We start from the raw sequence: 70525 nt of genomic DNA on the forward strand, positions 1-70525 counted from the left end.
CTTTGTGACCCTGGTCTTGAAAAGTGCTCTATAAATATAAATGACTTACTTATAATAATTTGTAGATTTCATTCAAATCTATTATAGTCTTCAGTTAGGAGTGAGGGTGGGCATTTAATTTCCTCAGAGGCCACAATATGTTGATGGTTTTGAGGGGCCGCCGAAGCCAAGAGAGAGGAACGAAGAATGTCTTTTTTTTCTGTCAAAACATGGAATGACCTGATTTTCTGCACATAAATACAGTCAAGCGGTATTTGGGCCCCTGTATCGCCTGTTTTCCTGGTCTGGTTTACAAATAAAAATGTACTTGAAAATGAAAATCAGAAGATTTTCTTGCCAGTGTTGCAAATACAACATGTGATTTTCTTTGTGGCGTCACTAAAGTATAAAAGATTGAAATAACATAACAAAAAAATCAATAGAAAAGCAGAACCAAGCATCGGTGCATAAATGTTTTGTTATGGCTTTAAAAAACGGTAATAGATGTGAATATCTAACAGTAATTTTCCCCAGATCAGTTATAAACAATTAAAATAATAATATTAACAATAATTCTAAACCTTGAATCAATCAAATTGTCTTTTTTTTTTTTTTTTTTAATTTTCAGATCAGAACACAGGAAGCTGATGAATCCAAACTGACGGATAAAATCATCTAATGCGTGGTGATAGTGAGTAATATTTCTGATGAATGCATTCTTTAAATTGAGGCGTGTTTCTGCGCGTGTGGGTGTGAAGGAGGGTTGTCGTCAGCAGGGGGCGGAGCGGAGCTGGGAAACTCCCCCCCCCCCCCCCAAACACATGCAGGTGAAGCAGATCACTCCGAGCTTCAACTTCCACACTTGAAACCTTCTCCTGCAGTGTCTCCTGCAGTGTCTCCTGCCTGTGACCACCGGCTCCACACAGGCGTCAGGATCTCCCCCACATTTCCCCCCCGAGCTGGAATGACATCCCCCTGAGTTGCTGGAATGAGACGTAAGTTCTTCTCAACTCTTCAACTCTTGCTACTTTGGATTTTCAGTCGTTGAACCACTTTTTTTTTTCAGCCTCCATCCTGGCATCAGTGCTTCTCCTGCTGCTCTTGCAGACTGTACTTTGGGGTCATGGGGTCAGCTCGAACACAGGTGGGTCAAGACATTTATTTTGTTATTACACTGTCATTATGATCTGCAGGTCGAGCTGCATGAAACACGTGTTGCAGCTTCTCTCCTGCAGTTTTTGTTTATATTGTTCTTCTTCACACGGTGTCGCCAGACATTCCTGTAGCTCTGATAACAAAAGCAGGCCCGGACAGGACCGCCTTCAGTAACGCAAGCTTGACCTCAAGACCGAAGAACAGGGATCGTTTATCAAAGTGGATCTTTATGTAAACCGAGAGAGATATCGCCTTTACGATCAAAACTATTCAATGAGATCAGATTTAAACCAGCCTGTGTTTTTGAGATTATCTCAAGGGAAAAAATGTGTATTAAATCATTCAGTCGAGACATGTAGCCTGAAGGATCACATACCCAGAACTATAGACGACATCCTCTTTTAAAAAATATATCTCTTTATTTTTTATCAAACCAACACACAAGTTAAAAAATACCAAACACAAATAAATAATGTTAAAATAATAGTGTTTTTAAAACAAATAATAATAAAAAAAAACAAAAGCTGCAATTCTCTATATTGATACGATTGTTTAAATGATCTTCTAATATATGTTCAATTTACTGTTTATTCAAAAAGTTTTCTTGAAAGAAAAAATAAATATATATATATATATATATATATACTCTATGGATTTAAAAACACCCAGCCTAAATGTATTTACCTAACCTGTGATGATTGAAGTTGAAACTATTGAGCTCAAACTAAAGTGAATCAAATATAAATTATAAAAACTTCATAAAATACAGTCAGACTTCTTTTTTTTTCTAATCCCAATAATCAAAAAATAGAATAAAGAACATTTTAAGTGCTCAACTTCAACGTAACGATATGTAAACTGGCTATTATGTATAAAAAAATAAACTTCAAATAGTTCAAAGAAGAGCGGATTGAAGAAATGAGATATATAAAATAAAAAGGTCTTTATACCTCACAACTTGTAGTCAATACTGTAGAAGTATATCAAGATGAAATATAGAATAGATGAATTTACAGTTCAATTATTGAAACAATATTTTTTTTAACTTTGGTATTAAAGACCATTTATAAAGCCATTTATTCAATTTAATTGAAATGTTATTTAAAGTTTCATATCATGACAAGCTCAACACACTTTCCAGTTTGAGCAAGACTTTATGCTAGAAAAGAAAAACGGATCCTAGTAAATCAACGATGAGTGATTGAAGCCTCTGAGAAGTTCTTCCATGAAAGACAAATACACTGTTTGGCTTTGAACAAACATATGTTCAGTAATGTTTTGTCTTGAGGTCCAAAAGCCAACAGTTGTGGATTCAGTGGAATTTTTTTTTTTTACCAATAATTGAACCACTAGGTTCTAAGACCTTCTTCTAGAACCCCCCCTGAGAAAACCTTTGGACACGCCCGTCTGGATCATCTTGGCCTCAGGCGCTACCGTCTCGTCTGACTGACTTCCTCTTTATTCATTTACTGTGGCGGGAACTCAATCAGTAGTACTCGCGAATACTTTGAAGAAAAGGACAAAAAAAAAAACACCAAATCCACTTGAGTTTATGATGATGAATGGTTTTGACTGATTTGGGATTTGAACCAAAAAACCATCAATGTTGTTTTTTTTGGCCGATGATTGTCCACAGGTCTGAACAGGCGAGGGAAGTGAAGGCCTCGGGCGACACTCTTTGAAGATCCTCTTAATGTACACCCAGTTTGGTCATCATGTGTTGAAATACACAAATGTACTAATCACCAAAAAAGTATTTGGTGCTTTTCTGAAGATAAATATATTTTTAAAATGAATAATAAGGTTTGATCTCAAACCAAACACTTTTCCTTGATTCGATCCAGATTTTTTAATTAATTTAATTAAAAAATAATTTCATCTGCATGTCTGTACTTTTACTTCAAAACTTTCTCAAATCCTCTGAAGTAATGGCCGGAGACAAAAACTCTGTTTCTACACACTCTGGCATCAACATTTTTCCTAACTCCTTTCGTAATAGCTGTATTAGCGCAATATTTGTTTAAATACAATTATATATTCAGTACTACAATGTAGACAGTCGATCTAACGACAAGATCAATGCTAACAAAAGCTTTTAACGAATGCTACGAAGCTAGCTCAGGTGTGAGTACAACTAAACGTTTGGAAAGATGGAATGGATGAAGCGTTTAGAAAAACTGTTTAACAGAAAATGCTAGAAATAGACAAGCACTTACAAAAAAAAAATTAAGAATCTTTTTATGCATAGCTAGCTTGTTGGGTAGTTTAACAAGCTAAGATGCGATGTTAAATGCTAATCTGCTAAAAGTACTTTATAAGGGATGATCATTTGTAGATTTACTTTAAATGGATCTTGTATTCAAACCTCTACATGAGGAATTGTTCAGAAACAAATGAAACAAGTCTGTATTCTAAGCTTGTTTGTAGCAGAAGCTAAAATGCTAACTAGCTACATAGACAGGAAACACTGAGACACTCGTGGTAAATATCGTGAAAGATTCCAGTCTACGGTCTTCACTGGAAAAGATATACAATTCTGCCTAAAACTCTAAAAAGGAACAGATTACTCTGAAAATAATCCCAACTCTTTGTCGACATGAGGGTGAGTAGAGAATAAGCAGAGTTTTAATAAAGATTTTTAGAGTTTTCTTTTGAAGATACTACGATAACATAAAAAATACATTATTATAAAGAATTTTCATTTGTAGTTTGAATCCAGGACAATGAAAGAAAACTTACACCAGACAGAGCTCCTTTGAGCTGAAAGATGATCTCAAAAATGTGAGTCATTAGAAAGTGTCAGATAGCTGTAACTCTAGACCATGAAAAACTGAAAAATCTGATCTCAGTGTGAACCTGTGATGGATTTTTGTAGATTTTGAGCCAAAACAAACACTCTGATCTGCCAACAATGGGTGCAACCAAGAAGGTGAGCTTTTGCTGAACCTTGTCAGCGAGAGCTTTTCCTTTGCTTGTCGAGTCTTGTCGAACCCTTCACCTACGACTTACCTTGTCAAAGAACTTTTTGTATGTATTGCTCACCAAATCCATTGTCCTCGTGATCCTGACTGTTTGAAGTATTCATTCACCATTACTCAGGTCCAAGATCAGTCATTTTTGGATCCATTTTCAATTAAAAACACTTCTAATCCTCTTCTATAATCCTTCCACTTGCCTTCAGGTGAGTTTGAGATTAGAAAAATGTTGGCAATCATCGCTGAAAGACCGGTATTGTTTCATGACAGTTGACGTCTTCCTATTAATGCTCGATTGTTAGAGCTGCCCGGGGCCATGTCGACTCTCTGTGAGGAGTCGTTTCCAAAAAGGAATTTAATAAGTGGAAGTTTTTTGATATAATTGACAAACCTTCTCCAGAATCCAATATATTAGGAAATCAAAGGTATTTTTAAAGGGGATTCTTGTGTACAGAGAAAAAACCTGTGTTCATATTCATCTTGAACGACAAATACATTGTTTTTGGCCAAATTTGGTGAAAAAAACCTGACTAAATGAAAATACGACTGTTCATTGTTACTACTGTTCATTGTGTTATTTAAACTCGCGCTATATTATATATATATATGTTTATATCTATATCTATGTAAATATCTATATATAACTGTATATACAGTAGATATACTGTAGATATAGATGGATGGATGGATAGAAAGATGTATGGTAGATGGATAGATGGATAGATGGATAGATGGATAGATGGATAGATTGATAGATGGATAGATGGATAGATGGAGGATGGATGGATGGATGATTGATGGATGGATATGAAGATTTGAAGAATTGTTTCCTCAATTAAATACATTGTCTTGTCTTAGTCACCCTTTTTAGATGGAGGATGGATGGATAGATGGATGGATAGAAAGATAGATGGTAGATAGGTGGATGGATGGATGGATGGATGGAGGATGGATGGATGGATAGAAAGATAGATGGTAGATGGATAGATGGATGGATAGATGGATGGATGGATGGATGGATGGATGGATGGATGGATGGATGGATGGATTGATAGAAAGATAGATGGTAGATGGATGGATGGATGGATGGATGGATGGATGGATGGATGGATGGATGGATGGATGGATGATGGATGGATGGATAGAAAGATAGATGGTAGATGGATAGATGGATTGATAGAAAGATAGATGATGGATGGATGGATGGATGGATGGATGGATGGATGGATGGATGGATGGATGGATGGATAGAAAGATAGATGGTAGATGGATAGATGGATGGATAGGTGGATGGATGGATGGATGGATGGATGGATGGATGGATGGATGGATGGATGGATGGATGGATGGATGGATGGATGGATGGATGGATGGATGGATGGATGGATGGATGGATGGATGGATGGATGGATGGATGGATGGATGGATGGATGGATGGATGGATGGATGGATGGATGGATGGATGGATGGATGGATGGATGGATGGATGGATGGATAGATGGATGGATAGATGGATGGATAGAAAGATAGATGTAGATGGATGGATGGATGGATGGATGGATGGATGGATTGATAGAAAGATAGATGGATGGATGGATGGATGGATGGATGATGGATGGATGGATAGAAAGATAGATGGTAGATGGATAGATGGATGGATAGAAAGATAGATGGTAGATGGATGGATGGATGGATGGATGGATGGATGGATGGATGGATGGATGGATTGATAGAAAGATAGATGGTAGATGGATGGATGGATGGATGGATGGATGGATGGATGGATGGATGGATGGATGGATGGATGGATGGATGGATGGATGGATGGATGGATGGATGGATGGATCGAAATGAAGATTTTAAGAATTGTTTCCTCCATTAAATAAATTGTCTTGTCTTAATCACCCTTTTTTAACTTCACATTTCTGCATTTTCTATCAGGGTTAGCGTCAAAAAGTGAGCCTTGAACTGTTTGTTGGATTAGCTTTGACGTGATCAAAAGAAAGAAAGTGGGCGCAGTTTGAGTAAATAACAAATCTCATTGACAGACAGGATTTATTATATTTGCAGAGCCTGACTTCTTTAAATCAAGGATACAACGTGTATTTAAAACTTTGGCTATTGCAGCTTTTGCAGTGCATTCTGGGAATGCTGGTCCCTGCGCGAAGAGTTGTGCGACTAGTTTGTGTACTTGTCGTCTTTTGTGCTGTGTGTAACTTAAACCATAAATTAACAGGGTCATTAAAACATTCTTTACATCTTCAAGAAAAAATAAACATTTTATTGTCAAGTCAGAAAAATTCAATTGTAAAAGTGCAGCCCGGGGGCCAGTTGCGGGCCTCAGACTGTAATTTATGCGGCCCGTGTGATTATCAAAGCATGAACATGTAGAAATGTCTAACCAATGATTCTATTCTGTATTCATTTCTTTTATTCATGTGACAAAAATCATTACATGCAGCCTTTTGCCCCTTTTATGTAATTTGTTTCCTTTTTTGATTATTTATTTCCCCTCAAACAGATTTAGAAATAAATTCAAGAAATATTTCTCTAGTATCACATTTTTTTTTAATTTTCTTATGTCTTTGTTACTATGTCAAAGCATAATTACATATATTTTATAATAAAAAAACAGCGTTTTTTCACTTCTTTCTATTGGCTTGACGGCCCCTTTAATACAGTCACGGTATAGAATGTGGCCCCTGAGGAAATACAAGTATAACCCACTCGTGTGGAAACCGTTGCAGGCACAGATTTATATCCAATAAAGATTTTTATAAGAGTTATGATGTCTTTGTGTTTACAGTCAATCCCTGCTGTTATCTACCGTGTCAACACTGGGGTGTGTGTGTGCGATACGGCGAGGACAAGTACGAGTGCGACTGCACACACACCGGCTACTCTGGACAGAACTGCACCGTCCGTGAGTAGAGATTGTTTTTTTATTCAATGTTTTTTTCTTTTGAAGCCTCACAGGGTTCCAGGGAAAAGATTGAGGAAATAGTTGCAACAAAGCCCGGCTCAGATATTTGCCCCAAATATTTGAATCCTTTGAAGTGAATGGTGGAGAGATTGTGGAAGAGCTTCTGTTTCTGCTCATTATCACAGACGCTAATCAGAGGCGAAGGAATGACTGACAATCACCGGAGAAAGAATGTAGAATAATAAACTATATATTATGATAATGTAAACACTTGGTGAGATAATAAAACAGTTTTCCAGTTTTAATCAAATATATCTTGTCAATGTTACACACCTAAAATAAACAGTATTATTCAACTTAAATATTGAATTATATGTTATTTCTGTCACATTTTCCTCCTAATTGTCATTAAAATAAAACTCCTTTTAATCGTACAATGATGTAACAGTGAGTTATTTTAAATTTAAAGACATAAATATCATTGTAATCTTAAAGCAGGGATAAAATAATGAATATACATTATTAATGTGATCAAACACTGATCAAACTCTTTAACCCTTTGATAAATAAGACTTTGACTATTTGTTTCCCTTTCAAGCGGACAATGATCTCAGTTATAGTTTAGACATGGTATCGGCCGGGACCACAAACCACCCTTTTACTCGATTTATTTGGCCCTCATGAGGTCAAATCGTTTTATCTCAGGGTCAAGGTGACCCGAAGGCCTGAATAGAAATGTGTTTGTTGTATCCTTTGTGTTGTTTTACGGTCAAAGTGACCCGAAGGCCTGAAATCAAATGTGTCTGTTGTATCCCTTGTGTTATCTCAGGGTCAAGGTGACCCAAAGGCCTGAAAACAAATGAGTTTTTGGTATCCCTTGTGTTATCTCAGGGTCAAAGTGACCCAAAGGCCTAAGAAAAGTGGTATCCCTTGTGTTATCTCAGGGTCAAAAGTGACCGAAAGGCTTGAAAAAATGTGTTTATGGTATCCTTTGTGTTATCTCTGGGTCAAAGTGACCCAAAGTACTACTATAATATTTGTCCTTTTACTCCTCTCATTTGACTTAACAGCCCCTCACAACAGACACAGTATACAACCTGATGTTTTAGACTGTATTATTTAACCAGAAAATGTAAAGATAACAAAAACACAACATTTAAAAATATTCACTTTATGTTTTGAATAAGATAATTCATGTCACATTTTCTTTGATCAAATTGTTGTCACACATCTGAATTCAACCATTCTTGAGTTGAAAGGATGGAGTAAAAATGGAAGCATGGATGATTTTTAAACATCTGTCATGATATTGCTCTTCAAAAATCATGTAAAACCTAAGTTTAACTTTGATTTATTTATTCCATTTTCTTTCGCTTTAAAGAGAGTAAACTATGGCTAGATTTTCTATATTTCTGTTTTTTAAAAACCCTCATCCTTTATAAAGAAACTGTATATGAACCGTTTACTTCTTGAATAGATTTATTGAAAGATACACCCCCGGTTCATCTCCGGAGAGATTACAGCGTTGATTCACATCATCTGTAATTTTGAAAAAACATGTTTGCGCTCTGACTAGTACGGACGTCAGTACCGAGGAAATACGTGTTTATTTACTGTACAACGTAACCTAGGAGCAGTGCCCGGAACTTGTCCAAGTCAGTCCATGTTGGACTTGCTTAGACAAGCAGTACCATCATTTTTTAGAGCTGACTTCCTCAAATCAAGCTTCAAAAAAATGAAATGTAACTTCAGTAAAAATGGACCAAATATGTTGCCCTGAGGAATCTCACATTGTTGGATTATATTATGTATTTTAACCCTTGTGTTATAGCAGAGTCAAGGTGACCCGGATGTCTGAAAAAAAATGAATGACCCTTGCTGTGTCCTAAATCGCACACATCTCCAAGTGCACTCATTTACGGTACACTTAAAGACAGTGCACAAACTCTGCTGCTACACACTTACAGGAAATGACTCGACCGCTTCTTCTTCTAATACTTTTAACCCTAATTACAACCGGTCGTCTAAACACTATCACCGACACTGGACAACGATTTTCTCAAATCGATACAAGTTATTAAGTTGTGTTTCATTGTGTTATTACTGTTGTTGTGTTGTTTTGTGGTAAAAATGAGTGTTTTCTCGAGACATTTACGTCGGTATCTGCTCCGAAGACGAGTCGTCAGTGACGTAGCTTCAGTTTAGCTTCATCTACGTCACTAAGATGGCGGTCGTTGAGGGTGGAAAGTGTCCATCGATCCACACTCGATTTTCTGGCAAATTGAGTGCTCTTTCCGCACTACATTTTCGCACTTGTGTACTCAAAATATCAAGCGTAACAGCAGAAGGGACACACCCCTTGAGGCAACACAAGGGATAACAAATTCGTTTTTCAAGCCTTGGGGTCACCTTGACCCTGATATAACACAAGGGTTAAATGAATCAAATCTACATTTGAAAAATGTAAAAGCGTTTGAGTCTGCACTTCAGCTAACCATCATCAGGTACTGCTGGATGGGTTTGTACTCAGTAGAGTCAACAGGAAGAAAGTAGAATTCCCGACCCATCAAGGGAACAATTTCCCATAAACCATCCGTGTTGTCAATTTACCGTTTCCTGTCAGGGGCGTCTTGGTCTTGGATGTGGAAACACGGAGCCGTGTTACATCAAGAGGATCTGGAAGTTGCATTTGGTGGTGAAAACGACCACAGAGCCAGCGCCAGGTGAAGAAACCATTTAGAACATTTCCAGAACTCCTCGTCGATTGTGCCTAGACTTCCCAAAACAGTCAATTATTGCGGGGAAATAATCCGCAGCTGTGTTTTCTCCTGAGTAAAAAAAAAAAAATGAAGTCATTGTTCTGAAATGCGCAGATGCTTTTTATCTGATGACAAGTGACTTCCTCGAGGACCCGTGAGAGACTTAGTACAACACCTGTGCCACATCATTCTCTAACGTTAGAGAACTATGTATCCCAGGAAGTGGTACTTATGGAGAGTGAAAACAGAAAGAGAGGGTTGAGGACCACACACTAGGAGGGGTTTTTTTTCTCCCTGACTCCCATTTTCTGCTTCAATTTCACAGCTGGCTTCACATAATTGTTTCCCCCCCCGTTTTGTTCTCCGCCTGCAGCCGAGTTCTGGACCCGGGTGCGTCTATTCTTGAAGCCCAGCCCGGAAGCGACGCACTACATCCTGACCCACTTCCACTTGTTGTGGGACATCATCAACTACACCTTCTTACGCGATGTTCTGATGCGGCTGGTTCTGACGGGTCGGTTGTTGCACCTCAAAATGTTGATGTCGTGATGTTTACGTTTGTCGCTGTGTTCAGTCCGGGCCAGCCTGATACCCAGCCCGCCGACCTACAACTCCAAGTACAACTACCTCAGCTGGGAGTCCTACTACAATCTCAGTTACTACACTCGGCTGCTGCCCCCGGTGCCGCTGGACTGCCCAACGCCGCTAGGGGTCAAAGGTACGCTGGACTATTTTTTATGATGTTGAATTGTATATACAGCTTTTGTGTATTATGCTGTGTTTCAAATCGCACACTTCTCCACTGCGCAGTGCTCAAATTTCAACAGGGTATTACTGTCTCAAATCAAACTCTGCTGCTACACACTTACAGGAAATGACACGACAGATTCTTCTTCTACTACTATTTAATGCCGATTGCAACCGACCGTTTATACACTATCACTGACACTTGACAGCACTTTTCTCCAATTGAAACAACTTATTAAGTTTTGTAAATTTAGTGTTTTCTCAAGACCTTTGCGCCGATATCAGCTTCCGTTTAGCATTAGCGCTACATCACCAAAATGGTGGACTTTAAGGGTAAAAAGTGTCCATCGATCCACACTCAGTTTTCTGGCCATTTGAGTGCAGGATTTGAGTGCTCATTGCACACTACATTTTTGCACACTGCTCACCGGGATGCACTTGTGCACTCAGGTATAAGTGCAGAAGTGCACAATTAGGGACACAGCCATCAGAATATTGAATAGTTAAAATAAAAAAATTTAAATGTTGAATCTTTGAACTTTTTCATTCAAATGTGTTTTTTTTAAGCATTTAGTCATTTAAAAAAATAATTGAATTAATTCTATAGCCAAAATGTTTACTTTGTTTTTGTTTAACAATGTAATAACATAAATTGTATCGTAAAAAACGTTATTTGATTTGTTTTAAAATAATAAAAATATATATTTTCAGAATTAAACGTTTTTTTACTCATACAGTTTGAAAGTCTTATTCCAATAAACACAAATTTAATTTTCTAAATGCAATATTTTTCCATTCCTGTAAAAACCATACATTTTGACATTTTTATTATTCAATCATTCAATAAAAAATCATTCTATTATATAAAGAAAATAAACAATTAAAAGTATCAACATTGAAATGTTAAATTCAATAAGACAATCTACTTCCGTAATCGTGAATTATATTTTAAAAGCAGGAAGTGACCGTGAGATAAAGGAAGCAGAAAACCACCAATAATATTATGACCAGGGACACTCGCTGTGGTCAGTCCTGACAGGAAATGATAAACTAAAATAAAAAAATGTTTTCAAGACCAGAATATACAAATAGTTTAACTGGTGCCAAAAGATAAAACGAGCGAAGCTTCCTCGGAATAAAGTCGTGAAGCAAGCGAACCATCTGACATGTACTCAACAGAATGTGTCAACACACAGGTTTGCCTCATTTGTTTGGCTCACATTTGAGAAACACCTAAAAGTGAAGTCGAAAAAAACTGTAATTCATCTCAAGCATCAACTAGATTCTTTCATTTTTATTTGTCCTTTTCGTGTGTATTTCTCCTTCTTTATTTGTATCTCTTAATATTTTATTTTATATATTTGTTTAAATGCTTGTCTATTATAAAATGTTATCACAAATTGTAAAACTATTTTTTCTTATTTTTATTTGTCCTTTTTGTCAGTATGTGTTTTTCCTTATATCTCCTCATATTTGATTTTTTACTTATTTAGCTTTTTTTTTATATATAAAAATGAATTTGCACATTGAAATCTATTCTTGACTTTTTATCTAGTTTTTCTTTTTCCTAAAATGACCTAATATTTTATGTTATATCATTTAAAAAAATATTTATTCTTATTAAATTCCATCCTTTCTTTTGTATTTGTAATTGTTTCTAGTATATCTTTTACTTAAAAATTCCTCTTTTTTTTATTTATATTTTTTAACCGTGGCTAAATTAACTTTTCTTATCAAAGGTCACGGTTTAAGGAAATTAATTTTGCATTTTTAAAAAAAAAAAAAATCTTCTGAATTTCACTGTCGAGAATAACCCAAGAGTAAAACCTCAAGTCTCTTCTTTAATAATAAATATATATATATATATATAAAATAATAATATATATTTTTCACAATCTGCCAGATTAAACTAATTTCACTGCCAGCAATTACAGTATTTATTAGACTATAAGGTGCAGTTAAAGTATTTTGATTTTCTCAAAACTTGACAGAGCGCCTTGTATTAAATCTCATGCAAATAAATCGCACCGTACAATTTACACACTGACAAATTTGCACAAAATTTGCACTCTTACTTCCCGTACTGCACACGGGTTGATACTATTGTTTCCTACTGTTATAGTGTCTATACTGTCTTATTCAGCTGTAGATTTGAATATTTGTATTTGCATTTGTCGTAGACAACAGAGTGATGATTTGAATCCTTGAAAATAGAAGGTTAGCAGGAAGTGAACGAAGGCCAGAAAATTCTATTCATGAACTTTATATTTCTGGTAGGAATTAACTATTAATTGAACATAAGCTGAATATTGATATAGATTAATAGAGACAAATATTGAAATATTTATACCATATTGTTATCAAACGGGTCAATTTAACCCGCCTGAAATAATACCAAGAAGATTCACAGATTATTACTACAGAGCCTTGAAGAGTAATACTACAGAGCCTTCCCAATACTATGGAGCTTCAGGAAGTAATACTATGTCGTCTCTTGGAGTAATGCTATGGAGCCTCGTGGAGTAATACTACAGAGCCTTGAGGAGTAATATTGAGGAGCCTCACGGAGTAATACTACAGTTTACCACAGAGCTTTGCAGAGTATACTACAGACCCTTGAGGAATAATATAATATGTAGCCTTTTAGAATAATACTACAGAGTCATGCAGAGTAATACTACTGAGCCTTGAGGAATAATACTATGGACCCTTGTAGAATAAAACTACTCAAGGCTCTGTAGTATTACTCCTCAAGCTACTGACGACTGTGACTCTTTAGTATTAACCCACCTGAAATAATACCAAGGAGATTCACAGAGTAATACTACAGAGCCTTGAGTAGTAATATTAGGGGCCTCGCGGAGTAATACTACAGAGCCTTGAAGAATAATACTATGGAGTCTTGTAGAATAATACTACAGAGCCCTGCAGAGCAATCCTTCAGAGCCTTGAGGATTAATACTATGAAGCCTTGTAGAATAACACTACGGAGCCTTGAGAAGTACTACTACGGAGCCTAGTAGAGTAATACTACGGAACCTTTCAGAGTAATACTACGGAGCCTTGAGGAATAATACTACGGAGCCTTGCAGAGTAATACTAAGGAGCCTTGCAGAGAAATACCACGGAACCTTGTAGAGTAATACAACAGAGCCTTGAGGACTAATACTACGGAGCCTTGCAGAGCAATAATACTGAGCCTTGACGAATAATACTACAGAGCCTTGAGGAGTAATACTCGATAACCTTGCAGAGTAATATTTTGTAGTACTAGGAGCCTGTGTTAAGGCTTTATTGGTTCCCCAAGTCGTACTTAAACTTTTGACAGATGTTTGTGCACCATGTACCACTTAAAAACCGGGGTTGGTTCAAGGTCAGTAAATTCAACCAGAATTCATACTTGAGGCGTATTCTCAATTTGTTTGTAAATTCAAGAGATTTTTAATGTTACTATTATTTACAAACCCAGGCTTAGAGATACTTTTTCATGACTCGTGGCTCTGATCCACGTGTCGAGGGAAAGGTTTCAAACCTGCTGCTGAGCTCCTGACCTTGAGAACCTCTGAAGTGCCGCGTGAGTTCTGAAAGTATCAACAGGTCCAGTATTATGACTAGAGGCGTGGAGTACCACACGTGACGCCGGCGCTGCTTCTTCTTCCCCTCCAGGAACGGCCGGTCTTCCTGACCCTGAGCTGCTGGTGGAGAAGCTGCTGAAGAGAAGGACCTTCAGACCCGACCCTCAGGGCTCCAACCTCATGTTCGCCTTCTTCGCGCAGCACTTCACACATCAGTTCTTCAAGACCTACAACCGCATGGGCGTGGGCTTCACCAAGGCACTGGCACACGGGGTCAGTACTCTTTGATGATGACCCTCATCACCGAGGCCCCTTAATGTGGCCTTGATGAGGTCAAAGGTCGTGTAGAAACTATTATATTTTGTATTTCTTTATATTGTTCATCACTAGTCTCTTAAAATGGTCTTTTTTTAGCACTTATTTCCTACATTTTTTTTTGTGAGTATTTATTGACCCTAGGTAGGATTTAAGTTAATATAAAAAATATATTAAGGAAAAAGGGCCCTTTTTTTCTTATTTCTTACAATAAAATGTTGTTTTTTTTCATATTGAGCTCGATTTTATCACTTTATTTTATAGTTTTTGCTCCTTTGTTTTTTCTTGGTGGCCCCTCACAAGAGGCACTGTATTAAATGTGGCCCCCGGGGACCGAGGAGCCGAATCTGGCCCACAAAGTCATTTCATATGGTCAAAAATAAATTAAATATTAAATGAAAGTTCGATAAAAAAAGTAGTAGTTGTTAATTCAAATAAATCATATCAAAATTTAATTCGTTTTTTAATTCCAGGTCAAGTTATATAACAGTAAAATAATAAAAAATAGTTTAAATGAAGTGTGCAAGAAATTGTATATAAATTGAATTAAATAAAAGATAGTAATAATCTACGGTTTGTTCCCAAATACAATCCCACGAATTTACGACAATACAACTTATTCAAAGCAGTCTTTTGCATTTAATTTGGGATTTTCCAATAAAAAACAAGTTATAAACTCTCTATCTGACCTTCTTCCTCCTCAGGTTTGGTTTCAAGTTTCTCGTTGTTTACCTCAATGTCTGCTTCGAGACTCTGTCTGTTTGACAGCGAAGCACTTTGTTTCTTCTTGTGTTTAAAGCGCCGGAAACAAACATAAACCTTGATCGGTTCTTGGGGAACATCAGTCGATCTCTCTTCAGAGATGTTTGTTTAGAATGAAACTAAGAGTCTGTAATGGTTGTAAGGCTTCTTAAGATGTTCTTACGTTCAGCCAAAATATCTATTAAGACTTGTATTCAGTGCAGTTTTGTTTTAGAATCTCAACACAAAGTCATGAATGTCATTTCTCGACAAGAACCCTTAATAAAAACACAGATTCTACACTAAATCTAAGTATATCAGTGTCATCAGAATATTGGTTGTATACAGTATGCTTAATTTAAACGTTTCAATATATACAATTTAAATTAGAATTAAATTAAATGAATGTATATTTGTAATAATTAAATTAAAATATATCTGAATGATTGAATTTACTGAATTGTTTTCATTGAATAAAGTAATATCTATATTGTAATTTTGAAATTATTTTTTAATAATTTAATTAAAAAACGTTTTTTTTTGTTTTGTTTTTTCACTTACATATTTACTATTCTAATTCCAATATTTCAAAGATAATATTTCTAAATTATTATTTTCAATTAAATTCAAAATCTTTTAAATTCAATATAAAAGATGTTGGTACAATAATACTACCAGGCAATTTTTTTGATTTTTATAATTTTTGAGTTTAAGTATATTGAACTATATATGTAGAAAAATGCTTTTATTTTGAAAATCAATGCTTAAAAAAACATTTCAATTGAAAAAACCCCCCCAAAGATTCAACATTTGAAACGTGAAATTCAATCATTCAATTTTCTCATGTACTTTCACATCTAAATGTTTGCTATTATACAAAAATAAAAATAATTCTTAATGACTAAATAGTACTTTAGGTTCTAATTTATCGGTCCAATCCTTCAGGTGGATGCTGGACACGTTTATGGCGACAACCTGGATCGTCAGCTGAACCTGAGACTTTTAGAAGATGGAAAACTGAAGTACCAGGTACATTTAAAATACTCCCTCCACCTCAGTGTCGAGCGACCAGTGTGAACTCGTATCTCCTGAGCAGCTCATCGACGGACAGATGTACCCCCCCTCTGTGGCCGACGCCCCCGTCAGGATGAGCTACCCACCGAGCTTCCCCGTGGAGGAGCAGATGGCCATCGGGCAGGAAGTGTACGGTCTACTTCCTGGTCTGGGGATGTACGCCACGCTCTGGCTGAGGGAACATAACCGGGTGTGTGACGTCCTGAGAGGTGAACACCCGACCTGGGACGACGAGCAGCTCTTCCAGACGTCGCGTCTCATCATCATAGGTGAGAAACAAAAAAATATAACTTTAATCTCTCTGCTACAAATGGTGTCGCTAGTAGGGTGAGGATGACGATAATGTATTAACTTGTTTTTTTACTTCTTGTAATATTGTTGAGAAAAAAAAGATTTATTTCCATCTTTTATCTTTGAAAACACTTTTTTTTATGGAGATGAAATCTTGTTGACCATAACCACACCCACTCTGCTGTGATTAGTCAAGCATGGAGGTTTGTCACCGCGTGTCATCAATCCCGGGAGTCTCCACCTCCAAGGGACTTGTTGTATAAACAAAGCGGGGCGTGATTACAGGTGGCTGGAGGAGGAGTGAAGCCATTATTACGTCATACTGGACTCTCGTAACCTCTCGTTCGCCCAGATTTCAGAGCAACTTTATAAAGTAATACGTTGAAAACATGATGATGAGAGTATTACTGCAACAACTTACTGCAAGACTTCAACATTTACTACATCAAGAGAGTTGTTTTTTTTTATAAGTTGCATTTTTAAATTTAAATTTTAAACTATAATCAGAAAAATAATCCTGTGGATGCCTTTTAGATTAAAAAGGAGCAAAACTATTTTTTACTACTGAACATAATGTTTTCTCAATAATTGTAATTTGATAATTTGTGTGTCATGTGATCCTTAATGTGTGTCATGTGATCTTGTATGTGTTGTATGTGATCATTATGTGTGTCATGTGATCATTTATGTGTGCCATGTGATCTTGTATGTGTTGTATTTGATCATCTGTGTGTGTCATTTTATCATTTATGTGTGTCATTTTATCATTTATGTGTGTCATGTTAACATGTCTTTGGTCTTAAAGACCCTGTTTATCGTGTGAAAATATGCATGTTAAATTATTTCTGTTTGGCATGTGATCCTTTATGTGTGTCATGTGAACACTATGTGTGTCATGTGATCCTTTATGTGTGTCATGTGATCCTTTATGTGTGTCATGTGAACATTATGTGTGTCATGTGATCCTTTATGTGTGTCATGTGATCCTTTATGTGTGTCATGTGATCCTTTATGTGTGTCATGTGAACATTATGTGTGTCATGTTAGCATTTCTTTGGTTGTTGAGATCCTGTTTATCGTGTGAAAATATGCATGTTGTGTGATCATTTTTGTTTGTCACATGATCATTTATGTGTGTCATGTGATTATGTATATGTTGTATGTGATCATTATGTGTTTAATGTTAACATTTCTTTGGTCGTTGACAACCTGTCTATCCGGTGAAAATATGCATGTTGTGTTATTGTATTTTGTTTGTCTTGTGATCATCATGTTTGTCATGTGATCAGTTATGGAGAGGGGACAGTACTGGCCCCTCTCCTCTTCACCATCTACACTTCGGACTTCTGCTACAACTCAGAGCTGAGTCTCGTCCAGAAGTTGCTGACGACACTGCCATTGTTGGATGCATCAGGGACAACAGCGAAGACGAGTATAGGAGTCTGATACGTGACTTTGTGGACTGGAGTGAGAGGAACCACTTGCAGCTGAACACCTCAAAGACTAAGGAGCTGGTCTTGGACTTCGGGAGGTCCAGGACAAAGCCACGTCCAGTGTCCATCAGAGGCGACGAGGTGGAAATAGTTGACAACTATAAGTACCTCGGCGTGTGGATGGACAGTAAACTGGTCCTGCAACACAGACCATGTATATAAGAAGGTTCAGAGTAGACTGTACTTTCTGAGGAGGCTTCGATCATTTAACATCTGCAAGAAGCTCCTCTGCATGTTCTACCAGTCTGTGGTGGCCAGTGTCCTGTTCTATGCTGTGGTGTGTTGGGGTGGAAATGTGTCCAAGAGGAGTGTCAACAGGTGGGACAGGTTGATCAGGAGGGCTGGTTCTGTGGTTGGAATGAAGCTGGACTCACTGGTGACAGTTGCTGAGAGGAGATCATTGAACAAACTACTGTCCATCATGGATGATGACAGTCATCCTCTGAACACTGTCATCAGTGAGCAGAGAAGCAGAATGAGTGCACGAATGCTCCTACCCAGGTGCAAAACAAATAGACTCAGGGACTCATTCATGCCTCGGGCTATTAAATTGTACAATTCTGAGTTCGGGGGCAGGAGTGGAGTGAAAGTATCTGGATGTTCTGTTCTATGTTAGTCTTTGTATCCTTTTTCTTTGTTTTTCTTTGACCTATGTTCTTTGTCTTTATCTTTATACTTAGATTGTGTCATCTTGTTCTTCCTCTTTATGTTCTTCTTCTTATTTTATTTTTTATGTATTATTTTTTATTGTTTATGAAAAATTGCTGGCTATTGGTAAAAAACAATTTCAATCAATAAAGTTTTACCTTACCTTACCTTACCTTACCTTAAGTGATCATTATGTTTCATGTTAACATGTCTTTGGTCTTTAAGATCCTGTTTATCGTATGAAAATATGCATGTTGTGTGATCATTTATGTGTGTCATGTGATCATTTATGTGTGTCATGTGATCATTTATGTGTGTCATGTGCTCATTTATGTGTGTCATGTGATCATTGTTTGTGTCATGTGATCATTATGTGTGTCAAGTGATCATTACGTGTGTCATGTTAACATTTCTTTGGTCTTTGAGATCCTGTTTATTGTGTGAAAATATGCATGTTGTGTGATCATTCATGTGTGTCATGTGATCATTTACGTGTGTCATGTGATCATTATGTGTGTCATGTGATCATTTATGTGTGTCATGCGATCATTCATGTGTTGTATGTGATCATTATGTGTGTGATTTGATCCTTAATGGGGTTCATTTGAACATTTATGGGTGTCATGTGATTATTGTGTGTCATGTAAACATTTTGACAGTGTTTTTCTTTTTCAGTGTCTGAACATTCACTGGTTCATGTATTCTTGTGTGATCTTATGATAGTTTTAATGATGTTAACACCATCAACGTGGTGGAAATCAAAAGGTTAACGAGACATTGAGGTAACTTGTGATTTAAAAAAAAACATAACTTATAGTTTATTCTGCTGAACTCCTGTACAAGTCCAGGTGTATCCAGGTCCGACCATCAGTTTTCTATGTCAAACCAATGGTTTCTATCGCAGGCGAAACCATCCGCATCGTGATCGAGGAGTACGTGCAGCACCTGAGCGGGTACCTGCTGAAGCTGAAGTTCGACCCGGCGCTGCTCTTCAACACGCCCTTCCAGTACGGGAACCGCATCGCCCTGGAGTTCAGCCACCTCTACCACTGGCACCCGCTCATGCCCGACAGCTTCCTGATCCACGGCGACGAACTCTCGTACCCGCAGTTCCTCTTCAACACCTCCGTCGTCACGGGCTACGGCGTGGAGAAGCTGGTGGACGCCTTCTCGCGGCAGGTCGCCGGACAGGTGAGCCTCGGGTCGGATGTTCTCCTGGTGGAAGTGGATAGAAGGACCGTTGTTCTTCTTCAGTCTTCCAGAACGGCATGTTGAGTCTGATGTTCACGATAAGACTTGTTGCTCAACATGTCATTCCTCTGATCGAGATGAGAAACCTGGGTGTTGTATTTGCTAAAGACATGTCTCTTGTTCAACACTGAAGAAAACTGACCAGAAACTGTTTCCTTCAACTGAGAAAAATCTCTAAACTTAGGAAAATGTTGTCACAACATGATCTGGAGCTTGTAATCCATGCGTTTGTTTCTTCTCGTCTGGACTATTTTAACAGTTTATTTTCATGTCTCAACAAGAAGGATGCGTCTCGTCTGCAGTTCCTACAAAACTCTGCAGCGAGAATTCTGAGCCGCTCTAGTAGAAGAACTCACATTTCTCCGATCCTTAAAACTCTTCACTGGCTGCCAGTTTCTTTCAGGATCATTTTAAAATTCTGGTTCTTACTTTCAGATCTATTCATGGTCAGACCTTCCATCAGTGATCTGATCCAGACTTACACCCCAGCTCGGGCTCTGAGGTCTGTGGATCAGAATCTACTGATGGTTCCTGAACAAGCTTCAGGACCAGAGGAGAGAAATCTTTTCAGGCTGTTGCTCCTAAGCTTTGGAACGATCTTCCTCTCTCTTTGCGCTTGATGGAGTCTATTGACTCCTTCAAGAAACATCTTAAGACGTTTTTATTTGTTCAGGCTTTTCCTTGATTTTCTGGAACTCCTGTTGTGTTATCAGTTTTATCTTGACCTTTAAAATATATACTTTATTGAATATTGTTTTGATTGTTTAAGCGCTTTGTGACCTGGTGAAAACACTTTACAGCTAAATGTGGACAAAACTGAAACTCTGGTGATTGCTCCTGATGATAAGATTCCAGGGTTGAGTCAGTACTTGGGTGACTTGGGTCAGTCTGTCAAACTGAGCCTGAGAAACCTGGGTGTTGTATTTGATAAAGACATGTCTCTTGTTCGACACTGCAGAAAACTGACCAGAAACTGTTTCCTTCAACTGAGAAAAATCTGTAAACTTAGGAAAATGTTGTCGGAACATGATCTGAAGCTTGTAATCCATGCGTTTGTTTCTTCTCGTCTGGACTATTGTAACAGTTTGTTTTCATGTCTTAACAAGAAGGATCTGTCTCGTCTGCAGTTGATTCAGAACTCTGCAGCCAGAATTCTGACCTGCTCTAGTAGGAGAACTCACATTTCTCCGATCCTTAAAACTCTTCACTGGCTTCCAGTTTCTTTCAGGATCAACTTTAAAATTCTGGTTCTTACTTTCAGAGCTATTCATGGTCAGACCTTCCATCAGTGATCTCATCCAGCCTTACACCCCAGCTCGGGCTCTGAGGTCTGTGGATCAGAATCTACTTATGGTTCCACGCACACGGCTCAGGACCAGAGGAGAGAAATCTTTTCAGGCTGTTGCTCCTAAGCTTTGGAACGATCTTCTCTCTCTTTGCGCTTGATGGATCTACTGACTCCTTTAAGAAACATCTTAAGACGTTTCTATTTGTTCAGGCTTTTCCTTGAATTTCTCGAACTCCTGTTGTGTTATCAGTTTTATCTTGACCTTTAAAATATATACTTTATTGAATATTGTTTTGATTGTTTAAGCGCTTTGTGACCCTGGTCTGGAAAAGCGCTATATGAATAAAAATGACTTACTTACTTACTTACACACTTTTTGTCGTCACAGATCGGGGGGGGTCATAACATCAACCCGGCGGTCACCAGGGTCGCCGTGGGAGCCATCAAGGAGTCGCGTCAGCTCCGGGTTCAGCCCTTCAACGAGTACAGGAAACGCTTCAACCTGAAGGCGTACACGTCCTTCAGAGAGTTCACAGGTGAGACGTGATCGACGGCTTTTACGAGCAGCTGCGCACACACACACACACACACACACACACACACACACACACACACACACACACACACACACACACACACACACACACACACACACACACACACACACACACACACACACACATACATGCACACACATTCATACACACACATTCGTACATGCACACACACACATACATGCACACACATTCATACACACACATTCATACACACACACACATTCTTTCAGTCGTCGACACAGAGAGACTCAGTGTGTGGAGGTATTTCATCAGAATAGTCAACGTTTAAACTTTTGTTAAAACATACAAGATAGTTTTATTGCAGTGAAGCTTTTTTTAAGGCTTTAGCGAATTATTGTTTTTAAATAATTTAATTCAATCATTTCTATGTATAAAGGTTGAATTTAATAAATATATACATTTAAAACAACTTTTTTTTTACACATTTCATTGTCTTATATAAATGTGGAATAATATTGTCAACAGAAAATATCAAACTATTTTCATGTTGAATTTAAAAGCTACGAGTCAAATAATGTTGAATTTATAAAAAGAAAATTGGAAAAAAATGGAATTAAAATATCAAATTCTATACTTAAATTGTTTTAAATTTAATTAAAAACAATGGACAAATCAACAGACAAATTATTTAATTTAACCAATTACCAACCCTGACAATTAACAAATAAAAGGTTTAACAATCAATTTTAAATTCAACTTTTTTAGAAAAAGTTTATTTTTAAATTAATTGGAATTGGAATATTAAAGTTAAAATATATATTTGTATTCAATTTTTTTATTCAATTTTTTTTAAACTATTTTTAATCTTTCAATACAAAAGATATTCAATTAAAAATGCAATAAAAAATATATAATGCTTAGGTAAAACCAAAAAATTTAAATAAAAATAATGATAATAATTGAGCACTTGGGATTTTAAATAAAATATATTTTTTTGAGCTAGTATTTTGTAATTTTTGTAGTTAGATTATCAAACTCTAGGTGTTGAAAAAATGTAATCGTTTTTAAAATATTCACATTTTTTAATTCAATTATTAAACAAATAATAATAATGTTTTTTTCTATAAATATTTAATTAAATTGGTCAAAAAAATAATACAATTTTTCAAATAAAAAAACAGCATCATTTTTGTAGAATTAGTGAAATTAGTATAATAAATCATAGAAGTAGGAGTATAAGTAGTAGAAGAAGTAGAATTAGTAGAGGAAGTAGAAGTAGTAGTAGAAGTAGAAGAAATAGAATTAATAGAAGTAAAAGTAGTAGAAGTAGAATAAGTAGTAGAAGTAGAAGTGGAGGAAGTAGTAGTAGAAGTAGAAGAAGTAGAATTAGTAGTAGAAGTAGTATATATAATTCAACCTCTCTATGTAAAAACTACTAAATTCAAACATTTAATAAAATAATTGAAATCTTCAAAAATAAATAAATAAATAAAAATGTGAAATGTTAAATTCAAGCATTTTATTGAATTTATTTTTAAATTAAATATCTGAGAAATAAATAATTCAACCATTTAATATCAAAAATATTGAAATAAATGTCTCAAAAATAATAATAATAATAATAATAATGAAATGCTAAAAGTAAATAAATAAGTCAAAGTTTTAAAATGTTAAATTCAACCATATTCTAACAGATATACTTCATGTGTAGCAGTAACTGTACCTGAAACGGAGAGAATACCTTAAATAAATATGTTAAACGATGTTGTTTGTCTGCAGATAACGAGGAGATCGCTGCCACGCTGGAGGAAATGTACGGCGACATCGACGCTCTGGAATTCTACCCTGGACTGATGCTGGAGAAAACTCGCCCGGGGTCCATCTTCGGGGAGAGCATGGTGGAGATGGGGGCCCCGTTCTCCCTCAAGGGCCTCCTGGGGAACCCCATCTGCTCGCCCCAGTACTGGAAGCCCAGCACGTTCGGGGGCAAAGTGGGCTTTGACATTGTGAACTCGGCGACACTGAAGAAACTGGTGTGTCTGAACAGCAGGACGTGTCCCTACGTGGCCTTCAGGGTCCCGGGGGACGAGTCGGAGCCCCGGACTGACGAGCTGTGACCCCCGAGTGTTCGTGTGGGAGAAGATGAAACACATTTCAACAAGGAACTGTTTACTGAGTGGCTTGTTATTCATTAAATGTGGACACAAAAAAATTCTCTGCGTGACTCCGTGACATGTTTGTATCGACTTACACATGTTTTTCATTTCTTTGGTAAAAGATCAACTTTCCCGGAAACGACTTTTACATTTTTAAATCCTTTTCTTCAGGAGTCACATCAATATTCAAGGTCGTGATCCCGGAATAAGAAAACCTAAAATACCAATTAAATATTTATAAACATTTTGTTCAACAAAGAAACAATTAGATACGAATTTATAAATACATCTGGACATAGTAAAGTTCATTGAGTAATACATATGTCTGGTTTAGATGAGGAAGTAAACATGTGTGGGAACAGTTGAAATGAACTGAAAAAGTTTGAGAAGAATAATAACAGAAGTATAAGTAGGAGAAGTAGTAGTAGAAGTAGAAGTAGTAGTAGAAGTATTGGTAAAAGTAGTAGAAGTAGAAGTAGTAGTAAAAGTTGTAGAAGTAGAAGTAGTAGTTGTAGAAGTTGTAGAATTAATAGTAGAAGTAGTAGTAGAAGTAGAAGTAGTAGTAGAAGTATTGGTAAAAGTAGTAGAAGTAGAATTAGTAGTAAAAGTTGTAGAAGTAGAAGTAGTAGTTGTAGAAGTTGTAGAATTAATAGTAGAAGTAGAAGTAGAAGTAGTAGTAGAATGAGAATTAGAAGTAGTAGAATTAATAGTAGAAGTAGTAGTAGAATAAGTAGTAGAAGTAGAAGTAGTAGTAGAATGAGAATGTGAAGTAGAAGTAGAATTTGTAGAATTAATAGTAGAATAAGTAGTAGAAGTAGAATCAGTAGTAGAATGAGAATGTGAAGTAGAAGTAGAATTTGTAGAATTAATAGTAGAAGTAATAGTAGAAGTAGAAAATCAGGCTTTTCAGAATGAAGTAATTTACCAATATTAATGAAGTAAAAAGAGATAAAAATACAACATGCAACATTTTCTGATACAGAAAGAGTAAAACATATGGAAACATGTGTTTGCTTCAAAATAACACAAAACTGAAGGAAACAAATATGATCAAATAATACCGTAAAACATAAAATCGTAAAACATAAAAGTTGAAATAATAAGAAACACTGTAGAGTATGTCTCCCTCTGGTGGTCAGCATTAATAAAGCAGGCTGAAAGCGGAAATACGTCATCATAACGTGATGCGTTTCAGTTAATTTTTAAAACTATATTAAAGCTATCTTATAGTGACTGGCGGGTGACAACAAACCAAATATATTTTATATACTTTTGTATGTTTTATTTATGTCTGATGTATATTTTAATATGGATTCATAGTAATTGAAAAAATTAAAAAGGGTGTATACTTTTTTTTTAGGTAATTAATAAAGTCAAATAAGTCTTTAATGTAATTCATTCGAACTTCGTCGCGAAAATGATTCTACTTCCGATCGAGACACTTTATTTTCCGATGGCTTTGAACGCACCATCGCTCCGCCCTACGGAAGTTAGCAGCTTAGCTTGACTTCTCGACAATCTTACTTTCTGTACCTTAGACTCCAACCAGGTGAGAAGAACGTCTTTGTTGTCTTTATTGTGCGATAAAACGTTTTTATTTTATAACGATTATTAACGTCTCTGTCCAGGAGGTTTATCTGTGAAACACCGCGTGTGACTCGAGGAGCTAAAGATTAGCTCCAGTTAAATAGCTTTAGCATGATGATCCCGTATTTACACGAATACTGCGAGATTTCACTTTTACTGCGTTTTTAAACTCACTCGTAAGGAAAATATATAATTTATTTAAAATACTGAACTCGTGGTTGATGTCACGTCAGTACAGTTAGTTTAATAATCCACGTCATGTTGCTAAAGAATGAACGAAACCCTGTTTAAAGTCATAATAATTTAAAGTTTTATTTTAAATGTTCAGTTTGTTCGCCTGTTAAAAAAAACAAATGTCTAATCTTGACCTGTAAATATGGGTTAAAACGTTTTGTTTTTTTCTGGGTCACACACGAGCTGTTATTGTGTTAATCCACGATAACAGATTATAAATGTCAATGTCAGTCCGGATTATTCTGCTTCAGCGAGTATTGAGGTTATTGAACATGTAAACAATGTCTTTGTTGTACTCGAAACAAACACAGTTTTTGTATTTTTGAATAACTGAACGGTAAAAAGTGTCGTAAATATTTCTATTCTTTTAGGGTTTATATTGAATAACTACATTGAAATGAGTACTGTGGACACGGAGGTAAATATTCAAGTAAATAATAATAATATAATTGTATGTATGTACCTTTTTTTATCAGTGTAAGAATTACCTGCACATTGTCCTTTTAAAATTAACTGAACATACAGTAAATAATACAAATAAATAATAGATAAACCGTTGCAACAAAAATTATTAATCCAAGTGTAGTTTAAATGTAACATCTTATTTGTGGTGGATTAAAACATGAAAGTGATAATAAAAAAAGAGAAATTGTGACTGGAAAAAAGTGTTTAAATATTACAGCGTAATAGTATTATGTAATATACCCAAATACTAAATTTGACAGTATAATTATTTGACATTGAGTACTACTCTTAATCATATTACTACCGCTTTGTTACTTATTTTCTATGTTTAGTATTGGTTCTTACTCTGAACTTGCTGTTGTAACATCTAAAAATGTTTACAGTGGGAAAAATAAATATATATTTTATCTTATATTGGCCGATTTAATACAGTTTAAACTACATTTTCTGCTGGTCTGTAGAGTAGAAATACACAATATTCACAGAATAAGATACTTATGTCGCTCAAATATTGTATCATCAATAGATATATTGTCAAGAATCTGGCAATGAGTACGATGAGTATCATGAGACATGGTCAACGATATGATGTATAGTGATAACTGTAGTAACGAGTATATATTTGTAGTATTGTCCAGTACTTGACTCTGGTGTTGTAGTATTTACAGACCACATGACTCTTGACGAAGTCGTAACTGCTTTTATTTGTTTTGAAACCAAAATATGTCCAAACATCAGCTTTAAAATCTGCACGGCTCACTGTATCCTCTAGTCCTCAGTCATCGTCTGGATCTCGCCATAACAAACACCATGTATTTTTTTTAAGGGAAAGCTGCTGCCATGACGACCTTGGACGACAAGATCCTGGGAGAGAAACTGCAGTACTACTACAGCAGCAGCGAGGATGAAGGCAGCGAGAACGAGGACGACGAGAATCCTCGCAAGACCATCAGAGACGCCAACGCCGTGGAGCCGGAGGTGGACTACAGTCAGGACGGGAGCGCCGTCAACACAGGTGCTCAACACACTCAGAGAACTCAGCCGCACTCCAGGTGAGATGACGCCCGCTGTGTTTCAGGACCCAAGGGAGTGATCAACGACTGGAGGAAGTACAAGCAGCTGGAGGTGGAGCAGAAGCAGGAGCAGAAGCGAGAGATGGAGCGACTCATCAAGAAGCTCTCCATGACCTGTCGCTCTGACCTTGACCTGGAGAAGGACGAGCAGAAGCAGAAGGAGCTGCAGGAGAAGATCAAAGGCAAAGTGAGTAGATCCAAGGGAACGATTGTTTTAAATCAAAGCATGTTTTCTTGTGACATGTCCTCCACTGTCACCACTGTTTGTTTTAACCATTGTGTTCGCTCAGGGTCAAGGTGACCCGAAGACAAATGTGTTTGTGGTATCCCTTGTTTTCAACTTGTTGATTTGGGTTTCTTTTCCTTCTATTTGGCTCTTGTCGTTGTCTTTGTTGACCTGCAGCCTGTGGTTTTATTTATGGAAGTATATCAGTGGCATCAGAAACTCTTGAACTTAAGATTTAATCTTTTACTATTATTTTAAGATTAAAAAATGTGTCGGTACATCGAAAAAAAAACTTTAAAATGTTCTGTGATTATTTTTAAATTATTTTAAAAAATATATTCAATTAAATGTCCATTTATTTATTATTATTTTAAATATATATATATTTATTTAATTAAATATTTTCTAAATTAATGTTGTTTTTTCACATAGTTTGATATTCTTATTCAGTTGTTTTCATTCGTAGCTTTTTAAATTCAAAATATAAATGTTGATATAAAAGCGTCACATGATTGGCTGAATGTTTGATCAAGTAGTTCGGTGCTCGTTTGCTTTTGTCTGCTGACACTATTATAGCAATATTTTATATTGAATTAAAAAGTCTTGTAATTTACAAGGTGCATTTTTGAATTATTGGAATTATAACGTCAAACTCTTTTTGTAATTTCTTTTTAATATTTATTTAAAATAAATTCAACCCTCTTAATGTATACATATTTTAATTATTAAAAACAAAATAATATGAAAAATATTAAACCAAGGAAATGTATTTTTAAATCATTAATAAACTTTGAATATCAAACTATTTGTAAAAATATATATACATGTTTATTTGTGGATATATTCCATTTTTCCCATTCAATTTTATAGTTAAAAACCAATTTAACATTTTAAAATAAATAAAGAAATTATTGAATTTAATGGTTAAGGAAAAGATAAATGCTTAGAAAATGCTTAAAAAAAAGTTTCAACATTTGAAATGTTAAATTCATTCAATATTCTGACGACACTTCTATATTTATTAACTTTATTGTAAATACATATAGAATATTTGATTTATTTATTTATGTTGATCTGAAGCTAGAGTTCTTGCTCTCCTCAGATGACCATGCAGGAGTACAACATGCTGCAGGAGGAGCAGGACGACGAAGACTTCCTGCAGAGATACCGCATGCAGCGGATCGAAGAGATGCGACGCCAGCTGTGTCGCGGCAAACGCTTCGAGAGGGTCAGCGAGCTGCTGAGCGGCGAGGACTTCCTGGAGGCTCTGGACAAGGAGGACAAGAGCACGCTGGTGATGATCCACATCTACGAGGCGGACGTGCCCGGCTGCGAGGCCATGGGCGGCTGCCTGCAGTGCCTGGCCCAGGAGTATCCTCTGGTCAAGTTCTGCGCCGTCCGCAGCTCCGCCATCAGCACCAGCGCCCTGTTCCGGGACAGCGCTCTGCCGGCGCTGCTGGTCTACAAAGGGGGCGACCTGATCGGGAACTTTGTCCGCCTCACCGACCAGCTGGGAGAAGACTTCTTCGCCGTGGACGTGGAGGCTCTGCTGCAGGAGTACGGACTGCTGCCCGACAAGTCGCCCGTCCAACCCAAGACCATCAGGAACGGAGCCATCGTCCAGAGCAACCTGAGCGACGACGACTCCGACCTGGACATAGACTAGACCTTTTGACCTTCGCCACCTTTTTGAGCGGTCGTTCTTTTTTGGGAAGTGTGTCGTCGCCCCTGCATGGACCACGTTTGTATGACGGACTGAACACCGTGAGCACAATCTTGAGGTTTATCGAGTTTCAACTTTTCATTCCAACACTTTTGATGTTTGCTTTCTTTCAACTGTGACTATTTATTAGTAAAAAAATCGTGTGTTTTCCGTATGTTGTCACTCGTACTTTAGTTTCCTAACTTTTAACTTGCTGGTTCATTTCAAATAGTTTATTTATTAAAACAAGTGTCAACCTGAGTTTTGTCCTTTTGTTTTTATTATCCTTAAATATGTTTTAGTGCATCTATGTGACCCTAATGAGGTTAAAGGTCATGTGAAGACGAACCACTTTATTGTCTTTATTTCTAGAATTCATTACTAGTATCTAAATTTGACTGTAGGTCCTATAACCTATTTTTGTTATGTTAATATTATTTAAATGATAATTAAAGCATATTTAGCTTTTTTTCATTCGTTTTTTAATTCTGAGCCGCTCTAGTAGAAGAACTCGCATTTCTCCGATCCTTAAAACTCTTCACTGGCTGCTAGTTTCTTTCAGGATCAACTTTAAAATTCTTACTTTCAGATCTATTCATGGTCAGACCTTCCATCAGTGATCTGATCCAGACTTACACCCCAGCTCGGGCTCTGAGGTCTGTGGATCAGAATCTACTGATGGTTCTTGAACACGGTTCAGGACCAGAGGAGAGAAATCCTTCCAGACTGTTGCTCCTAAGCTTTGGAACCATCTCTGTGTTTGATGATCTACTGACTCCTTCAAGAAACATCTGTGTTTGATGATCTACTGACTCCTTCAAGAAACATCTGAAGATATTCTTATTTGAGCTTGTCCTTGATTTTCTGAGACTCCTGTGTTATCTTGACCTTTTAAGTATATATTTTAATTATAATATTTTATTATTATTATTATTGGGTATTGTTTTGATTGTTCAAGCGTTTTGTGACCCTGGTCTAGAAAGATCTTTACAAATAACATACTTACTTAGAAATGTAACAACTGTTTATGAAGAACTTTATTCATTAAGACATGGGTCTTGAGGTCTGTGGCCCACTTGGGTTGCTGACATGATATTCTGTGGCCCCATAATTTGTTTGTTGTCTTGAGTTTTTACGAGAGAAGGAAGAGTGAAGAACTCTATTTTAGTTCCATTTTAGATGGTTAATAAATAAATATAATCACTCGAAACGTCATTATACAGTAAAGATTTGATACATTTTTAATTAAAATAACACAATTAGACAAAAATAGCCCAAATACACTGTGAAACCACACAATACATCAGTCCCCACAAGCACTGACCTTTGTTGACCCCCGGCCAGTTGAGTTCATGACCCCAGATGTAGGACAATACATATAAATATATAATTTCTCATGTCATACTTATTGTGCACGTGTTCTTAAAAACATATTTTTACAGCTTTAAAGTTAGTAACATGAATATGCAGGTCACGGATTACTTCAATCGCGTGGATAAAAACGTGAATTTGGTTTTAAATTAAATGTTTGACTAGTATTCTGAACGACCTGTAAAAACAGGTTCTTTATTCTGAATGAAGGACTTGCTCAGTAGACGAAGTAAGAAGAGACTTGAGTCTGGAACCATCGATATACAGTAAGTGTATTAAAGAAAAATACAAAAAATATATAAATAAAAGAAAAATGATTTGGCCTTATAATCCGTCGTAGTTTTGTGGAAATAAATATTAAATTTAATTATTTTTAAAAGGATCGACGCTACACATGGACGTTGACGTCATCATCGCAGGTATCGTCAAATCGCGACCTACAGATCAACTCTCGCGAGACCGTGCTCCTCGTGATGACGAAGTGAGATTATATTATTTTTGTTATATTATAACATGAGCGACATTTGTGAGCAAACGATGGACATTAACTGTACAAACAGAAACTCGTCATCTGGGCGAAGAAGCAGAAGGTCATGATCAGCAGGTGGTCTGCCGCCCCCTGTAGGACACTCACGGAACCGTTCAGTTCAAGTCCACAGAAGGCGTGTTCGAGCAGCAGGTGAGTCTCTGCGCTCATACCTGTGGAGACGTTTGTACGTTTAATATTCACTCACCTTCACAGCATAACTCACTATTGTTTTTAGGTAGATTTGGTTATTTACTGTTCAATCAAATACAAGTTGCTTAAAAAAAACTTTTATCGCTTTAATAATAATAAAAAAATGGTTACATTTCAGTAACGACATTAAAATCCTTTCCACTCTAATGACAAACAAAAACTACATTAAAAAACGTTTTTCATTAAATTAGAAAAAAATATCTTTAATAAAAAACGAAATCAAACCTCTTTCCATTTTAACAAAAAAGCTACTTAAAATAGTTTTAAACCTTAATGCAAAATTGACTTTAAAAACTTTTTTCACTTCAATTAAAAAATAAAGACGTTAAAGTTTAAAAATCAATAAAAAACGACTTAAAATGCAACCACTTCAATTAAAAAAACCTTTTTAACATAAATGTCCAGGTATTAATTAAAAGAAAAAGTGTTTAAATGCATTTTTATCTCTCAACTATATTTGTTACTGTTCAATAAGATAAAAGTTGCTTAAAAAAAACTTTTATCGCTTTAATAATAATTTAAAAAAAGTTCAACTTAAATAAACGACGTCAAAATCCTTTCCACTTAAATGACAAAAAAAAACATTTAAATATGTTGTTCAGTAAATTAGAAAAAATGTCTTCAATGAAAAACAAAATCAAAACTTTTTCCACTTTAATAATAAAAAAGCTATTCAAAATAGTTTAACATTTGTATTATTTAGATTTAGTTTTTCCATAGTTGAAGCAACTTTTTCTCATTAAGAATAAACAGAATATTTTTAAACATAATCAAATCCACCTTCATCTGACCTCATACCCACCATGTTGCGACCATTCCTCCCACAGATGCTGAACCTGTGGGCTGTGATGCTCATGGTGGTCGTGATGTCCCGGGTCTACGTTGACAGAAGAGCGTTGACGTTTATAAACTGGACAGAACTTCCAAGTTCCTCTGCTCAACCATATAGTTACCGTTGTTGTGCTGCCACAGCAGGTGCTTGAGCTCCCGCAGAGCCTTGGTCAGGTTCTCCAGCTGGTCGTGGAGCCGGATGTTCTCCTCGATCAGAGCGTGGATGGTGTCCTGGATCTCGAAGCCGTCGCTCAGGAGAGCCAGGAGAGGAACGAGAAGCAGGAACGAGTCATGGATCCTCATGGCGATGCGGTCCGAGCTCTATCTACTCCCACATCTTCCAGAGACTAGGGCGGTGGCGTCAGGACCGAGTGGAAAATGTGTCAGTCGGCGATTTAAAAAAAATCCATGCAGTGATTCTGCATCAGTCCACACGATTGGTTTTAATAAAATATAAAATCGACGTTTGATTCAGATGAAGTTTTTCTGCGCGGACAGATGAAAGCGTCAGGTTTAGGATCAGCAGAGAAGCTCAACTAAGGGATTATAAAAGTAATCTGGGACAACATGGAGAACGATTGATTTGTGCCTAATTACGGCAGGTCAGCGCTGCCATGTGACCATTACGTCCAGCGCTGCAGGACCACTTGTCCCGCTCACTCGATGGCTGACATGAAACTACTTTGCTGGAAGTGAAAAGAGCCAAACATCGATTTCCACAAACAAAACTGTTTTTTTTATTTCATCACGTATGAGTTTAAGCGGTCTTGGCGGCTCTGGTGCGCTTCTTCTTCACCACCACGGGCTTCTGGCTCCTCAAGATGGCGCTGGCGCGACGCAGGGCGGCCTGGAAAAGGGAAGACGGCGTTAGAAACGGCCGGAGACGACTCGTAGAAAACGCTGCGACGTCGTACCATGCGCAGGTCCTTCCTGTACTTGTTCTTGCGGATGATGTGCCTGACGCTGTTCAGGGTCGCACGGGAGTTCTTGTTGATGGTGACCTTGACGTAGGAGGTGGCAGGTTTGTTCTGGGCTGCAGACGGAGATCGGAAAGTTTGTCATTTGAAAACCTCGACCCTTTATTTTGTTCTTCGGCGTCAATGGACGGTTTCAGGGCGAACAATTCTTCCATGCAGTTGTGTCATTTAAACACTAGAGGGCCAAGTCTCACTTAAAACCCATTACAGCAAAACCCTTCCAGTAGTTATTGGACAAATGTCCTTCATTATTGTAGCCCCCACTTCAAATAAGTACCTAATTATAGTAGAAAAAAAAAAAAAGGCACAACATAAAAATAACTAGTTGTTCAAAAGATACAACTATAAAAATGAGTTGATGCCTTTGAAAATTAGTTTTGTATCTGGATGCAACATTTTGGTATCGATACTTTTGACAACCTAACTATACGGTGTTACCTTCTTTGTCACTAGGCTTTCGTTCCAGACACTCGCCCACAATAAATGAATTAAGAGCAGCAGCGCTGTATTCATTTTGTTATTTCTAAGCCTGTGCAAATCAAATAAAACTAGTGACAATAAAGTTGTTGCAAACAAAATGACACCATAAAAAAATTCTTAACTTTTACACCACTGTCTCATTTATAAATTTGTAAGTAATTAAGTGGAGGATGAGGAAATAAAACATGCAAGTTTACACCTCGCATCCACAAACACAATAGCTTGGAAACTCACAACAAAAATAATTAAAATCAGCGACATTTGACAACGGAGTCCCACAAAGAAAATCACAAAAGCCCATTTAAAAAAAAAAAAAAAAAGTTTTTTAAATGATTCACTTACCGCTGCGCTTCTTCAGGACCACGACGATGCCTTTGCCATCAGCAGCCGGCTCCACACCGACCGTCTTCTTGTGCACCAGACCATTGAAGCGGAAAGAGTTCCTGGCCTTCAGGTTGTTGGCCTCCTGTCACAGCAGAGGAGAAAGCATTTGTTAAAGCTTTTTTTCCCCTTCAAATTAAAGTACAGTAGTGGTGTGAAAAAATATATATATACGCTTGAATATTGCTATAATTTGGTTTCAAAACAAATGAAAGCAGTTACGACTTTGTCAAGAGTCATGTGGTCTATAAATTCTGCAACACCAGAGTCAAGTACTCGACAATACTACACATATATACTTGTTACTACACCATCACAATACACTGTACAGCGCTACATACTGCATCCGCAGACATTTGCCTGACCTGTAGCATGTGAACAACTATAACTTCATTGGCACAAATTAACAGTTAAAAGCAACTAATTTTCACTCGTATAGTGACATTTTAAACCTAATATCCTACAGGTACCTCATTAAAACTACCAAAGATGCACCTCTACTCGCAAACATAGAAAATACAAACTGAGGCTCATGTTGTAGCCCTCCAAGATGAATACATTAAAAAAAAATCCTGAATCCGGATCGTAATTCTGATCAGTTTTTCGTCTCATCAACATTATCTCAAATTTGAATTCCATTAAACAGTTTTTAATAGTCATCTTGCCAACTGAATAACTCCTTGACAGAGGCAACATCCCAAAATCTCGGCGATGACTGAGGACGAGAGGATATTGTGGACTCTTGCAGCTATTTTTTAAGCTGATGTTTGGACATATTTTGGTTTTAAAACAAATGAAAGCAGTTACGAGTTTGTCAAGAGTCATGTGGTCTGTAAATACTACAACACCAGAGTCAAGTACTCGACAATACTACACATATATACTTGTTACTTTTGTATCACAATACATTGTACCACGATGCATACAGAAGGATCAATAAATAGTTAACAGTTCTTAAGTGCCTTTTGTTTAAATAAAACTGCTATAAATACAAACTTGTGAATAAGATAGTTTGGACATTTAGTTGTGAAAACATATGAAACAACATTTTGAGATCATTCATCCAAAGACATTTTTACTCTAGACCACAAAATATGCCTGAATTCTTGTGTTTACACTTTGTGTGATGGTTCATTTAGATCAGGCATGTCTTCTATTATTGTATTATTACAACTCTTATTGTGATCTTAGTGACATTTTTCCAGTTCGTTCTAACATCAAATGTGACCCGCTGGGAAAATAGTTTGAACATCCCTGATATAGATTTATTTAAATATAATATAAATATTGATCCAATTGATGTTTTTAATGAATTTGAATCAAGAGATCAGTGACAACCTGCGATTCTAACTTCAGATGCATCTATATTTGACACTCACGGTGCTGTATGTCTGTCCATTCCTCTTGATGAGGAAGCTGGAACAGTTTCTGATGACCATCCACTGCAGGTGGGACGACATGGTGAACCTGAAACAACAAATATAAGAATGTTTTTGAAACATATTTTAACAGTAAGAAAAGTCAATTCGTCAATTTAGCCGTGTGGTACTTTGGTACGGTTAACAGTGGCAGCAAACACTACTAGTTAACCCCTTTAACATTGTGGATTTAATCTAGAAAGTAAAGGAATATTTAATGTAAAATTAATATCGTGTAGTAACCATTAGCGCTAACGTTAGCATCGGTTAGCTCAAGCTAATACACACACCGCACAGCGAGGCCTACAAATACATGCCGGTGTAACCGTCAACTAAAGCCATATTCACGGTTTCTTTTACCATCAAACATTGTCAATCAGACATATAAACCTCATGGTGCGCTTTAATGCGTCTCAACAAACTCACAAAATAAGCAATTATCAGGTTTATTGAGCATGTGTTAGCAGCCGAGGCGACCACGTTACCTTAGAGCGAAGGAAGAGAACTAAAAAGAGGGCGGAAACCGCTTTACACCCTCTCTATGAGGTATCGTTCCGCACGTCCTTATACCATTCCTAGATGTAACAAACGTTCATCCATCAAATAGATACTTTAAATATTTATATACATCTTTTGTGTTGATGTGAACATATATCGAGTAGTTTTTATGTTTGTATATAGCTTATATGAATATTGCAAAATAGCACTACTTTCAGGATACTTGGCGGAGGGGCACTGTTGATTCTGCAGCACATCGTCCCGTAAACGTCATCGATGTACGATTTACAGTCGCACTTTTTATTAATAAGAAACATAGATGGAGAAAATTATTAAAAATAAATAAAATAGAAACAATATAACACGATATAAAACACGGAGAAGAGAAGGATACAAATAATAATAATAATAATTTAAGGAAGATAAAGATACATTTGAATATATAAATCTTAGGTGAACCAAATTAGTAAATATAATACAACATTTTATTGTACATACGTTTATTAATGTACCCATTTGTAGAAATAAAAGGAAATTTAGATTCAGAGTCACTCCATACCAGGGGGTGGCGCTAATGCACCTTTACGTTGCTTACCGAACACCATAAAAGTAGTAGAAGTAGAATAGTGTTTACATCCAGGCAACAAAATAACCAGACGTTCAATACTAAAAATATTACAATCAAAGTAGAAAATGTCGGAAAAATAACCCCCTCAGATCCGCCCACTGATGTGCTTTATTACAAGTACAGATCCTGCGACACTTGAGGTCAATTCGCGAGGGTTTGGGATGTGAACGACATGTAAGTAATATGGAGGAAGACGTGGAGACTCTGGGCGAGCATCTGTACAGTCGGATCTACCCTCAACACAAGGAGGATGCTGGGAAACTCACAGGTGAAACGCCTCTTTGAAAAAATGTGTTTTTTTGTTGATACAATTGTGTTGTTGTTGTTGTTGTTGTGTGTGTCAGGGATGTTGCTGGAGCTGCCTCGTCCAACTCTTCACCAGATGCTGCAGGACGAACACTTGCTGAGCTCAGCTGTGGAGAAGGCTCTGAGGGCCCTTCAAGAGCCCAGGTTCACTTTTAAATACCTCAGTAATACACGGAAAATACACAAGTATTTTACACTGTAGATGTTACTTGTAAGGGATCATTCACTTGTGTTGATGGATCTACTGACTCCTTAAAGAAACATCTTAAGACGTTTTTATTTGTTCAGGCTTTCCTTGATTTTCTGGAACTCATGTTGTGTTTTCAGTTTTATCTTGACCTTTAAAGTATATACTTTATTGAATATTGTTTTGATTGTTTAAGCACTTTGTGACCCTGGTCTGGAAATGCGCTATACAAATAAAAATGACTTACTTACTTACTTACTTACTTACAAGGTGAAATACTGTTTTTATCTTCTTGAAGCTTGAGGGTCAAGTGTGGGACACACGTCTTATCTCTCCGCAGTAAGTTGTGCTGCAAGGATGAAGATGATGCTTCAGCCTCGTCCGACTCTCTAGGGGAGCAGCTGTTTGAGCTGGTGAACGTTTATAACACCGGGCACTCTCAGAAGATCACAGGTAAGAAGCCACAGCATGAATGAAACTTTTAAAATAGATAGATAGATAGAACTTTATTGATCCCTCTGGAGGTCTCATTCGGGAAATTGTTTTCCAGCTCACAGCAACACAGACGATAGATTCATAAAAAACAAGAACAAGAACAAAGTGCAATAAAAAGAAAGTTCAAGTAAAGAACATAGATTAAATAAGAAAAAGGATACAAAGATTAACATAGAATATCATTTTTTCACTTCTGCCCCAAAACTTAGAATTAAACAATCTAATAGCACGAGGAATGAATGAGTCCTTGAGTCTATTTGTTTTGCACCTGGGTAGGAGCATTCTTGCACTCATTCTGCTTCTCTGCTCACTGATGACAGTGTTCAGAGGATAGCTCTCATCATCCATGATGGACAGTAGTTAGTCCAGTGATCTCCTCTCAGCAACTGTCACCAGTGAGTCCAGCTTCATGGAAACCATAAAATGTTGACGAACATATACTTTAGAAATATTAAAGTGTTATTGTTGTTCGCTTTTTTATTTCTTTATTCTATGGCTTTTTTTTCTTCTATTCCATTATTTGCACTAATTTATTTTGTAGTACATATTATATATTATGAAGTAAAGTCTGTCAATTATACAACTAGGTACATTTCAGTCACACATATATACTTTATTGAATATTGTTTTGATTGTTTAAGCACTTTGTGACCCTGGTCTGGAAAAGCGCTATATAAATACAAATTACTTACTTACTTTTCTTTGCGTCATTTTCTTTAGCCTATGTTCTGGAAATTTGTCATCCCTTGCACTTTGTTCTTTTTATCTTTGCATTTGGTTCTTGTTTTTGAGAAACTATCGTCTGCTGTGAACTGGAAACCTCATTTCCCGAAGGAGATCTCCAGAGGGATTATTCAAGTCTATCTAATTGAAATTACTCAAATCTGTTCTTGCACTATTTGTGTACATCATTCTATTTTTTATAATCTAGGTATGATTAAGGGAGAAGGGTTTTTTGTACAAGGTTCATTTATTTTGTAGCTTTTTTGCCGGATTTTGCCGTTACTAACTGTAAAAAAATAGGACTGCAAGTCACACATTTTCTCGTCAGACTTTTAACAGTTTTTTCAATAACATTTAAGACCTTTTTACTCGCATTAATACTTAATGTTGCGCTGCCTTTAAATATATGAATATTATATTAGCTTTGATGTGTTTCCCACCACAGGGATGCTGCTGGAGCAGAAGAAAGAAACAATCCTAAAACTTCTATCGGATCCTAAACTGCTGGAGGAGCAGGTGACCTTTGCCCTGCAGACTCTTAAAGAGTGCGTTGCTGAATAACAGTTTTCTACGAATAAATGCTACGATACAAAATAAATGTTTATATTTGAACGTCAGGCAGAGGGTGGAGGAGACGGACGTCAGCGACTCGTCGGACGTCGACGACAGAGAGACGCTCGGAGAGAAGATCTTCTCACTGGTGGAGAAGTTGGATCCTCTTCGCGCCAACGACATAACAGGTCGGATCGGTCCGTCCCGGGTCTTCAGGCCCAGAGAGCTGATGGTTGATGTTGTGTTGCAGGAATGCTGCTGGAGATGGACTCGACCGCTCTCCTTCAGCTGCTCGCCGATCGACCGACGCTGCAGGCGGCTGTTCAGAAAGCACAAACTGTCCTGGACACGCAGACTTTTTCGTTAGTCTGACATCGTTAAAAATGATGTGAACCATTAATTGTGAACTTGATACATTTGAACCAATTTAACAGATGTCGCTTTTAAAAAGAGGAAGTTGAATGAAGATTTTATGGAGTTTTTCCTTATAAATGGCCTCATTGAAGGCATCTATAAGTAAGTTATTGTCCTAAAATGTGTTAAAATGCTGAAAGAATGATAATTTCTTTTAGGTCTTTTTTAAATAAAATATAAATGAACCCTTCGTGCAAAAATACTTGTCGTTAAATTGTTGCCATGTGAGACAGAAGAAGTATAAGATTCTTATATGTATTTTGTATTTACGAACAAGAATTTACTTTTGATATACATTTTTAATGAAAATATATGAAGTTGCATTTTCCCCTTCACATCTTAGTTTAAAAATATAAACCCAAGTCTTCATGAGGCTTCAAGTACTTCCAAAAATATTGATTTTAAGAATAAATCTGGTTTAAATCCTTTCCTTCCACCCGACCACACAACAACCAAACCCTGCTCATGAAAGAATGACCACCAGTCGTGTATTTCAAAGTGCTACAGAGCGCCAAAAATAACTTTATTAACATTAGATTCTGCCTGTTGGATTTGACTTTACACGGTTTGATTTTAAAACACGAGCGAAACAGTTGCTTCGTAGACACAGCGGGGGATGCGTTCGGACGACAACGGATCATGTGATTTCAAATCGACACACAAATTAAAACCCGACGAGACTGATAAAAGTAAGAGTTTCCATCGACGTGTCCTCGATGAGAATCCATCATCGTCTGTGATCCATAAATGCATTTCAAAAAAGCTTAATCTGAGTAGTTGCTCTTCACACACACGCACACACACACACGCACGGACACACACATTTATGCAAGAAGCTCTTAAATACAATCAATCCCATATACAAATATTTGGAAGAATTTATTTTAAGCCATGTTTAAAAAGTGGGTGTTAAGCTAGTAGTTCTACGCTAAACCGCTCGTCATCTTCGGATGAAGAGCAGAGGGACGTTTTTTTAATTTATTTATAATAAATATCTGAAAATCATGCCGACACAATTCTGATGATCTTTCCCGTCTTCTACTCGTCCAAAAAAACCTGTTCCCGCCATCGTTCCGCTCAGACACTTAGACACAAAAGGCTCAAACTAAGAAGGGATGGTTAGCATTGGTTTCATCGACGGCGTGCGTTTATTGTCCGTTAGAGGAAGTTAAGTTAACTCCACCGACACCGTCTCCTGGTCGAAGGTCCGTAAGACAAAAAGAAAAAAATGTGCTTCAGTTACTTCCAGGTAGGATTTTCAGTCTGTTTACAATCTCCGCAGGGGACGAGGTTCACTTCATGGCTGGGTACTGGCGCTGACCCCCCAGGCGACCCGGGCGCACCCCTCCTGCAGAGGGAGCACTCGTCTGGGGAAAAGAAGAGTGAATTTCTCAAGAGTTGAAGCAGAGAAACTAAGAGGAAAAAAAGAGGCTTCGTACCTGTGTGAACTGTGCAGGGTTATAGAAGGGGACCCCCCCGGTGGGTGGAGCTACCTGGGCAGGATGACTCTGTAACAGGTGAGGTCAAGTCACTGGGGGTCATTTATAACGACATGTTTCTATTTAATGTTATTTTGACCACAGTGTTAATGGGTGAGTCTTGGTGATCCGCAGTGAGGGAAGAGCTTTTTAGTCTCGTGTTTGGATGAGCAACCATGCAACACGACGGGTTAATGAGTCAGTGGGATGGTGGGGGTCCCGCAGAAGTCTCCAGCACGCTTTCATCTCTGAGGTCAGAAACTACCCCCCACTTTATTTACATTTACGCCACATAAAGATCAGCTTAAAATGTATTATTTTTAACTTTTATTTTCACCAACCATTTATCAGAGTATTTTAAAATCAAGAACCTTCTACACAGAAAACACGGAAGTTCATGGTACAGCGGTCCCTCGTTTATTATGGGGGGGACGTTCTGAAAAAAAGGGTCAACGTGACCCAGAGACCCCGAAAACAAATGTGTTTGTGGTATCCTTTGTGTTGCCTTTGTTCCAAGGTCAACGACCCGTCCCTGGCTTCCATAAATACATATGCAGTGGTGGAGGTTTTAGGGATACCACAAACAAATTTGTTTTCGGGTCTCCGGGTCACCTTGACCCTGAGATAACAAAAGGGTTAAACGAAATCCATCACATTTTTTTTTAACTTTATAAACCGACAACATTAATTTTGAACTCATAAACCTAACATTAGATATGAGGTGCCATCTCTCTCAGTAACGGTGACTTGAACAGATCCCGTAATGCTTTGCCGCCCAGCCGACCAATCTAGGCTATTGACCAATTCTGGCAACATGGACGTAGAATTCTAATACAGTATTGTAGCGATCAATCAGGCGTCACTAAATAGAGCAGTGTGTAGAAATGCATGATGGGAGTTCACTGTCTTGTTGGCACCATAAGTAAGGTATTAAAATAGCAAAGATGTAAGAGAAACCATGATAAGCCGAGGGACCGCTGAACTTTTAAACGCCAATACTTGGTAGAAACTCCAGAGGTGACTCAGTGGTGCTGGAGACGACAGGCGGAGGAGCAGGCAGTGATCCTTCGGTGCAAACAGTGAAGCTCGTTGAGATGTGTCGAGTGAGTGGCAGGCGAGAGGTTAAGGAGGAAGAGGACGGACCTTGGCAGTCCCGTTAAAAAGTACCTTGTTTAAATGCTGACTCACTTCGCGTGATAAAGAACTCATTGAGCTAGATCGTGAGAGCTGAAGACGGCAGGCGGGGAATAAAGAATGGACAAAACCCTGCGTTAATAAACTCCCATGCATGATTTGGATCTGCTCTAGTGGACACTTGGAACATTGTTAAACACTTTTATCTCTTTGGAAACATGAGAATTATCAGCAGCATATGAACAGATTTTTTTGGGATGATTGTGAGCAAAACCAAAAATAATACCATGCACATAGTTGTGCTATTAGATAAAGTCACTTTATCAAAGAAGAGCTAGCAGTTAGCAGAGTTTAGCTTCAGCGGCAGCATTAACTTTCACCAGCAGCTGAAGAAGAAAAGTGTTCTCTCACCTCCCCGGACTGTGAGCCGTCAGTCAAGATCGACGGCTCTGGAGCCGGCGGTAACAGCGTTGGGTTGAACATCTGACAAGGAGGGAAAGTAGGTCAAGAGTTAAAATCTATTATTTCTAAAGTCAGTGATTAAATTGTAAAATAATAACCGTGTTTTAAAAATTCATGTGAAACCAGCTCCTTGGAGGAGGTATGCGCCTTCTTGAGCTTTTTTAGTAGTAGTTTTAATTGAAATGTTTGTTTCACACAACACATGCTGGCAACAGTCCTTGGACAGTTTTATTAAGAACTAAACAATATAATAAATGATGATCTTTATTCCTGCACCAGCTGAACACTGTGTGCTCAATTATTAGATACAAGTGATTATTTCGAACACATCATCATTTCTATGTTGCAACCCCGATCTGAACAAACCTGAATCCTTATGGTTTTTAGCAATGAGGTGATGTGTATTTTCTATCGAGGAAAGGTTGTGGACTAATGAGTCCGACGCTCTATATCAAGGTGTGCATAATTATTAACTACCGGTAGCTATTTCTAGATCGATTGATAGACTTTATTAATCCCTCTAGAGATCTCCTTCGGGTAATTGGGTTTCCATTTCGGTACAGCAAGTTTCATAAAAACAAGAACAAAGGACAAACAAAAGAACAAAGTGCAAGTATAAAGAACAAGGATCAAAGGAAAAAGGATTATTAACAAGATTAAAATAGAATTAAAAAAAAAAAAAACTTCCTACTTTCAATCCGCTCCTAAATTCAAAACTATACAAACTAATAGTACGAGGAATGAATGAGTCCCTGAGTCTATTAGTGCTGCATCTGGGGAGGAGCATTCTCCTCCGGCATTGGCAATGAACAAAATGAGCAAGGAGAATAACTGTGAAGGTACCAGGAACCCATTATCCTCCAGTGCTGTCCAGTTGAAACATCAAAACTAGGCTCATATCTGAAGATTGATTTTTTAAAACATTTTATGTATCGATGAGATGAAAGTGACTCGTGACTGGTTTTAAAGTTGAACTATTTTGACCATTATGGGTTGGAAATTAACTCCCAAACCTACTGTTTTTTTACAAGAGACTTTCTCCAGTTGTGCAGGAAAAAGTCTGCGTAATAATAGAGATAATAACCTCAACACCAGGATATTATCATAAGGAAGCCAAAAGCTCACTTTTAATTTCTTAAATCTCAATGTTTGAGATTTTAGTAACAGTTTGGATTCAGTGGATCCTTAGTTGTTCAAAGACAAAATGAATCCTCAGAAATATAACTTTCCTATCTATGAGTTGTGCATTCAGTGAACAAGTGCCCGCAAGTTTGAGAGGATTCTATCTTGCGTGAGTACAAAGATGCATGTGCGGACAACACGACACAAACCTGTGGTGCTGCAGAACTCTGTGGGGAATTCTGCTCCTGATTTCCTCCCTCGCCACCTTCCAAAGGTTGGTGATCAGCAGGAGCTGTCAGAACCACAGACGGGGACAGCAAGTTAACCATCACAGTCTTCTAATGTTTCACCACAGTAGCTCAACACTAACCTGAGCTAGGCACAAACAGGTTGGTGGGCATGGCCATCGGTGCCATGGGAGCAAAGATGTCCGCTGGAGCAGGAGCTAATCCACCGGGATTAGATGTGCGACCGGGGTTCAGGACGTCCACATATCTGCTTCTAGTGCCTGAAAAGGTTTGTATTGTTGATGATATCAACTTTGACAAGACAACATGACGAGTCATCTCACCTGCCCTCCTTGAGTACATGTTGACAGGCGGACCACCGGTGGGAAGAGGAGGTCCGTCTGACGCAGGCATCGGCATCATCCTGGGCATGCCAGGGGGAGGAGGCGGAGGAGGTTTGCTCTGTGGGACACATTCAAACCCAGGGGATTATTCCGTGATGATCATTTTCTTTGTAGCAAAAGAGTAATGACTCCTTCAAGAAACATCTTAAGACCATTTTAATGCTGCTTTTTCTTAAATCTTGGGGTTGCTGAGTTTGTCTCTGTTATCTTTAGTGGGTTTAAGAAAATATCAATATAACGATATATTTTTATTCCCGATACTGTATCGATATTCAATAGCACTGTATCGGTATTTAAAAAAAACAACTTTATTTCACTTCACGACTACAAGATTCAACAGCACCAACTTTATCAACCATCTAAAGACATTTCACGACAAATAATATGAGATAGTTAAGAAAAAAACAAAGACAAAACTAAACAAAGCCATTTTGTATACGAGAGAAACTTTCATTCAACTGCATGAAAGTCAACAATAAAAAACTTTCTGGTTAGTGCTAATGTTAAATTCATCACTGAATCTGCCTCAATACAATAGTTTGTGTTTAATGCTGGTTGAATAAAGGCTGACAGCACTGAGCTCCGTGTGTGTGTGACGTTAACAAGCGAACGCTTCATTAAGTTTAAATCTCACAAACTTCAGGACGATCAATGATGAAACAAAAATACATTTAAAATGTTTAAAAGTTTAGTCATAACACTGTTAAACACTTTACTTACTAACAACCTTTGAAATAACATTTTATTTTAATTCAAAGTTATTAAATCAAGTGATTGAAATTTAAAAAAAAAACAAGACAATTGTAATTTCCTCTGTGCCAAAGTAACAACAAAACCGGCGAAATGGCAGCAATGAGTGAAAAAGAAAGGATGAATCAGAGTCCAGCAGCTTTTAAAGCTGAAGTTTGGACTCAGTTTGTCTTTAAAACAAAGTTTAAAGTTAAACACTGACAGATGCTGCTCCAGGTTGTTTGAGTCTGTTAATGCACTTCATCGATAATATAAGTTTACATTTTTTGTTCATATTTTGAGAAGCACTTTCCTACAAGAACTTTCACATTTGATAAGAGAAAGTATTTGCTCACGCCTTTGTTGTAAAAGCCAGAAAAAGTTTACAGTATCGCAATATATTGTATCGTCACACATGTCGTGATATATATCATGTCAACAGATTCTTGCCAATACAAGAACCAGGGGAAATTTGAAATTTCAGCACAACTACTAGAGTAGATGAACAGAGGTATAAACAAATAAGGCCCTGCAAAGGAAAGCTCAAGTACAGACAGTCCAACTTTTAACTTTCAGTTTCCTTATATTTCAACCAGCTTTTCCTCAGGATCTCTAACCTTCTTTTACATCTTCTGTCATTTAAGTCTCACTCTACTGCGTTGCTAACAAGGAGACACTTTTCCTGTTTAAAATGAATAAATTAACACGGTTTTGTAAGCACTGCCAGGACAAACCTCCTCTTCTGGCTCGTTCAGGTCGATCCATCTCTTCTTCTGATCATCCCACACAATCTACAAAAACACACCATCAGCAACAACAAAACATTTTGCAATTTATGTTGTTTTGACGACTCAAAAAACATACAGATTTGTTTTTATCATCCGGCAAATGAGCTTCGCTCTTCCCCTTCCGAGTCAACCAGTTGAACCAGCCAGCGCCGCCACCACCTCCGCCGCCGCCCTAGATGAACAACACACTCAGTTGTCCATGTAATCATTACAGCAGGGTGATAATGCAGTGAGAAATATAAGGAACCTTTTTAGGAGAATCTCTTTTGGTCTTCTTGGGTTGCTCTTTGCTGGGTTGCTCAGGAATAGGAGGCGGAGACGGATGCATGGCGACTGAATTGCTTCGCTCTCGTCCCCCAGAGTGTGTGGATGATTCTGAGGTTGTGCGCGAGCGACGTGATGACGCCCTTGCAGTCTGAGGAAGAGAAGACAAGTCAGAGATATTAAAAACTTGAAATGTTTAATTCATACATATTTAATTTAAAACATCTCAAAATAAAAAATGATGTTTTCTCTTTTAATCTATATTAATATAGTGCTAGGGACAAGAAACATAAATAATGCATGCGCTTAAAAAAAAAAGTAAAAAATATATGCAATATAGTATAAACAGTATAAATAAATAACGTTTAAAATAATGCATAGAATTAATGTATATAAAAGTAGCAAAAGCTGTCTGATGGCCAGAGAAAAGAAGACGTTTCCAAATCTTTCTGTTCTGCAAAAGTGACAGGTAGGTGACAAAGGTCTGTTAAAATAGAAAATACTCTCTTCAGAATTTGTGTATCAATCTAGAAGATAAATGATGTCATCTTTAGTGCCTTTCAGTGAATAACACATGTTTTTTTTAACTTGATGGTCGGACTCAGTGGTTAAAAAAAAAATGAGCATACGATTGATGAAGAACATATGTGACATTTCTTGATCTAAATTCATTCCAGAATGTTTGGATCAAACTCACCGCATGAACCGAGGACTGTGATGTCGTTCTCGATCTTCTTCCAGGACCCTGTGTAGTTAATGTTGGTCAAATCACAGATCTTGGAAAAACTAAAGAGATTCACACTAAAAAAAAAAAAACTCACCATGTGTTCCATGTAGTCGTAGTAGTCCATCTGAGGCGGGAGACCACCCTGTGTCGGTTGGGAATTCTGCCTCTCTAGTGGGATGTGAGGAGGCTGCTCAATGAGGGGCATGTGACCAGGAGATGAAGGCATGTGTGCAGGAATGTCAGGCGGCGGGTGATTCAAATGAGCCGGTGAGAGCTGCATCTGAGGGACAAACTGTGGGGGCATCTGACTCATTTGAGGAGGCTGCGAGTGCGGATGCATCCCCGGGTACATGTCTTGCTGTTGAGGATGGAAAGGAGGAGGCATAGAAGCGGGAATCTGTGAGGGGGAGACTTGAAGCTGACTCTGTGGTTCACAGGTAGGCATGGGTGGGACTGGGTAAAATTGGGGTGGGTCATTAGGAAGCATATGCTGGGGTGGCGCCACAGTCTCTTGGAGGATAGACGTCGGAGCTGGAAAAAAAACACAAGGTTGAGTGATTCACAAAAAAAAGAAAATTAATAGCATATCCCAGAATACCTGGAGGCATCAGCTGCACTTCCTGTGGTGGCGGACCGGGAAGCAAGGAGCACATCAGAGGGTTGTCAGCGGCGGTACTATCAACCTCGTGAGGGATGTCGTAATTATCTGGTGGCTGGCATAAATCAGAACTGGGGCTGCTGCTTGACAACTGTGTGGGAGTTGCTCTGTCTGCATTGTAAGTCACTGCACCAGTCTGGAAAGAAATAGCCCAACAAATGTTGAGTAAATCAAGAGCTTCATACAGCAACAGAACATGTTTCTGTTTCTCACCCTGATCTGACCGTCCAGCTGTCGGATGTGGATGAGCCACTCCGGCTCATTGAACAACTCTTGCTCCGGCCGCTCCTTCATTTGAGGGTCGAAGACTCGCAGCCTTTCAGACATCTGCGGACGACCGGAGTAAATCTGGATTCTTCAAGCAATCGTCAAAATCCCAACACAAGAAACACACCTGGATAAGTTGATGCAGCAAAACTGGAGAATAGTAGGAAGGCTGCGTGAGGATGGTTCTGGAAATCACTTCGCAGTAGTGGAAGGCCTGAGCACTCAAACCCGCTTCAGCCAGGCGGCATGCATAGATAAACTTGAACACCTAGAAAACAGTCATATTGCATTAATTTCTATTAGTTCTCATTAAGCTTCATAAACATACCTGGAAATTGTGCAAAGAGCAGGGCTGGAAGCCAAGGCACTGAGCATACTCGTAGGCCTCAGTCCTCTGGATGGCTTCATTGGTTGCACATTGTAGAAATGGCAAACTAGTTTTGGGAACAAGAGATTTCGCATGAGACACTAGTTCAGGATTTACATTTGCTTCTTTGGCTGACCTGTGGTTTGCACCAATCAAAACCATCTTGGTGCTCTTCTTAGTGAAAACACCAGGTTCGACCTGAGCCATCATGTAACAGAAGTGAGCTGCTTCCACCAGACCCTTTGAAGCTGCCGAAAAGAAAAGGAGAATCCAAAATGAATGTCAGAGTTTACTTTATGTGTCGTTTCTTTTAGACTTACAGAGCGTGTCCCCCATTGTGGTGATAGTTCGAGTGTCAAGGTCCAGTGTGTTTGTGAGGTTGGACAGCACCATGGCCAAATGAGGGCGCCAGTCACCCCACTTCTCCTCTCCGCAGCACTTAGTCGAGATGAGAAAATTTAGCCAAAAAAACATGCAAATACATTCTCTAAATAAACATCAACTGTATTTTATCCTGCATTACGGCACGTTGCTCACATGAAAGATATTTTACACATTTAAAGAGAACAATTCCCGTTTTACATTTTTGATGATCTCATAATTATGAAAGTTTAAGCTACGTGGTGTTCATGAAATGTGTGTGAAAAGATTGAGGGCGTTAATAAATACGATGATGGAGGAGGAGATATGAGAGAACAGCTGTTGAGACATGGTGTGAAAGTGTGAATAAATAATCACCAGGAGTGACCATGAAGTGTGGCTTTATATTTTCCCTGCTAAACATTGACGACATACTACTTAATTTCTATATAAACACTGAACTTCTTTTTCATTCATGTTTTAATGCTGCGAGCGCTTGTGTATAGACGCGGAAACATGCAGAGGACTAGCGTCTTATTTCATCTCTCTTTTTGGATTAATAACTGTTGTATTTAACCTTGAACGTTGATGATCATTTTCTTTGCAACTCAAGTTGGAAACATTTTCTGTTGAATCTGTTGAACCATTTTCTCTGGTGTGGAGCACTTTCAGTTCATAAATAACACAATGAGCTCATGACTCACACAGAGAATGAATGAGTTGGTTTGTTTCAAGTCTCTTCCACCGAGCTACTTCACCTGTAAATTATCTTGTTTGCTTTCCTAACTGGCTTAGTGCAAAGGAAAAAAACACAACTGAAGTATAAACATGCACCTCAAAGTCTTGTTATTAATGTACTTTTTGTGCTTCACAGTTTCCAAAAAGGACATTTGGAACTGAATATAGACTGGTAATGCTGCTCCCTGATTAAAATTTCTGCTGTTACCAGAAGTCTCATTATTTAACGTTTCAATTCTGGCTCGGGAATTTGTTATACGTTTTGTTATAGGGTAAATGCTAACAAAAATACCTTGGCAGCGTCAAGGAGCTTTAATTGATTATATATTTTTTGTGTAACTTTTTAAGTTATGATTTAGACTAAATATGTGTTACCGACAAGAGCTGATGTTAAAATAATTGAAATAAAAGTGCACTTTACTCTTCTTTTGAATTAATTATTGGATTTTGTGATTACAATGCGACTAATCTTGATTTATCAGAGAAATATTGTTGTTTATTGATATTATAATGTTATTGATTTTTTAAATTATCGCCCAGGTCTAAATTTGAAGCAAGATATCTTAAACGAGGCTTTAAAACTTACGGTGGCTGACGCAGGCATCCTTCCTGACATCAACTGATACACGGTCTGAAGAGGGTCATTGATGGGCAAGCTGTTAGCAAACCTGAGGAAGAGAGACATTCCATTATACATCCGTTTCTACACGTTTTACTTGAATATAATGTTACCTCGTCATGACACGTGCGTGTGTCCTACTGTCCATTTTACTGGCTAGAAGAAGAGCATGACCCCAGAGCCCACCCTTCATTGCAGCTTCAAGAGCGTCCTAAAAACAATCAAAATTTTAAAAAAAATGTAGATCCCAATTGTGACTTCAAAACATTTAAAAAGATCTGTACCTTTTTTCGTCCAAATAGCAGCAGCTCCCTGAATCTCTCGGTTTCTTTACCAACATTTTCTGGTACAGTCATGAATGTGTCAGAAAGCAGAGAGAGAGGTCTGGCTCCAGGCTCCTCTTCGGCACATGACAGTGGTTCTTTGTTAAAATCGATCAAGTTTGCTTCATTTGGACTTTTGCCTGGGAGCCACACGGAGCGATGTTCCTTGAGCAAGAGGTCTGCGATGTCTGTGCCGACAACCGTCTAGAGAGAAAGAGTGCAGCAACAAAAAAGATTTAATCGTCTACAATTTAGTTTAAAAACCTCCTGGGCACCACAGGGACAAATAATATTTATGAAGTCATTGTGCTGAGCATCATGCATTCCTGTTGTATATAATTGTAACAATCATATGACAGTTTAAAATTCTTTTCTTACTCCATTCTGTCTGCAGAGCAAAATGATGAAGTCCCACAGTAGGCAAGCAGAGTCTTTGTCCAAGAGATTGTCGTCTCTGGAGCATTCCAGTGCTTTTTTCTGGCAGTATTTTATGACATCCACTTTATGGGTTTCCTCCCTGATGATCAGTTAACAAAGGGTAAGACAGGAGGTTAACAATTGAAAGTAATTGATAAAAAAAGAAAATGGTAAGACAACACATTTAAAAAAAAGTATTCATCACTCTTTTCACCTAAAGCAGAGAATCTCTGTGATAGAAGTATAACTAGGATGTGTTCATTTTGGTAAAAAGAGCTACAAATAAAAAAAACAACTATAGTGCACCTACTTGACAAGAGGTCCCGGGAAGGATCGCAGTTCTTCCTGAAACGGTGTATCCTGTAGCATCGCCTGTTAGTACGAAACAACAGCAGCCGTTAGAGAATCTTTCTGTGATAAACCACTAGGGCCAAGTATCTCAGCCAGTTTCCTAAATCGATCCAATTTCGATTCATAAGGTTCTGAATCGATCAATTTTAATTTACTTTAGAATCTGCTCTTGAATAATTAAAATGGCTTAAGTGTTTTACAATGACATTTTTTATCTCTTTCACTTCATGCATGCTCTGCCCTCTACTCACTGTCACTATGGGTCACCTCCTGAGGTAAGATTTGGAATGTTTCACATGTTCATACATCCCGGGAATAGTGGTTTCAGTCACATGTTTACAGTGCACCATGATGTGGTGTAGTGCAGGCACCTGACCAAGCCTTTTGAAGCTTCAATTTCTACTACCAAGTAAGGCATTTACCGTCCGTTATCCTGATGGACAGAGGAGAATCTGCTAGTGAGGTCAGTGATTCTCTTAATGTTTCGTCTTGGGCTGCTTATTTTTGGAATCCAACGTTAGCGCAGTGTGATACCTTGTCAAGACGGTTCTGAGCGTGTATGTTATGCAGGCTTGTAAGCTTCAACTGGAGATAAACGTGCTGCTACGCGATGACATGCAAATCTATCCCATTCTCTAATAATCAATAATGTAATGCGATTTAATTAAATCTTTACCCAGCCTTGTCAACATCCTAAAAGGAAATCTGACAAACCTCCATGCTGTGGATCTCAACAAGGGCTGGTTGTCCATCTGAAGGAAGATTGGGCAGAACTTGGACTAGAAAACCACCAGGACTGAAGCGAGCACAACGGTGAGGCTTGGTAAACATCTCTGTAGCTGCAGGACAAGGAGGGGCTGGAGAAAAAAATACAAGTATGACTAATAATATAATCAAAACATTAAACAAGGGATGAGGAACAAGTATTACGTTGCTCAGGGGCGACCCAGGTGCTGTCAGCTGTGTACTCAGAAGGGTACAGGTACTGGCTGTAGTTTTGAGAAGCATCAGGTTGGTTCGGATACTGTGCATAGGAATAATCTACAGCCAGAGTGGACGATGTGGTATCATAGACAGCTGACACCAAGTCAGGCTGACTCCTGTAAACCTGGCTCTGAAAGAGAAACAGTAGAAAGATATCAATGCCAAGAGGACAGGTCCATTATTTAGTACATAAGAAACAGCACAGTAGGTATCACCGTCAACACATACAAAGAAAATGTCCAAAAAACCATCACATTTTTCCTGTGAAATTATAAATATATTCTCTACAGCAAAGTCAACACTACTATATTTCTACTTCACTTGACAAAAACGCAGCTTTACAAGCAATGTGATGTATTTAGGCTACACAACACATCACAATTAATATTTTTCATTTTGAAAATATGTGACAATACAACAACTTGTCCATCTGAAGTATAAAGACATTTTTTAAGTAAATAGAAATTTCCCAAAGGCCGTTTAAATTACAATAATCTAATAATAAGTAAGGCATTGCAAGGTGGATCTATTAAGTGAAACTCCCAACAGAACCATAAATACAGATTAATTTAATCAGAAATGTAATACACTATAGATATAGACTGAGAAGGCCATCTTGGACAAAGTAAGGAAGCAAAGTAACCGAGTAGAATAATCAAACATGGGACTTTCATTTGAGGTTTAATCCTTAATCTGCTTACTGTTTTCTGAAAACAAAAGACTGGGTTTAATTACAGGAAAGTGTGTCACATTCACCTGCTGAGACCTGGAGCTGAAACTGCCCTGTCTGCTGTGTTGGCTCCTGGAGCTATGTGCACTGTGTGCCGACTGCTCGCTGTGAACACTATGCCGGTCGAAGTCGTCACCGTACGCTTCTCCACGTCTGCGATAGTCGTCATCGAAGCTGGCGTCATAGCCAGGGTAATACCTCCACTGATCGTCGAAACCCTCTTTTCTGTGGGAACAGATTTTGACTTCAGAAAGTGCTTCTTTTTTATTTATTTCATAGACAACTTCCTAGGTGGTTATCTATCAATGTCCAGATGTAGAAATCAAAGCAGAAATCTGAATTTACTGAACCTGTCCGTATTACAAAACATGAGATTTATGTGCATGAATTAATTTGATCCCAGTAAATGTCTTCCGGTCACAGCACAAGGTGTTTGCGTGAACATAAACCCGAGTGTTTTAATCTGCGTACCTGGCTGGATACACCTGTTGGTTATAGTAGTCTCTGTTCCTGTAGCCATCACCGTAGTTCGCCCAGTAAGCCTGATCATAGTACCCTCTTTGTTGAACTCTGGGGTCATACTGTCCATAGTTGTATCCTGGAACTACAACAGGAAAATATCAGTATCCTTGAACTTTATTAACCAATGCTCTGCAAACGGCCGAGTACTGAAACTGAATTACCGCTGTAGTCGTAGCGCTTTGCGTAGTCAGCGCTATAATATTCATTATAGGCACTTGGATTTGGTCTGGGGTACTCTTCGGGGTAACCATGCCTGTGTAAGACAAGCATACAGTGAGTATTTCAGGGGGGAAAAACACTTATTAATCTGTATAGCTAACCTGGAGGATGGCCTGTCAGAGTACTGACTAGTCCTGGAACTTGGCCTCTCTGGTTGAGGTTCCCTGTACTGGTAGTTTGGATCCCGGTAAGCTGGGTTTGATGCTTCATATCTTCCGTACCAAGCTTCTCGGTTTCTGTATGTCCCATCCTGGAAAATCATACGATGAAACAATAATACTATTAACTATTCAAGCAAAGCATGAATGCTTTTGTATTAACATTGATTATTTAAGAATGTTTAAGAATTTGAAAAACCTCATGCAGGCAATGAACAATTCAAAGCACTTTCCTTGAGTGGCTACAAAACATTTAAACCCTCTTTAAGTCAATAAGAGATAAGATAAACAAGAAAAGCACTCAGACGAAGATTACCAATAAATGCAGTGTAAAATCAAACCAATAAAACAACTTTCAAGAGCCTTGTTGGTTGTAGCAAAAATAAAACAACCCAACCCTATTATCTTATCATCACTAAGTTTCTATATTCAGTAACAACACATTTGTCATTGTATTCACAACAAGACGTTATTTTATTACCAAAATGTATGAATGTATTTTCTCTTTACTAAATTTGGTGAGATTTACAATGAAATACAATCGGAACATTTGGGTCGTTGAAAATCTTGGGAAAAAATAAAATAAATATCTTACATTATAATATTGCTGAGCTCTCGGATCACCAGGGGGGTAGTGAGCAGGAGGGTAATATTCTCCGTAGCTTCCATAGTAGCCACCATACATCTGCCCTTGGCCTGGAGGAGGAGGAGGTCCATAACCTTGCTGGCTCCCTGCAGATGAGGGTGGTCGTGGTGGTTCTGCTGATGGTGGAGGAGCTGCAGAAGGGGCTGGACCTTGAGGTCCTGCAGCAGCAACAGCAGGAGGAGGTTGAACATTTGCAGGAGCTCCCTGAACTGCATACTGGCCAGAAGGAGGTGCTGCTGCGCTCACTGGTGCGGACACATTTTGCTGAGGTGGCAGAGCATCCAAAGTTCTGACTGGGGCAACCGGCGGTTGTTGGTTGTGTGCCACTGCTTGCGAAGGCAGTGGCTGAACTTGAGTGGCAGACAAAGAAGTTGGGGTCTGGACAGGGGCATTGGCCTCCCTTCTTGCCCCCTGCTTTGCATCTTTGGTAACCTGTAGGTAAAACCCATTACAAGGCTGTGGAGACTCGTGTAAAGAGGAAGGATTGCTGGCGGCTTGATTTTGAGTTTGTGATTGGTGCATAGAGAAATCAAGCAGTTGATAATTTGACGACTGGTTTTGATTAGAGATAGGCGTAGCAAAGTAAGAGGATTGAGAATTGACTTGAGGAGCAAAGCGATCGTCCCCACTCGATGACTGGCCTCTGGACAGGGCAGGGCGGACTTGCTGGGAGTCCAGCGTGGCAGTGGTTTCCGACGAGGTCTTGACTGTGTTGTCACATGTCAGATTGAGTGGAACATTCGTACAGAGCAGAGAATTCAAGCTTGCTTGTCCAGGCACATATAGTGGATTCTGATTAGAAGATATTAACGGTGGCTGTGAGGCTGCGACACCCTGCACAAGTTCAAGTGACCTAATAGTTGCATTAGCCTCTGTAAGGTTCTGTTGAGAAGCCGCTGGGGCGAGCGCAGTCGGGGGAATCACATTGTAATTGGACACGGGAGGAGCAATTAAAACAGGCTGATGCAGCGAATCAGAAACAAGAAGAGATGCGTAGCCCAGATTGTCTTGCAGGTCAACTGGTTGTCCTTCACTCACCTTTGGAGGGTTCTCTAGGTTTTCTAAGTGTGGGTGGGGTGTTGTGGGAGCAACCTGTGGTGGGTGAGGATCCGCTGGGGCGTCTTCTGGAGGTTGAATAACATCTACGCTCGGCTCTCGTAAAGGCGCAAGAACAGTCGGGGCTGCAGGAGCTAAGAGAATGTTTACGCCCAGGCTGGTGGGGTCACTCTGAGCCCAGAGTGTAGTGGCAGGACTTTCGCACGGTCGATTTGCTCCAAAGGCCCTAGATGAAGGCCGTGAGAGAGAATAAAGAACTGGGTGTGTCAATGGAGGCCCACCGCTGCCATCCCCTTCAGAAAGGGATGGACCTGGGCTGAATATATTCTCCATATTATCTGGGGGTTGCTCCAGGTTACCAGTGGTGGTATTAGGTGCACCTTCAACTACCATATTTGCACGATCAACTTCAACAGGTCTGACTCCAACACCATGCAAGCGCACTGGTTCAAAAGAGCTATTAGCACTGGCCTGAAAGATACCCGTTGGTTTAGGAGGACTAGGTGTGGGTTGCCACATCTGCTCCAATGTACTCGGGTGTGTGCCAGCAGGGGATGTATCTATCTGTTCAAAGTAGCCTCCAGTGGCAGGTGACAGGTTAGCATCCTCTGTCAAACGAGGGCTTTCCTGTTGGATAAAAGTGCCAACAACACCCTGGTGTCTGCGGGAGCCACTTGCACTCCCGTGACTCATATTACTGTAGTTGGACGACACGCTGGCAGATCTAACGGGTCTTGGAACAGAATCAGGAGTTTCCAAATTGGGCCCCGTTTCAAAAGTGTCTGTATCTTGCGTGGCCGAAGCAGTTGGGCTCGTTTGTTTGTCACTTGGTAATACTTCCTGGTTTGGAACACATTCTAAATTCTCCACATGGTCATAGTGAGACTCATGGGAATTATGGGCCACTGCCTGTGGTGGGGTCACATCACTCGTGTATGGTACTTGTGAACTGATTTGGTGGGAAGCCCCTTGGTATTCCAATGCAACACCCACATGTCCACTATCAGCATAATCACCAGCTTGGGGGATGCTGAAATGCTGAAAAGACTCAGGAACACCATTGACTGGTTTATTCCTGTCTCCACAAAGTGTTTCCTCGTTCTCTACATCGTTGTTATTAAAAAACATAGAGAGAGACCCAGAATCATGAGAGTATGCAACTGCAGCAGAGGCCGAACTTTGTGGCGGCACAGAGTCAGGTACATGTGGAGATTCTGTATGGGGCGGCTGATGGTCAGGACGTGTGCCCATTTGGTGATACCCCGAGTCCTGTGGGGGTTGATTAAACCAAGAGTCAGGGGGCGCCGCACTCTGACTCATGTAGCTCTGTGGTTGGAAGTGCGCATTTTGTAGTTGGGGCACATTAGGAACAGACCATTGACTGCTGGTCGCGTTTACAGGGTTTTGGGGTGCATGAGAAGATACGGGGGGATGACCAGGTTGTTGTGGTGGTGATGCCAAAGTATTGTGAAGTGGTGATGGAGTGTTGGAGGGATACATCCGAGTTTGAGGTTGTATATTGAAAGACTGTGGTGGAGGGTCATTGGTCGGTTGGAAATAGTTCTGAACCGATGGAGGCCGACTTCTGTGATCAGGGCTCCACTGCGAAGCAGACGTGGTGGGAGGCACTGGCTGAAAGGGCACAGGCTGTGGTGTCGTTCGACTTTGAAAGTCAGGATTGAGTGGTATCTGACTTTGGGTCGGAACCGAAGATGGTTGATCCGGAGGATTCGATGGCATCTGCTCTCTTGAATTGAAATAGCCAGTTTCATTATTCGAGGAAGCATATCCTGCCAGACCTGGCGCTGGATAAGCACTCGTTGGGACTGTAGCCAGAGGATTGAAAAGGGTGACACCAGGCACGGGCATTGGGGGGAGTCCACTTGGAGCTGCAGCACCTAGGTCACTCATTTGAGGTTGTGGAGGCAGACCAGCGCTTGGCTGAGAGTACATTGTGTTGGTTGATGGTAGTGGTGGTGTACTTGTGGGCATTGTTGGTAAACCCATCGGAGTGGTCGCCCTCACAAAACCAAATGGGTCCGTCATCGGTTGCGAGGGAGGCGGACCCGAGGCCATAGGTGGCGCCGCATGCTTAAAAGGTCTAGTCCTCCGGAACATATTGGGTCCAGAAGGTGGAGGACCAGATGCCCCCGGTGGTCCATTCGAAGGATGTGGTTGCATGGCTTCGGTCAACCAACCAGCTTTAGTTTTCGCTCAAGATGACAGTCAGTCGTTGCTGGGCAGAAAACAAAGAGTAGTCAGATAAACAGACAGAACAGGCCTCTTTATAGAACTCAGCACACCTTTGTTTGAGCAGCCAGGAACAGCAAACGTACAACGTGGCATCCTTACGATGAGGTACATCACATCGACGAATATTGCAGTGATTCCAAAAAAACTTTGCAGTCAACAAAGTGTTTTTTAAACCATGTTTCCTAGTTACATATAACGTTTTGTAATTCAATAGTATGTTTTCAGTTTTGGTTAAAAGCTTCAATAAATAAATAAAGACAACAACAAAACAAATTCAATATTTTTAGTTGTACGCTACGATGACATTGAAAGCTCAATCGCTAGAACCTTTTAGATGTTTCAAATTATTCATTTGATAAATGATGACAATAGAATGAAGGCAAAATGACCAAAGATTCCAGATTTGTATCAATGCAGTTAATGAGTGTAAGAAACCCTTTAATCAATTACGTGACATGTGGTACGTGTTCCAAAATAAACATTACGAAATACAGAAATTGTTTATAACTTAAAATGACCTATATATATACAAAAAAGAATAAACTGTTAAATGTCAAATGGGGGGGTTGACATTTGCTTCACTGTGTGTCAAATCCAATCACAACTAGCATTGACAGCTTCTGGAGTTGAATAATAAAGACATCCTATCCTAATGATATTAAAACCCTAAACTCAGGTACGACACAAGGTTTGAAATCGAAAACCTCTGCTAAGCTTCTCGAGAGTCCAGAGTCCTGGCTAACGGTATCGCTTCACCGTCCTTCACGCCATAAGCAGCCGAACACGGATGTCCAAAAAGTATCTCAAATAAAGACCGCATTGAAGGCGTATAAACGTGGTTTTAATGACGTGGCAATGTTGTTGTTTTATTCGTGCAGCACCGACGGAAGTATTTACAACTTGCCCGTCAGCCGGTCGGCATATTTGAACAGGTTCGACGTCTGGTCAGCTAGTTTTAGCATCGGTTAGCACTGCCTGCTAACTAGCCTCTGCTAACACACGTATACGCGTTTAAAAAGCCCGATATCGAGTTTTTTTTATCACCAGTGTCTGAATATTATCGACGCCGAAAGACGCGCGCCCTTACCCGCTGCTGTTGAGTGAGTAAAATCAAAGGAAAGCCTTACAAATGTGCAGGACGGTGAGTTTGACAGACCGCCACCATCTTCAGCGAACACATCCTACTGAGCGACGTGTACATGCAGCGTCACGGTGCAAACAACGCTTGCGTCATCAGTGGGCGGCGCTTGTTCAAGGTAACTTGTGCGACGCAGAATTCTAGATTAAAAGTAGGAATTTACACATCTAGTGCAGTTTAAATGAGGTTTTTCCTCGGTCAGGGACTGAAAGGAACCCAAATAGATTGTGAGAGTTTGATCTACTAAAAAGTATTAAGTTTATCTTTAGTTCCCTGCTAAGAATTTTGATCTGTTTGCACTTTTTATGTGCATAAGTTGACTTTTAAGTTATTTTTTACTTTGTCCTTTGTGAGTATTTATTGCCCATCAAAATAATTGGAGTGAATAATAAGATCATATTTAAAAATTTTTTTCTTATTGTTGATTTTTGCTCATGACTTGAATGCTTGTTACTACAGTCACAGTTGATACTGTGTGAAGATGAATGGCCTGAACTGCTTTAGACTCACCTTTTCTCTCATATATCGTCCTAAACCTGCTTATTTTTAAGTTACTTCTAATGAAACGTCTTATTATTTTAACCAGTATCCTTTATTATAATTATATTTTGAAAAATCGTTGTTTTTAGCATGCAGCCCTAAATCTACTTGCAAAAAATGATGTATGATGATGATAATAATAATTATTAATATTATTATTATTTTCATTATTATTATGTTTATTATTATTATTATTATTGTTATTTTTAGTATGATGATTAGATTGGATATACTTTATAAATCCCCCTGGAGATCTCCTTCGGGAAATCGGGATGACTATTATGATTCTTCTTCTTCTTCTTCTTTATTATAATAATAATAATTATTAATATTATTATTATTATTATATGCATTTCCCTTTTTCAAAATGATTTGTACGAAAACAGAATCATAGTATCATAACTGAGCTGTTTGTTCATTGTTATTTCTGCTGCACAACTTTCATTGTGTATTGAGCACATTCATATATTTTAATGCATTTCAAATGTATTACTTTAGAACTCTGATTTATATGCATCTGGTAAAATAGATTGTTTGTTTTTTTCATATTCGTAAGATCAACCTTCGGCCTCACATCACAAAGCTACATTTCCTATTTTGTCCATCGGGTGGCGCTAGTGCATCGCGGTGTACCTTACGACTTCTTGTTCGTAATTCAGAATGAACCAGAATCAGAAACTTGTATTCAATTCAATTCAATTCAATTTTATTTAAAGTGTCTTATCATAACAACGTTATCTCAAGACACTTTACACTTGAAGTAAGACTATAGTGGAGAAAGAAGATCCCAGGAATTCAACGTTCATTCATTGTTGTAAACACAATTAAGTCAATACACTTGATATTAATGTTGGGATAGCTTAAAACGGACAAATCTATCTATCCATCCATCCATCCATCCATCCATCCATCCATCCATCCATCCATCCATCCATCCATCCATCCATCCATCCATCCATCCATCCATCCATCCATCCATCCATCCATCCATCCATCCATCCATCCATCCATCCATCCATCCATCCATCCATCTATCTATCTATCTATCTATCTATCTATCTATCTATCTATCTATCTATCTATCTATCTATCTATCTATCTATCTATCTATCTATCTATCTATCTATCTATCTATCTATCTATCTATCTATCTATCTATCTATCTATCTATCTATCTATCTATCTATCTATCTATCTATCTATCTATCTATCTATCTATCCATCCATCCATCCATCCATCTATCTATCTATCCATCCATCCATCCATCCATCCATCCATCCATCCATCCATCCATCCATCCATCCATCCATCCATCCATCCATCCATCCATCCATCCATCCATCCATCCATCCATCCATCTTTATTTTTTATTTATTTATTGTCATCACACAAACATACACACAAATACATTCAGTACTACACAAATTTATTTTTACATTTGTTGTAAATCCTTGAACCTCATGGGAAAAAAACAGCGAAGTGAATTAGTGACTTGTACTTAGGCGTGACCTGCTGTCAGTCTCGCTCACACACCTCCGCGTCCTGTACTTTTGTACAGACTTGTCAGTCGAAACCCACCCTCCCACTTGACTGTATCCCGAGACTCCGAGCCACAGGGCAGGTTGGAACACACACTCGCTTAAATCTCCCATCTTTCCCACTCTGTAGTGGGAAGAGGGTGTCAGGTTTTCCTGGATCCACGACAAATGATAATTATAGTTTCACATTCAAATGTGGAGATTTTTCTTTCAATTATTTCCTAAATTGCCAAAAGAAAATTGTTATTGACTTAAAATTGCTGTTCATTTTATGAATATATATCTTTTTTATATGAAAAACACAGTCATTACATGTAATATACACATGTAAACACACCTAGACAATCTACTATTTTCTTCTTATAAATTTAAATCCATCATTTAAATGAACGTATTAGAAGTAACATGATAAGATGTTTTGAAAGTTTATTGCATTATTTAAAGGATTGGCGGCAGATGGTTTTGCTGGAATCGTATGTACCATATAATTAAGACCACCTTTGCCAAAAAGGGAGGAGACCAATATTTGGTTAACCACAATCTGAACTCTTGAGGATAAATCCCAGCTCTGCGGTTTATTAATGGCTTTGAAAAAAAGATATCAAGACGGGTAATTCATCAGAGGCACGAACACTGAAGCAGAAGGTTACGCTCAGTGCTTTACATGGAGATATCTGGAGGAAATAACTTATATTTGCTTTGTTCAGTTATGGCTTTTTATCCTGTCACAAATGAAGGTTCTCTTCACTGGCTGCCAGTTTCTTTCAGGATCAACTTTAAAATTCTGCTTACTTTCAGATCTATTCATGGTCAGACCTTCCATCAGTGATCTGATCCAGACTTACACCCCAGCTCGGGCTCTGAGGTCTGTGGATCAGAATCTACTGATGGTTCCTGAACTTCAGGACCAGAGGAGAGAAATCCTTCCAGACTGTTGCTCCTAAGCTTTGGAACCATCTCTGTGTTTGATGATCTACTGACTCCTTCAAGAAACATCTCTGTGTTTGATGATCTACTGACTCCTTCAAGAAACATCTCTGTGTTTGATGATCTACTGACTCCTTCAAGAAACATCTGTGTTTGATGATCTACTGACTCCTTCAAGAAACATCTGTGTTTGATGATCTACTGACTCCTTCAAGAAACATCTGTGTTTGATGATCTACTGACTCCTTCAAGAAACATCTGTAGTTTGATGATCTACTGACTCCTTCAAGAAACATCTGTGTTTGATGACCTACTGACTCCTTCAAGAAACATCTGTGTTTGATGATCTACTGACTCCTTCAAGAAACATCTGTGTTTGATGATCTACTGACTCCTTCAAGAAACATCTGTGTTTGATGATCTACTGACTCCTTCAAGAAACATCTGTGTTTGATGATCTACTGACTCCTTCAAGAAACATCTGTGTTTGATGATCTACTGACTCCTTCAAGAAACATCTGTGTTTGATGATCTACTGACTCCTTCAAGAAACATCTGTGTTTGATGATCGACTGACTCCTTCAAGAAACATCTGTGTTTGATGATCTACTGACTCCTTCAAGAAACATCTGTGTTTGATGATCTACTGACTCCTTCAAGAAACATCTCTGTGTTTGATGATCTACTGACTCCTTCAAGAAACATCTGTGTTTGATGATCTACTGACTCCTTCAATAAACATCTGTGTTTGATGATCTACTGACTCCTTCAAGAAACATCTGTGTTTGATGATCTACTGACTCCTTCAAGAAACATCTGTGTTTGATGATCTACTGACTCCTTCAAGAAACATCTGTGTTTGATGATCTACTGACTCCTTCAAGAAACATCTGTGTTTGATGATCTACTGACTCCTTCAAGAAACATCTGTGTTTGATGATCTACTGACTCCTTCAAGAAACATCTGTGTTTGATGATCTACTGACTCCTTCAAGAAACATCTGTGTTTGATGATCTACTGACTCCTTCAAGAAACATCTGTGTTTGATGATCGACTGACTCCTTCAAGAAACATCTGTGTTTGATGATCTACTGACTCCTTCAAGAAACATCTGTGTTTGATGATCTACTGACTCCTTCAAGAAACATCTCTGTGTTTGATGATATACTGACTCCTTCAAGAAACATCTGTGTTTGATGATCTACTGACTCCTTCAATAAACATCTGTGTTTGATGATCTACTGACTCCTTCAAGAAACATCTGTGTTTGATGATCTACTGACTCCTTCAAGAAACATCTGTGTTTGATGATCTACTGACTCCTTCAAGAAACATCTGTGTTTGATGATCTACTGACTCCTTCAAGAAACATCTGTGTTTGATGATCTACTGACTCATTCAATAAACATCTGTGTTTGATGATCGACTGACTCCTTCAAGAAACATCTGTGTTTGATGATCTACTGACTCCTTCAAGAAATATCTGTGTTTGATGATCTACTGACTCCTTCAAGAAACATCTGTGTTTGATGATCTACTGACTCCTTCAAGAAATATCTGTGTTTGATGATCTACTGACTCCTTCAAGAAACATCTGTGTTTGATGATCTACTGACTCCTTCAAGAAACATCTGTGTTTGATGATCTACTGACTCCTTCAAGAAACATCTGTGTTTGATGATCTACTGACTCCTTCAAGAAACATCTGTGTTTGATGATCTACTGACTCCTTCAAGAAACATATGTGTTTGATGATCTACTGACTCCTTCAAGAAACATCTGTGTTTGATGATCTACTGACTCCTTCAAGAAACATCTGTGTTTGATGATCTACTGACTCCTTCAAGAAACATCTGTAGTTTGATGATCTACTGACTCCTTCAAGAAACATCTGAAGATTACATTTTTATTTGTGCTTTTCCTTAATTTTCTTGGGGCTTGTTGTGTTTTTCTCTATGTTATCTTGACCTTTTAAAGTATGTATTTTAACTGTGTATCGTTTTGGTGTTTCAGTGCTTTTATCTCAAACGCTGACATCTTTATAGATCACTTTATCAACATAAATATGAATCTATTTTGATTATGAACTGTCCGTTGGGCCACATAAAATGACTTGCTGGGCCCCTGAGCCATGAATATAAGAGAGCTGCCAAAGGACCATAAATGAGGCCCTCAGGTGTGACTTTGAAGATGCATGCCTAAGGGGACAAATATTCTTCTCAACAATAAATATCATACAAGGAGAAGATTAAGGTCTATAAAGAGATAGTTATTTAAATAAAAATACAACACGTTAGAGAATAACCATAACACAACATACCTCTTGGTTCCAGTCCGTGGTGTCAGAGAGTCCAAACTCCCATGTCACTAAATCTGACCTCGCCTTTTCTTCTCTTCTTCTGCTTGACTTGTTGAGTTTTTGAACCTCATTATGCTTTCTGTTTTTCCATCCATCTATTTCGCACGAGTTTTTCAAACATCCACCTTCTTTTTTGTATTTGTTCTTTTTGTTGTACTCGCGAATTGACCACTACGCTGTTTTCGATTATCATTTGCTTCTTGTTTTTATTTGATTTAACTGTTTTTTCTGCTTTTAGTTTCTTTTTTATCCCTCTTATCTTATCTTCTGTTTTGTTTGTGTCTGTTTCAGATTCCCTCGGTATTTTCATTCAGTCTGTACTCTTTAGTTTCGGTGGCGTCCTAAATTGTATTTATTTTTTTTGGCAGTTGTTTTGTTTCGGTATGAGTTTGATGAATTGTAACTCAATCTCAGTGTGTCGAGTCTCCCGGTTCTCCAGCCACTGAACACTTTGATCCAGGATCCACATAGATTTACACTAATATTTCAAACAAAAATGTGTGGTAATGTACGTAGTTTTTAAAAAATAGTTGTGTACATTTTTTCAAATTATTATATTTTCCTTTTGTACGAGATCAAATGAATTTGATGTCCTGAACACAGAACTTTTTATTTCTGCATCAAAGTTATGTCTTTTTTTTACTTTTTCCAAAAAGCTTTATATATATATATATATAGAGAGAGAGAGAGAGAGCGAGAGAGAGAGAGAGAGAGAGAGAGAGAGAGAGAGAGAGAGAGAGAGAGAGAGACTCTAAAGAAGAAGACAAATATCTCTAGAAGTTAATAAAGAAGTCAAGAAGTGAAAAAACATCTCAGGAAGTTAAAAAGATCTTCAAGAAGTAAAAAAAAAAAGATCTTGTGATATCATAAAAATCTCAAAAAGTTAGAAAGATGTCAAGGATTTAAAAAGGATCTCAAGAAGTTAAAAAAAAAGATATCTCTAAGTTAAAAAATATTTCTAGAAGTAAAAAAAAAGATCTTAAGAAGTAGCTATATTTTTTAAAAAAAACGAGTCAAAAGGTTAAAATATTTTATCAAATGTTCCATTGTTTCAGGAGCAACAACTACTATCAGTTAAAATGCATGTTTTAGTTATTAATATCCGCTAAAAAGAACATTTGTTAACTTATCCTATAAAGATGGTTTCTGTGCTGAAATGTCCACCACTAGAGGGAGTATATTCACTAATTGATGGATTTAAATGAAGTCATGATTTATGATTGAGAATAAATATAAACATGGAGAAAAATCCTGCTTTTTCAAACGCATTTTGTTTGTCTTAGTGTTATTGAATCCATGGACTGCGACAGATTGGAGGGTCTTCTGTCTAATGAGATCACCTCAACGGACCAATATCATCTCTGAACCTCAATTAGATCTAAACGTAATTATCACAAGAACAAATGAGGAATAATCTTATTTCCCTGATGATGAAAGTGAGAATTATGGAAAGAGGTGATGGCGAGTGGAAGTAATGTTTTTACAAGTGGAAGATGGATTGTTTTACAAGCTGCACTGGGAGACACCGGTGGCGGACTGGGGTGTGGGGGGGGGTGTAGGGTGGATGATGGGGGGGTCGTAGACGTCACATCTGTTCCTGCCACTCCCCTGAGGACCCTGGAGCATGGGAACCTTCTGCACGGCTACTCGGTGCAACAGGCTCTCAAAAGACATATATCAATTTAGAGTCTACAAGAATCAAAGTAAGAGTCGAGGAAGTGTCCGGCGAAAGGGAACGAAATCAGATCCGTCTCCGCGAGTAAGTCCTCGAGGATGGAAAATAAACACGTCTGTCGTGAGTATTCCAATCACGCGGCGGGTTCCTGACAATGTAAATAGATGCCCTAAAAGTATCTCCCGCATCCGACCCGCTTCCTGTCTGTGGCTTGTGGCAGGCGTGGTGCTGGGCTGCCAAAAGGGGTTTAGAGTTTCCCCCCCCCCTCAGCGTGTCCTGCCTTGGCCCCCCTACAACGTTGACCACCACACTTTAATAAGCCATTTCACAGGGGTCAAATCCCCTTTCTCCACGGCAACAGCTGGGGGCGCCCCGCTCACCCTCTTCACCCTTTCCTCACCCGGGCTCTCCCCCTGGCATGTGTTCAGTCCCAGTGTTGTTTACTGGACGGAGCATTTAGAGGGGTTAGCGTTTCACCATGGCAGCTGTTGGCACCATGTGCCTTCCCCTCGGGCGGCTGGCTGGCGGCACGCAGGCCACGGCTTCGCACACCCTGCGACCACCCCCCCGAACCCCAGGAGAACCTCGACTCCCTCCTTGGCCTCCATTGAAACGACTGGTGGACCTGGTGTCAGGTGTCGCTTTAATGCGAGGACAGAGGTCCGACTTTAATTGATGGCTCCCGGCTGGATTTTTTTACCGACCGCCTGGTCGTGTCGCATGAAATTTAAGACGTAAACGCACTGTCATCGCAAGACGCTCTGGTTTATGTAGATGCACATGTTTTCTTTATTCTGGCCCGCGGGCGACATTCCCGTCTGTCACTCGCAGCTTCAGGCCTCCTGTCACCGTGTTTCCGAATGTCACCTTCCGTCTGATTGACCGGGAGACTGTGACCAAACTTTCTTTATTTAACGTGACATCTCATGGAGCTCGGCCTTCAGGATGATCACGTCAGTCTGCAACCGGTTTTATGTTTCCATGTTGGTTCGCACACTTAAGTCTGCTGCCATTCAACTACATTTTTACTTCTTTCTGCATCGCAGTTACTTTTCCCAAAACTGTTTTTATATAATGAAGGGAAATGAAAGAAGAAGAACATCTCCAGAAGTTAATAAAGATCTCAAGAAGTCATAACAAATATTGAGAAGTTAAAAACGTTCTCAAGAAGTTAGAAAAGATATTGAGAATATTAAAAAGATCTTAAGTAGTTAAAAAAAGATCTAAAGAAGTTTAAAAAGTTCTCAAGAATTAAAAAGGTTCTCAAAAAGTTAGAAAAGATATTGAGAAGTTAAAAATTATCTTGTGAAATTAAAGCAGATCTTGAGAAGTTTAAAACATCTCAAACAGTTAAAAAACATCTCAAGAAGTTAAAGAAGATCTTAAGAAGTAAAACAAAGATCTAAAGAAGTTAAAAAAGTTCTTCAGAAGTTAGAAAATATCTTGAGAAGTTAAAGAAGTTCTCAAGAAGTTAAATTGATCTAAAGACTTTAAAAATGATCTTGAGAAATAAAGGAGTTCTTAAGAAGTTTAAAATATCTCAAACAGTTAAAAAACATCTCAAGAAGTTTAATAAGATCTTGAGAAGTTAAAGAAGTTCTCAAGAAGTTAAATTGACTTAAGATTTTAAAAATGATCTTGAGAAATAAAGCAGTTCTTAAGAAGTTTAAAATATCTCAAACAGTTAAAAAACATCTCAAGAAGTTTAATAAGATCTTGAGAAGTATAAAAAGATCTAAAGAAGTTCAAAAACATTTTGAGAAGTTTAAAAAGATTTTGAGAAGTTAAAAAAGATCTAAAGAAGTTCAAAAATATTTTGAGAAGTTTAAAAAGATCTTGGGAAGTTAAAAAAGATCTTGAGAAGTTAGAAAAGTTCTTGAGAATTTTAAAAAGATCTTGAGAAGATAAAAAAGTTCTCAAGAAGTTAAATTGATCTAAATATGTTAAAAATTATCTTGAGAAACAAAGCAGGTCTTAAGAAGTTAAAAACATCTCAAACAGTTAAAAACATCTCAAGAAGTTAAATTAGATCTTGAAAAGTTAAAAGAACAACTAGTTTGAAAAACAAATGGGTATCAGGTTGGTTATGGTCTACAGAATGGAGTGGGTCGAGAAATGTCTTAAGATTTCGTATTATGTTTATTTTGTGCATATCTGTAGTTGTTTATCAAGTAAATAGAAGGCGACACACATTGTTTACAGATATAGTTCTTTTTAAACTAATGTATGCATTTAAAGGAAGTTATTCCTGGAAAATATTTATGAAATACACACTTTATTTGAAGAAAATGTAGATATTTCTGGATGTGGTTCATGCCATTGAACGAAAGTAACCAGTTAAGATGGACTTTAGTCAGATGTCACTTTCTTATAGGTTCTGAGGAATTTCTTTGACAACTGGAAGAGGAGGCCACAGGGCAGACGTGGAAGCAGGTGCAGAGACAGCTTTGGAATGTAGAGCTTTCTCGCAGTGATAATTGTTTTTATATACATTAAATATATTACATTATGATTCAAAAGTATAAACCTTTTCTTGCTTAGTTCTGAGTATCTACACCTTTATTTAGTGGCATTAAGATGACTATTGTCAGCTGAATTTATCATCATTTCCAGGAAAGTTAGCACGTTTATATAATTCTTAAATAAAAATGTTCATTATGTTCTACCACTGATTTCTTTAATAGGGTCACCGCTATCTCAGGAGAGAGGAAGGGTACGCCCTAAACAGGTCGCCCACCTGTCGCAGGGCACGCAGAGTTACACACACACTTACCCACTATTATCTAGTATATTTTTTGGACCGTGGGAGGAAACTGGAGTGCTCGTAGTGAGTACACAGAAGCAACATACAAGCTCAACACACAAAGTTTGCCTCATGCTGGAAGTGAACCAGTGACCTACTCCATTATCGCCCAATAAAAATACTAACAGTATTAATTTAATTGTTATCTCTCTCTGTGATAATGTTTTTTTGTATTGCGTTACCTACTGAGGTAAAGTATCTCCTGAAGTTTCTGGTTTAATCAAACTATTCATCAATTGAAGATTCACATTCAACTCACACACATACAGGAGAATTATAGTATTATGGTATAGGGTTAGGGTTAGGGTTAGGGTTAGGGTTAGGGTTAGGGTTAGGGTTAGGGGTAGGGGTAGGGGTAGGGGTAGGGGTAGGGGTTATGGTTAGTTTAAAGTATTTTGATTGATTCATACCATAATATATGATGATTTAATTGTAGCCCAAAAATATATTTTCAATTTTCCTCTTACTTTGTATGCTGCCGATAGAAGAAGATTCCTCAAAATTTGACTTTTTTTTTTCCTGAAGCTATTTCTAAATGGACCTGATTGTGTTGATGGAGATGCAGACGGAGAAAGTCGGGGGGTCTGTTAGGCGAGAGGTGAGGAGTATCAAGGTCGGGGTGACAGTTGTCGTGCTCCCATCCATAATGTTTGGAAGGAAAGTGATACCAGAGACAGCTGAGGCTGCCTCTGTCGCCCTCTGGGTTCATTTGCAACGTCTTAACGTTGACTTTACTCGGGATGTTACTGAGATGAACTGGAGGCTGATAATCTCAGCGCTCGGGTCACCCCCCCCCCCCCTCGTGTGGAGCTGGTCTGGACACTATCTTGTCATTCTGTGGGCGCACAAGAGTGTCCAGAAATGTTGTTTTTTAATGGCAAAAATAAAAACAATAAGAAATATAATATACTTCTTTCTTGCTTGTTAAAACGAAGACAACTAGTGGTATAAAAAATATTGATATTTCGATATAGAGCAATATTTTCTTGAGATACTGTATTGATATTTAACAGTATTGTATACATTTTTATACATTTTTAAATCATATATATTTTTAAATTATAATTTATTTTATACTCTGTAGTTAAGAAAAATGTGTGTCAAATATTAATTAACATACAAATAGTAAGTAAGTAAGTAATTTTTATTTGTATAGCGCCTTTCCAGACCAGGGTCACAAAGCGCTTAAACAATCAAAACAATATTCAATAAAGTATATACTTTAAAGATCAAGATAAAACTGATAACACAAATAGTCCAATTATTTGTTCGTCTTTTGTTGCAGTAAACTTCTAGCCGGCAATGACTGAGGACGAGAGGATACAGTGATTCCAGCAGTTTTTATGTTTGGACATATTTTGGTTTGAAAACAAATGAAAGCAGTTACGACTTTGAGTCATGTGGTCTGTAAATACTACAACACCAGAGTCAAGTACTGGACAATACTACGACTGTATCCTTGTTCTAACTGTATTACGATATATCACAAAAAATATTGTATCATTGACACAGTATCGTGATATGTATCGTATCGCAAGATTCTTAACAACCGTTCTTTTTCTGGGTGAAGTATGTTCTCGGTGTGCATGTGTGGGTTTAGTCGCAACACTCTGATTTCCTCCCACAATCCCAAAACATTTGCAGGTGTTTGTGTATGTTTAGGAGTGTCTCCCGCCTCCCACCCTAAGTGGCTGGGACAGGCTCCTGCCATGACACGTATAATAGATAGAAAATGAATGAAAAATAATGATGAATTATATTTAAAAGTACCTTTCTATTTTTTGTTGTATTATATAAGTAAATTCTTGACATGAAAATACAGGATTTATTACAGTATCCTGTGATTTATTACTTTCTTTACAAACAATAATGTGAGTGAAAACATGGATTCATTATAAGCCAAGTATCGTCGCTCACAGGCTATTTTGAGGGCAGGAGGATGAAAGCGTTTCCTCTTCCTGAACTCTGAGAGAATCCTGTGGTCACTGAGTGTCCAGAGGCACGCCTGTAACACCTGCGCGTGACTGTAAAGAGGTATGAACGAGCAGCCATGTGCTAATGGATCGTTCAGCGAGTCTACGGTTACACGGCCGAGGATCGCGAACACTTGTCCGTATTCATCACCGTGATGAGCGTTGACGGTCAGCGATATATCTGTTAGCTGAAAAGTATTTTACTGCTTTCGTGAGTAGAAATGTGGCTTTGGTTACTTCCACTTCACGTCTTCTCGCGTCTGTACGTCCTTCATTAGCACGTCCATGAACCTTCTGTCTCTGATCCTTCTTCCAAAACATAAAGACAACCCTCTTTTGATCTAAAAACTTCATGTTTATTGTCTTTCTGACCTTTTCATTTCTGATCTTTT

General features: G+C 38.2%; 6 protein-coding genes across 11 annotated transcripts; 3 read left to right on the plus strand and 3 right to left on the minus strand.

The window, feature by feature from the left end:
• The first annotated feature begins 828 nt into the window (after positions 1 to 828).
• ptgs1 (prostaglandin-endoperoxide synthase 1) lies at positions 829 to 24049 on the plus strand. Its single transcript, XM_087790653.1, has 11 exons — positions 829 to 974; positions 1046 to 1123; positions 6916 to 7032; positions 10165 to 10305; positions 10366 to 10509; positions 14205 to 14386; positions 16115 to 16198; positions 16266 to 16512; positions 19580 to 19866; positions 21603 to 21750; positions 23512 to 24049. Exons 1-11 carry the CDS (start codon positions 968 to 970, stop codon positions 23847 to 23849), a joined length of 1773 nt encoding a protein of 590 aa, XP_087646779.1. The 5' UTR covers positions 829 to 967; the 3' UTR covers positions 23850 to 24049.
• A 1304-nt stretch (positions 24050 to 25353) lies between these two features.
• Positions 25354 to 29436, plus strand: pdcl (phosducin-like). Of its 2 annotated transcripts, none has more exons than XM_087790654.1 (4): positions 25354 to 25437; positions 27001 to 27189; positions 27253 to 27434; positions 28576 to 29436. In XM_087790654.1, the coding sequence occupies exons 2-4, from the start codon at positions 27015 to 27017 to the stop codon at positions 29137 to 29139; spliced, it is 921 nt and encodes a 306-aa protein (XP_087646780.1). In that variant the 5' UTR covers positions 25354 to 25437; positions 27001 to 27014; the 3' UTR covers positions 29140 to 29436. The 2 variants fall into 2 exon arrangements, with proteins under 2 accessions (XP_087646780.1, XP_087646781.1); XM_087790655.1 differs by lacking the exon at positions 25354 to 25437 and adding an exon at positions 25585 to 25651.
• Positions 29437 to 31090: 1654 nt separating this feature from the next.
• On the minus strand, positions 31091 to 32419 carry LOC148079198 (uncharacterized). Its single transcript, XM_087792273.1, has 3 exons — positions 32239 to 32419; positions 32088 to 32162; positions 31091 to 31245 (listed from the first exon to the last, which is right to left on the minus strand). The coding sequence occupies exons 1-3, from the start codon at positions 32417 to 32419 to the stop codon at positions 31091 to 31093; spliced, it is 411 nt and encodes a 136-aa protein (XP_087648399.1).
• A 410-nt stretch (positions 32420 to 32829) lies between these two features.
• Positions 32830 to 35427, minus strand: rpl28 (ribosomal protein L28). The gene is made up of 4 exons (XM_087790656.1): positions 35334 to 35427; positions 33916 to 34039; positions 33031 to 33149; positions 32830 to 32963 (listed from the first exon to the last, which is right to left on the minus strand). Exons 1-4 carry the CDS (start codon positions 35412 to 35414, stop codon positions 32874 to 32876), a joined length of 414 nt encoding a protein of 137 aa, XP_087646782.1. The 5' UTR covers positions 35415 to 35427; the 3' UTR covers positions 32830 to 32873.
• Positions 35428 to 36462: 1035 nt separating this feature from the next.
• Positions 36463 to 39375, plus strand: LOC148079200 (uncharacterized). Its single transcript, XM_087792426.1, has 6 exons — positions 36463 to 36766; positions 36843 to 36948; positions 37332 to 37444; positions 38655 to 38754; positions 38828 to 38949; positions 39012 to 39375. Exons 1-6 carry the CDS (start codon positions 36682 to 36684, stop codon positions 39131 to 39133), a joined length of 648 nt encoding a protein of 215 aa, XP_087648552.1. The 5' UTR covers positions 36463 to 36681; the 3' UTR covers positions 39134 to 39375.
• A 287-nt stretch (positions 39376 to 39662) lies between these two features.
• sec16a (SEC16 homolog A, endoplasmic reticulum export factor) lies at positions 39663 to 58378 on the minus strand. 5 transcript variants are annotated; one of them, XM_087790672.1, is made up of 31 exons: positions 58306 to 58378; positions 53819 to 57161; positions 53167 to 53315; positions 53008 to 53099; positions 52796 to 52928; positions 52351 to 52549; positions 51541 to 51724; positions 51325 to 51467; positions 50570 to 50631; positions 50221 to 50359; positions 49804 to 50046; positions 49633 to 49730; positions 49487 to 49568; positions 48123 to 48240; positions 47939 to 48050; positions 47764 to 47869; positions 47563 to 47703; positions 47382 to 47495; positions 47109 to 47304; positions 46605 to 47041; positions 46481 to 46528; positions 45767 to 45934; positions 45596 to 45691; positions 45466 to 45522; positions 43943 to 44060; positions 43742 to 43879; positions 43581 to 43663; positions 42199 to 42270; positions 41821 to 41880; positions 40615 to 40683; positions 39663 to 40542 (listed from the first exon to the last, which is right to left on the minus strand). In XM_087790672.1, exons 2-31 carry the CDS (start codon positions 57104 to 57106, stop codon positions 40468 to 40470), a joined length of 7020 nt encoding a protein of 2339 aa, XP_087646798.1. In that variant the 5' UTR covers positions 57107 to 57161; positions 58306 to 58378; the 3' UTR covers positions 39663 to 40467. The 5 variants fall into 5 exon arrangements, with proteins under 5 accessions (XP_087646798.1, XP_087646800.1, XP_087646797.1 ...); XM_087790674.1 differs by having other exon boundaries at positions 52796 to 52922; positions 58266 to 58367; XM_087790671.1 differs by having other exon boundaries at positions 58266 to 58367.
• Between the last annotated feature and the right edge of the window lie 12147 nt (positions 58379 to 70525).

This window comes from Callionymus lyra, chromosome 5 (assembly GCF_982586985.1).
Source record: "Callionymus lyra chromosome 5, fCalLyr1.hap1.1, whole genome shotgun sequence".
Lineage (NCBI taxonomy): Eukaryota > Metazoa > Chordata > Actinopteri > Syngnathiformes > Callionymidae > Callionymus > Callionymus lyra.

What these genes read in the sequence shown, in the direction of transcription:
- rpl28 (XM_087790656.1), bottom strand. Translation starts at nt 35,414, where the DNA reads ATGTCGTCCCACCTGCAGTGGATGGTCATCAGAAACTGTTCCAGCTTC. An exon ending in GGTCCTGAAGAAGCGCAGCG is followed by an intron (nt 33,150 to 33,915) that starts GTAAGTGAATCA and finishes CTCCGTCTGCAG; the next exon opens with CCCAGAACAAACCTGCCACC. An exon ending in ACAGGAAGGACCTGCGCATG is followed by an intron (nt 32,964 to 33,030) that starts GTACGACGTCGC and finishes TCCCTTTTCCAG; the next exon opens with GCCGCCCTGCGTCGCGCCAG.
- LOC148079198 (XM_087792273.1), bottom strand. Translation starts at nt 32,419, where the DNA reads ATGAGGATCCATGACTCGTTCCTGCTTCTCGTTCCTCTCCTGGCTCTC. An exon ending in GCTGTGGCAGCACAACAACG is followed by an intron (nt 32,163 to 32,238) that starts GTAACTATATGG and finishes CTGTCAACGTAG; the next exon opens with ACCCGGGACATCACGACCAC. An exon ending in GGAGGAATGGTCGCAACATG is followed by an intron (nt 31,246 to 32,087) that starts GTGGGTATGAGG and finishes ACGTCTCCACAG; the next exon opens with GTATGAGCGCAGAGACTCAC.
- ptgs1 (XM_087790653.1), top strand. An exon ending in TGGGGTCAGCTCGAACACAG is followed by an intron (nt 1,124 to 6,915) that starts GTGGGTCAAGAC and finishes TTGTGTTTACAG; the next exon opens with TCAATCCCTGCTGTTATCTA. An exon ending in GTCGCGTCTCATCATCATAG is followed by an intron (nt 16,513 to 19,579) that starts GTGAGAAACAAA and finishes TTTCTATCGCAG; the next exon opens with GCGAAACCATCCGCATCGTG.
- sec16a (XM_087790672.1), bottom strand. Translation starts at nt 57,106, where the DNA reads ATGCAACCACATCCTTCGAATGGACCACCGGGGGCATCTGGTCCTCCA. An exon ending in TCTGACAGGCCATCCTCCAG is followed by an intron (nt 53,100 to 53,166) that starts GTTAGCTATACA and finishes TGTCTTACACAG; the next exon opens with GCATGGTTACCCCGAAGAGT. An exon ending in TGCTATTTGGACGAAAAAAG is followed by an intron (nt 49,731 to 49,803) that starts GTACAGATCTTT and finishes GATTGTTTTTAG; the next exon opens with GACGCTCTTGAAGCTGCAAT.
- LOC148079200 (XM_087792426.1), top strand. Translation starts at nt 36,682, where the DNA reads ATGGAGGAAGACGTGGAGACTCTGGGCGAGCATCTGTACAGTCGGATC. An exon ending in AGGGCCCTTCAAGAGCCCAG is followed by an intron (nt 36,949 to 37,331) that starts GTTCACTTTTAA and finishes ATCTCTCCGCAG; the next exon opens with TAAGTTGTGCTGCAAGGATG. An exon ending in TCGCGCCAACGACATAACAG is followed by an intron (nt 38,950 to 39,011) that starts GTCGGATCGGTC and finishes GTTGTGTTGCAG; the next exon opens with GAATGCTGCTGGAGATGGAC.
- pdcl (XM_087790654.1), top strand. Translation starts at nt 27,015, where the DNA reads ATGACGACCTTGGACGACAAGATCCTGGGAGAGAAACTGCAGTACTAC. An exon ending in CGGGAGCGCCGTCAACACAG is followed by an intron (nt 27,190 to 27,252) that starts GTGCTCAACACA and finishes GCTGTGTTTCAG; the next exon opens with GACCCAAGGGAGTGATCAAC. An exon ending in AGGAGAAGATCAAAGGCAAA is followed by an intron (nt 27,435 to 28,575) that starts GTGAGTAGATCC and finishes TGCTCTCCTCAG; the next exon opens with ATGACCATGCAGGAGTACAA.